The 72089-nt window shown below is 40.4% G+C and overlaps 1 protein-coding gene across 2 annotated transcripts; it reads right to left on the minus strand.

Moving 5' to 3' along the window:
* Window positions 1-1306: 1306 nt before the first annotated feature.
* On the minus strand, window positions 1307-20018 carry LOC119888924 (calcium/calmodulin-dependent protein kinase type 1D-like). Of its 2 annotated transcripts, none has more exons than XM_038699724.1 (10): window positions 19998-20018; window positions 13219-13356; window positions 12023-12119; window positions 11094-11188; window positions 10910-10993; window positions 10733-10794; window positions 10569-10652; window positions 9480-9534; window positions 6950-7135; window positions 1307-4300 (listed from the first exon to the last, which is right to left on the minus strand). In XM_038699724.1, exons 2-10 carry the CDS (start codon window positions 13339-13341, stop codon window positions 3341-3343), a joined length of 1746 nt encoding a protein of 581 aa, XP_038555652.1. In that variant the 5' UTR covers window positions 13342-13356; window positions 19998-20018; the 3' UTR covers window positions 1307-3340. The 2 variants fall into 2 exon arrangements, with proteins under 2 accessions (XP_038555652.1, XP_038555651.1); XM_038699723.1 differs by lacking the exon at window positions 19998-20018 and adding an exon at window positions 16669-16745.
* Between the last annotated feature and the right edge of the window lie 52071 nt (window positions 20019-72089).

The raw sequence follows: 72089 nt of genomic DNA on the forward strand, positions 1-72089 counted from the left end.
GGGTTCTCCGTGTCTGGAATGAAGAAAACCCTTGAGGGTTGGCCAGCCTCGGTCTGGCAATTAGGCTGTTCTTCGGGTGTCCTTTGTTACGGCTGGCGGGCCACGTGGCGGCGACCTCCGTGGGCTTAGCTCGACGCCTAAAGCTTAAAAAGAACTTGGTCGTTCTTGAATTAACTAGTGTAACTTAACAGACTGATAACTTTTAACAAACAAAAAGAAAGAAAATAAAAACAAGTAAAGTTGCTGTTAAACGAGAGAAAAATCGATGTCGCGGCACTTTGTGTGTGTAGCTTCAAACAAAACAAAAGCTTTTGTTGCGCCGGGCCGAACTCTTAGGGCGTTGCCTGGAGAGGGGGCACGCTGGGCCGAAGCGCCGTTGAAGAGTCAGGAACAAGCCGCGGACAAGAGACAAGAGGGCGAACATGCGCGTGTGTTGCTGTTTTGTCTGTTGGGGCGTGGTTCGTTTCCCGGAGGCCGGGCTGTTTCCGGTTTCCCGAGGGACTGTCTTTCTAAACTTTTAATATGTCTATAAAAAGGAAAAGAAAATCTATTTGCGCGTATTATAATCAAATATCTTCCCACAATCAAACCTCAGTTGTCAGTAGTTAGACCTTACAAGGTTAACACTTCATAGGAATCACAGATGAGAGGAACTTAACTTGCTTTCTAAATATAGGCTACATGTTCTTAGAGAATATAAGCAAGATACACGAGTGGCATTAGAATATTGACAAGATAAATACGGAGTGACATTTATACATTAACGGCATTTCAGACGATGGCATGTAATACTTATTTTGTCCCCCTGGCGTGAGCTCATGTTTCATGAGGATAGCTCTGATTAATCCTAAAACAATCTTTGCTCAGTTACTGGGAAATTCAGTTATTTAACCTTAAATTCAAGCTGGCAAATTAATTGAGTATAGGATGACATTTCTTTATCATCATTTCTAAAGGAGGTGTCTGAAAGTATTGTGAACAAGCATTGGTTACACATAAAATGAAGGAATGTCATTAACCTTGCTGAAAATTAAAACTCTGCAAAATTAACTTATTTAGATTCTTTTCAGCAACAATATCAACAACAGATAGCAACAACATGGTAACATAACTACTCAAAATAAGAGGCAGCGCCACTACTAACTTAGCCAGGATTATTATTTAAAGAGAACAACAGTTTTTAATGAAACATTGTTTAAGCTCAAGAAGGCAGGAGTTGTGTCCCCCTTTCGCAATCCTGGCTTATCACACTTGCACTTCAGTCTTTGTTTGCATGAAGGAGTTCAGGTCTGTGTCTCTGTGTGTCCTGGAGCTTCTCACCTAGGCGTGAAAGGAGTATCCCCTTTGATGAGATATGATTAAACAAAGAGGAAGGACAGTTGCCATGGTTACGTGTGTGGGGGGCAGTTTAGGGTTTCCTGCCCTTTCTTTAAGAAGAGTTTTGATAGGCTATTCAGGGAAACGCTAATCGCTGGTTAATGTTCCTTTTGTCAGTTTAACAGTCAAGTACCGCGTTATCTGGCTGCGGCATCAAAAGGTGGTCAGTTTTACGATCAGGCTGCTCAGAGACAGCTATTAGGGAGGGAAAATTTCAACCCCCCTCCTTTGGGGTCTCTTCAGCCGTCTGTTGAAAGTTGATATCTCAACCCCCTCCTTTCTTTCTCCCAGGGAGAGAAGAGGAATTTGGAGTAGTCCAAATTTATTTAATATAAAATGCACAAATCCAAACTGTTGGTACACAACAATATTCATTATTATAAAGTAGCTGAAAAAAAATATTTTATATGATTTGTTAGTAGACAGAATTTGTTAGTTAGACAGAATAGTTACTCATGACAGTTACTTTAAAGGTGAAATTGGCAATAGAGATTAATTAACTTTAATAAGTTGTCATTATTAAAAGTACATTACAGTAGCATTCATCAGTATTGACACTGATTACACAGAAATATTTGTTTACTGATTTAATTAAGACCACAAAGGAGACAAGAATTAGATCGGAAAAATTGTAGACGCTGCTAGGGCAGAGTGTTTCTGGGGGCCTGTCTAGGTGGATGAGGCGTCCCTGTAATTTGTGGGCGTGCTGTGCCTGGAGCAGAAAATGAGCACATGGCTGTCTAATGAGCACATGACTGTCTAAGGACATCCTTGTCAATGTGATGTCAGCTCGGCATTAAAGTAGAGACATCTGAAGCCTAAACTTGTTGCACATAGGGGTTACTTTTTCATTCATTTACATCATTATTTGAAACTTTTGGTCATGTTTAACCCTCTGTAAATGGACCTCCCACGGACGGCCTCGAACTGGTCATGATGATGTTTAAATCGATCTAAAATGTAACTATAACAGCTAGAGCATTCATTCTTTTTGCAGTGGAAAGCTGATGTTTTTGTCTTTTCGCACCATCACATTGTCTGCGATGACGTCATCACATTAACCCTTTGAACTCTGCAATACAAATGCCCCGGCAGTGATACTCTGGTATTTTTGCCTATTGTGATGTCATTTCTTGGAGTATCTTCAAATGCTGCATATCCATAAAATCTGTAAAACATCAGCTAAAAGGTTATGCAAGTCAATAAACCATAATAATTGATAAAAGTATTTGTTGATGTGTGATGCATTTTTTTTTTTTTTAAGAAATCGGGAATGTTTTCTCATAAAATTCTACAAAATAAACACAAAACATTGATCCAAAATATTTCTAAATGTAGAAAGATGAACAAAATAGTTCTTAACACTCCACAAGTCATTTTACACAAGTCACTGTGTATCTTTTTTAATTTACAAAGGTGTTTATTTTGTAATAATGCTGTATGTTCACTTGATGTAGTCATCATGGCAGTTCCTGTCAACTATTACTACTAGCAAAGTATGTTAGACCTAAGCCTTCTATGTTAACTATGAACTAAACTATATACCAAACTATGCTAACTATGGTAAACTGCTGAATCTAAATGTTTCTCTCAATCTTTCTGTGACATTTCTCCTGTGACCTGCTTAGCTGCTCATCTGGCCATCATGCGTCGTTACGGGATTTTTCACCACACGTAACGAAACTTAATGACGTCACCATAAGCGTACAACGGGATGACTTGAATGACAGAAGCCTTAGCTTTCTGCTCTAGCTATTACGGTTTTTATTTTAGATTGATTTAAAAAGTATAATCTAAACAAAGGGCTACCGTGGCCAGTTCGGGGAAAACCCCTAGCACCACCAAGCGTTTTCACATCGTCTTCCACCACAAGCAACCTAATATGAAGATCCGGAAATGTAAAATTATATATATGACAGAAAATAAAGCAAAGTTTCTGATTTCCTTTAATGTAACCTTAAGGTTATGTTAATTCCATATCTTGCCATTCCAGCTCACTCTCGTCACCAAGTGAAGGGATGGATTTGATGCTGCTTTTGAGCTCATCCAAGACTTCCTGCAAGTTGTCTGCTGCCTGCCTGATTGATCGGACAAATTTCATGATCTCAGATCTGATTGGAGCGGTATTTGGAGACTGGTCCTGTGCCTCTGATCTGTCAGACTTGAGTTCATCATCTTTTACCTGTAGTTTAGCTTTGTCAAAAGGGTGCACGCAGTCACTGGTTTCAGTCTCAGACACTGACATAGAACCAGTTTTGCCTTCTTCCTCTGCAGCCTTTGCCTGTCTAATGTGGTGTATCTCTTTTGCATCCATGGCAATGAAGAAGATATCCACTGCCACAAATAAACCAGCAAGCACACCTGATGCTACCTCTGCCACACGTACAACCCTGGATGCTTGTGCTGCAATCTTGCCAACGTTCATCACCTGAACAAATCGAACTAATTCAGCAATGCCACCTAGGCCTTTCCCTGCTCTGCATCCGAGCTTTACCAGGTTGCTGCTATCTTCAGTGTCAGGTGTGTCAGCTGAATCACATCTGCTCCTGATAGTCTGTAAACTGTTGCTAATCTCCTGGAGCCAGGTGACGACTGCATAAAATTTCTGTTCAATCTCTTTAATGATGCATCGAACAGCTTTGCGATCAGAAGACTGATTGACCATATTAGTGATATTTGAGGCGCCAGCAGTGACCCCACCAAGCGCACCCACCCCCACTCCGACCCCAGTGACAACAAGAGAGGCACCCAAAGTGAAGGGGGCCAGTATTAGGCCCACTATGGATGTAATCCCTCCCACTGCTCCAATCACTCCTCCTGTCAGACTGCCAATGGTGGTGCCGTGATGTACACGTTCCAAACCGTCAGCCACGGCCCTTAGCCTGTCCAACCTGGTCTGGAGGTCCTTCACAGTTGTTTTGCACTGTCACGAAAGCATAAACATTGTCAGTGAAATACTATGTGCTGTTCGGTCTGGTGTTTAGTTACTCTTTAAAGTTCCAATTCATCAAGAGAGTCACCACTTGTAATTTAAGAGGCTATACCTATTCGGTAGTATGTATTATTATTTGGGAAAGAAGGCGTTTGCTCTGGCAGATGTGTGTGTGTGTGTGTGTGTGTGTGTGTGTGTGTGTGTGTGTGTTTGTGTGGGGGGCGGCTGCGACTGTTGATAACGCACTTTGGAAATTGAGATTTACGGAGAGGTTCCTGATTAATAAGCATTTGTAAATTAGTCTGGTGATGCCAGGCAGGGCTTTCTCTGTAATATGACTAGAAATAGGGCTGCAGAAATCTGGTCAAAATTAGAATCACAATCTTTTCAATTCAGAGTTGAGATAACGATTTTCTTGTTTAATACATAGGGACACCATATCCAAGAAAGATTAAAATCAAGGGTAACTGGACTTGGTTGATACTTGGAAGATGTTTTGTCCCTCATCCAAGAGACTTCTTCACTTCTGACTGACTTGTAGGGAAAGTCAACTATTTAACCTCTGAGGAGTCGTTTGCCAAAATGATTGATGCCGCAGGTTCGTTAGTGTGCCTGACTGCTGTAACGACAGTCGTTGTGGTTGTTGGAGCTGCCTGAGGCCAAGTCTGAACCATCAGCAGCCAAGTCTGAACCATCAGTTTGAACCATTAGGCCAAGTCCCATCGTTGACAACTTCACCTGTGGCCAAAACTTTAGTTAGTTTGTTTAGTTTCCTGGGAAGCGATGAAAGGACAATATTGTGAGAGGGGGATAAGTGGTGTCGCAGACCCCCTCCCCTGTTAAGTAACGGCTTCTCAACCCGGGTGTAAATGGCTTCCTTGATACCTCTTTCAAACCATCCATGCTCTCTGTCTGCACATGGTGGTCCTCAAAAGAGTGTCACTTATCCTTCAGATTTGAGTAAACTGCTAAGACTTGACCTGTGGAGTTGGCTCTTCTGTGCTGAGTTTGTAGTAGTGGTTGTTTACCCAATATACAGGTCTGTGCATTCCTCACTGCATTGGACCACATATTTACTCTTGTATGTATGCCTCTTGCGCGTGGGCACTTGCTCTGTTTATTTCTCTCTTCGTCCGACAACATCATCGCGATATGAACATGCACAAAAACCATAAAAAAACCATAGTTTTTATTACCAGGCTGCAGCCTTTCCCCTGCTCACACACACACACACACACATACACACACACACGCCACAGAGCAGAGCAATGAGGCTGTGGTGGAAGCAGCAAAGTGACACAGGTGAAATGAAGAGAACTCCAAAATTTTTCGAGTTGACAACAGCTGTGCTCATTTCTTTTGGTACGTGCAATAAAACCTTAGTGAGTAAAAAGCCCATACTTTATCGATACACCTGTTCAACAACGCATAAATATATAAAGCGATATTTTAATTTGAATCATTTTCTGGTAATTATACACATTAGCAGTGTTACACTTGCTTGCCAAGTTACGTATGTGCTTTTGCCTGTTATCTTCATCTTTGAATCTGATCTAAGAAGAAATTAGTGGTCATGCAGCACTATATTCATAGTTTTCATTCATGTGACATGCGCAGTGACCTGGAGGGCAAAACAACAGACTAGCATAGCGGCTCATACCACGACTCCCCCGTAGAGACGCCGCAAAAGCAGTAAAATTTTATTTTGATCACCTTTCAACTTAAGAAAAAGAAAGATATGAACACAAACTGCAAGTGTTGGGCATATCCAATCCATATAAAGTTACAGCATCCGCTGCCGCATTTCTACCGTTAAAAACCGCCAGGTCCCTACTGCCGCTCAACTGCGGTATGTTTACGTTTACCTTGTGGGGAATCCCCCATTTCCATCTTCCCTCTCTATTTCATCCCTTGACGGGCTTGGAATGCAAAGAGACTTACATAGGCTAATGTCTTTATTTACCATAAATCTCAATTAATAGCCCAGGCTTGTATTGGCTTCAGTCACTGAACTTAACCTGACAATAGATGGGACCTTTGCCTCTATGGGACAGGCCTTGAATTCTTTTCACACAAAAATATTGCTCAGTAAAAATGGGAATTACTGCAGGGAGAAGAGAAATTTTGTGTGGTCTTTGATAAACGAAGTAAGCAGACAGTGAGCAATCGACTTCACATGAAAATGTTCACAACGTTTTGATTATTTTGATGTGTGGGACCCTTAAAGACTAAAGGAATATTAAAAAAAATGGATAGACAAACATTCAAACTTTATGACCACTACAAAGGTTGGCAGTCGCCACTTTTCCCTCTCTTTTGTTTACCGTGGCAGTAAAATCTGAATGAATTATACTTTTGTGCTCATAGCTTCCATAAAATGAACTGAACGAGGTAATTGGGATAATCTAACCGATCTAATGATGTGTAGCATGTGCATAATGACAAAAGTTTTAACATTTATATTTGTATGCGCACTCTAAGCAGCTTCGAACTAGCAAGTGACTCGTGGGCTTTAAGAGGTTTTCAAACAAATGTCTGGTAGTTGTTCAATATAGCTGGAATTCCGGAATATATTAGTGTAAACTCTGCTTGGTGTTCTAGGGGAGCAAGGTCAATACTGAATTTATAGAAGTGTCATACCTTTTCTGAGAGACTGTTTATCATAATAGGACGCTCCAGGATCTCACTGGCAGTTGGTCTTGATTGAGGATCTTTATTTATTATATCATTCAACAGATCACGAAGCTCTGGTGAGAACTTGTCTGGGAGAGATGGGTAGCCACCAAGTATCTTTGGTATGAGCTTGATCGGATTCTCGGGTGAGAACTGAAAGAGAATTATAGTTAGAAAACACTTACTACTATCTATATATCTATATCTATATCTATATCTATATCTATATATATCTATATATATATACGCACACACACACACACACACACACACACACACACACACACACACACACACACACACAGTGAATTCGAGCTGATAAAAAAAAGGCAACACTAACTCGAACAACCACTTGTTACAACCAAGGTATGCAAAAGAACATTTGTGAACACACAACACAACTTTGTAAACTTTGTAGTAGGGCTGAACGATTAATCTTTTTCAAATCAAAATTGCGATTTGAAAGAACGCGATTAGCTCAAGCGGGAAGCTTCCGGTCAGCGATCTGATGGGAACGCGGAAGACCCTTAAACCTGCATTCTATTGAACAGCAAGCAAGGGGCAACTCTTGCAATTGAAGTCCAGCTCCATTAGAAATAATGGTAAAATGACCCTACTTCTCACCTGAATAATTACCTCAGTAAACACTTTCCTGATGACTTTATGGTCTCAGTCCCTAGTTTCATGTCTTCAATACAAAATGATGTTCATTTAGTACATTATGGTCCCATTTATTTTAAAATAGACCATAAAGCAGAGTATGCTTCAGGGCACGATTATCTATGATTGACAAGTCATTACCATGGTGGCCTGTCAATCAGGCCAGAGGCAACTCGTACGTACTGCACTGTGTAAATTTAACCAGCGCCACTGAAAAAGCTTATTAGAAGATGGCTGTTCACTTTCTCTTAGGAGTACATTTACGTTCGTATATCAACAATAAACACAGTTAAAACAGTCAGGCAAACAGACATAGGCAGCGACTGTCCCACGGTTTTGTTAGTTTTAAGACTGTTGTTTGCTGGACAAAGTTATCAGCCCTGTTATAATGACAGTTACTGTGAATTACAGATGCACCTAGCTAAGCAAGCTAGCTAGCTCGGCACACGGCCGTTAACTCAACCATCTCGTCCAAATATGGTCACATCCGGTGCCACAGGTTGCAAAAACTCAACATGGCGGTGCCCTATCGGCCAGACTCGAGGCTTCAAAACGTCAGTCCACAGACTAACGGGTGACATCACAGTGACTACGTCCACTTCTTATTAGCTAATTGTGAAGACACGATTAAAATGTAGGTTAATTATACAGCGCATATGACCCATTTTAAACAGTCATGTAGTTACAAATTCATTCTGTTGTCATCCTTGTGTGACAGATCTGCTCGCCAATCACAAACGCTATACGCCTCCTGTTACGGTCCTACTCACCAATCAGAGTGGGCACAGGGCGTGTACATTTTTTCAACAACAAATGAAAGTAGAGGATAAGGTGGGATAATGGCGTCAGGCAAACAGACATAGGCAGCGACTGTCCCACGGTTTTGTCTGGCGTCAACTCACACTGATGTTTTTCAGCTGCCCTACGTTTTTAACGTGTTGTTAATTTGTCATTTTGTGTGCTTCAACTACGGATAAGAGCTCTCTGTGAGCCTGTTCTGCTCTCTGCAGGCTAACTTTACATATCCACATGGAGCATTTCAGAATAAGAGTGTTTTGCCTGTCTGATTTTGCTGACTTGTTCAGATTTTGCGTATTTGTTCAGTTGTCATTGATTTTTGTGCTTCTATTATGGTTAAGTAGGCTACGTAGTTAAATTGTTTCTTTTTTTGTCTGTTTTAACTGTGTTTATTGTTGATATACGAACGTGAGTCTCCAAAGGGTATTTTACTTTTAAAATCCAGATTCTATATGCCGTTCAGTGTCTGTCTTCCTGTGTGGTACATCTACTCTGTGCTGCTTGACGCGGCTTCCATCAGAAATAGACTGGCAGTGAATATTGAAGTCCAGCAAACTTCAATTAAAAAAGAAAATCGCAAATTGAATCGCAATATCTGCATTCACAATTAGATTTTTTCCCCAAATCATTCAGCCCTACTTTGTAGTAGATGGACTACAACAGCAGAAGACCACACTCCTGTCTGGTAAGAACAGGACATTTTCGCCCTGGAGAACTGGATATTTTGTCTTATTCGGACCATTCACTGTAAACATATGTCTATGAGTGAAAATCTCAGTAGATCAGAGGTTTCTGAAACCAGCCATCTTCAAAACCTTGCCACACCTTTCTTCCCCATTCTGATGCTTGGTTTGAACTTCAACAGATTGTTTTAAACAACATGCCTATGTCTACATGCCCACATGTATTGAGATGCTGCCATGTGATTGGCTGAATAGATATGTATCCTTTTTACAAGAGAATACATAGCACAGTCTTTTTAATTTCATTCATGTTTTGATTACGTAAATCTTGACATGTAAACCTTTGGGGAACTTACCGCTGGTTGTAGAGTACAGAGCTCATAGAGTATGCATCCCACTGACCAAATGTCACTATGAATAAAACATATAAAATTTTGTTAGTAGTAGTAGAAGTGATAGAAAATAGATTACATAAATGTGGTAAATTTGAAATTATACTTCAAATCATGAACAAAAATTATATTTGTATAAAGTGGGAATTTCAGCCAGAACAGAGCAAAGCAAATTGGCTGGTGAACAAGATGTGATTCTGTACTCACATTTCAACATGTTTGACAAGTTTCACTAATAGCACAAAATGCCACATTTACGAGTGACAGTTGTGAAACAGCTGCGGCTTGTCTGAATCGAATGGTATAACCTTTTCAAATGTTATCGACCAAGTGGATCACATTCTGATAGTGAAGCGAGTCATTTCACTCGGGTTGTGATGGTCAAATATATTGATCCACCGTGTTACAGCCGCTGTTTTGGCCGCTAGTAAAAGTTACTTCAAAGCACGGGGCACTTCCTGACGGCTCGGAGGCATTGCGAGGCTACCCAGACGACCAGTCACAGTGCTTATGGTCCGTGTCGCCTCGATGCGTAGTTACATTTTTGAGGAGGTGCACATCAGGCTACGCCGTAGGTGACGCCGTAGGGTAGGGGGCTAAGTATAAATTACAGTTAAGGATTAAAGGTACTGTTGGTGCCCTTCTAACATGTTGCTTTCGCTACACAGTTGTTGGATAGTGTGTAATCACAAATCACTTTTGTGAAACCGGCCCGTTTAGCATCACTAAATGAATGCTAAATGCATCCCTCTCCTCTCTGCCTGCCTTTGTCAGCCTTTACTACTTATGGGATTGTTGAATTTATTTGGTTTATGTAACGTACAAGCTGGTGTATTGAGACACCGTCAGTGTTTGGACCAAACAAACTTCCCATTTGGTTTCTTGCTTAGTTGAAATGTGACAAGGAAGTTGTTAAAAGCTCATCTGGCTTAAACATTCACTTTATCGCTGCTTCTCTGGTTTCTTTACACTGTGTGACTATTGTACATCTTTTTTAATAACGAGTGTTTGTTGTTGTGTACGGCCTCAAGGCTGTTACTATGTCAGTTTTACCTTTTAGCATCATATTTCCCCACTGCGAAGACTTCCGGTGCCAGATAATTTATTGTTTCTGACATATTTGAATTAGTGATTGAACTGTAAAGAAAAATACATTATTACAGTACAACAGTACAACATTTAATGTGTATAGTATAGTATATGACATTGTATAGTACTTTTCATCGATTTTTCCAAATCCGCCCAGGCACACTATTCCAAATTCGGTGATTAATATGTGCTGTCAAAAAAGAGGTTAAAAAAAGGTTCATTTGAATGGTTAACTATGGCATCATTAATACATTTGTTTTATCTTCTGATGATTTAAAATATCTAATAGATAATTTCTGTATTACCTCTGGTGTCAGATGCTTGTGAAGCAATTTTTTTTCATGGATGGTTCTCAAAGCCATACAGATCTCAACAATCCAACTCAGTACCTAGAAATAGCAGAAATCTCGATGAATTGCAAAATATGTATACTAATATATATCACTGATGTAAATTTAAAAAGTCTTTAAAAGCTTTAGACTACTGTACCTCACACTCTTGTGGAGGCTCACTCATCTCTTTGATCTTTGCAGCAAGGCTGCCTCCATAACAGTAGTCCATCACTACATAGTAAGTGTTCTGATCTTGAGGACAAAAGCAGAAACGAGAATCTGTTAGAATTTTGTAACGAATCATCTTGAGTATATAATTGCGTGAGATACTTCTCCTAAATGAATATAAATAAATATTAAAGGTTTGTCTCTAAGTTCACTGTTCAGTTGGGGTTTCTGATTTTTTCTTAAAATGCATCTATTTTTTGAAAAAGCTGCAGATAAGTCTTGTCAGTATGACAACTGGATTTTGTGTTGACAGACTCCACACCTTTTAGTCAGGTTTGTAGATTTCAGTATTGTGCCTTTTCTCTGTGTTTGAGCATAGAGAGCAGAATTGAGACCAGAACGCTGGGGTTCTGTACCAGAAGCAAGAAAACCTCAAAATCAATTATTGTGACTTTTGTAATACAATTAATACAAATCCTGGAACAACTGCAAACAATTTGACATTCAATTGTTTTTTGTAACCTTTTTATAAAGCAGGCATTTCAGCTAAAAAGTTTGAATGTAACGGAAGAAACCAAAATACAATCATGCAAGCACATGTGGGGACATTTATGATTGATTAACTGTATTAAGATCAAAGATTTGTAACTTGTAATAACAAGTGCTGTAGTAGATAGTCATTTGTCTTAGATAGAACACGGATAGTAAATCATAGAAGGTAGCCAGCAGCTGTCCCAGATGTGGCATCAGGACTTCAGCTGTCTATTCTATCATACATTTGTTTTAAAATTGCGTTGAGTCTCATTACTCGTATCACAACTTCATTAAGTGCCTTCTACCTTTGTGTACAAACAGACATTACCTGTAATATCAAGTCCAGAGGGGCATAACTCTAGAAGTAGATTACTAAAAACTTACCTTTAAAAGAGTTCTTGCTGCTCACAATATGAGGATGGTTTATTGTCTTGAGGATTTCTATCTCTGAGGTTAATGCTGAATCATCATTTCCGGATGTCTGTTAAAAACATAATTTGCATCAGAATGGCCTGGCAGAGGTGCCTGACAGCAGACAGGTTAAAGTCGTATCCCTGAGATAGTAGTCAACAAACTAGATCCTTTGGTGAAACTTCACTGGCACTTCTACCTACTGCCTCAAATTGTGCTTCAGTCACTCTCTCACTCTCTCCACCAACTGCATGACAACAGTTGTGGGCCCTACTTTCATGAAACTGGACGCAAATGAATACACAAATGCACATACGTATGATCAATATATCTTTGCAGTTTTGGTGACCATTAGTGGTAGTGCAAACTATGTGCCGCATGGACAATGTGGAAGAGAGGCTGAATACATTATTAGTAGGAGAGATGCTGTATAAACTTATATTCTTTCAATAGTAGCTTACCATTTTGGTGTGTGGAAAATGAAAACATTGTTTAGAGTAGTAACTGTAGTATCGTGAAACTCCATCAGAGATGCGGGGACGTTTCTTGTGTATTTTTTTGGGAGGATTGTTACAGGGAGTTCTCCATTTTGCTGCTTGCAGTCAATCACTCATCTGCCCCGTTGGGTGCAAACCATACTAACCTCCTCTAGAACAAACATTTCCATTTCAGGGTTTTTTACCTAAAGGGCTCACTGTAAGCAGATTATTTTCACAATATCTTGCCAGTGGAAGTAGTGCTGCATGAATTGGCTATAGTCTGTGCATGTGGACAGCCCGACTTCACAGTGCTTTACAAAGCACAAACTTTTTCTCTTATACAGTGTGGCCTCTCTCCTCCTGGTACTTTACGAGTACAGTACACTTAATTTGTCTGATGCCATCAAAGGGGATCAGAGGAACGAGTGACTATTGTTACTATCACCCTGACTCCATCTGTTAATTCAGTATTCCCTCTACAAATAGTATAGTCAGCCTTCCACATTGCTACAGGCTTGCGTTACTGCTGATGGTCGACAAAATTGAAAAAAAATGAGTGGGCCATGTGTTTCATAATCAATAACCTGCCCTTTCTTAAAACTTTCTATCACAGACCTGTGGATCATATTTTGGAATCTTGACATATATTTCTTAATTTGGTATAGGTTAGCGTAGGAACTCCTCACTTACCTGATCTAAAATGATCTTTGTTATGAGAAATGTGTCATCTCCCTTTGTGGCAATAACTGCATTTCCGGTTTCCTTTTCTAATGTGTAGCCATTCTGTTTCAGGATGCTCTGTTCTGCCCCCATCTTCCGTGTTTATTCCTAATGAAACACAAAATAAAGCCAATACAAAACTATTAGAGTATTATTCCTTATATTATTGTCATGACAAGAGTTATTTTGGTGAATATTCATTTGTGTTTTTCCATTTCTGTGTTAAAATGCAAATCTGTTACATTCAGCCACCTGGCTGAACGCTGGAAACAGAGGTTTTGGACCCAAATGCAGACGCAGAGATGGTTGTGTTCAGTCCTTGGTGTCATCTTCGTATGTTGAGTGTTCTGCCCATAGACAGTACATTACTGGATGAAGCTACCCCGCTGATTTGAATGGAGAGCAGTGAAGCCAGTTTTGGAGCAATAAAATACTACTACAGGGCTACCTATTGGCACCAGCATCTACTGCGCATGATCGCGCAGCATAACCGTGGTATGACGTAGAACAACGGCAGAAACACTGTAATTCTGGTAGCTGCGCCAACAAAAAGTCTCATGGCTCAGTGTGTTTGTCTGACTCGGATCGTCACTGATTAATCAGCCCACCTATGAGGCTCACCTGTCAAACACCAATGCAGCATCACTGATCACCGAATAGTTTTTTTAGATTGCAGAGAGCTTACAATCTAAGCAATAGGGTTACATTTCATGTGCAACGGGATGTCACAGGGTTTTGACGTCATTTTTGGGCCTACATGGATCCCTGGCTTTGGTCGGCTTCTCTGTCCGATCCCTGGTTCTGCCTTGTGCTCTGTTACCCTGAATTTGTGGATTGTTCTGTTGGATTACCTTCCCTTTGTTGGATTTAGTTTGTTTGGACTCTTGCCTTGTGATCATACGTAAGCCTGTTTTGTTTATCTTAAACCTTTTTTAACTGCATCCACCTTGCCACTGTCTGCATTTTGGGTCCACACCTCTCCCTCTCGCCACTTCACTCAGCCTGCCTGATACACTAGAGACACATACGCAACACTAAATCAACACTAACAAAATCCACAATGGAAACACTGGTGACACGCACAAAATCAACAATGAACTGGCCACGAGAGAAAGACAGATACCACTGAAACACACAGGTGAGGGAGAAATTAATTACACACAGGTGAGATCACGAAGACAATCAGGACAAGCACAGGAAGTAAAACATGACAAAAGACACTATGGCAGACTAACTACAAACTAAACTAGAACTGCAAGCAGTTATAAGCGGGGTCCAAGCCTCCCGGCGCAAGCCCCCCCCCTGGTCCCGCGGAGGGTGCGCGAGTCGGCCCGGGTGCCCTGCCGTCATGCCGCATAAGGTCCCCACGTTTGGTGTTGATGGGGCATTCCAAACAGTGGCAAAACGTCCTGCCTTTGAAAATGCCATAGGAATGAATGGGATTTAGTGAGAGATTTCAGCTTCACTTTAAGCGCCACCTTTTGGCCGAAGTGTTCCAAATTTCAGGTGTCATCAGGGCCCCGTGGGGAACAATTGCGAATCAATTGGAGTTGTGGTTGTGGAGATCTAAAATGCATGTAAGTCAATGGGATTTTTTTGAATAGCACCAACTAGGGGCTAACTGTAGCAAATTTTGCACAGCCCCTCAGGGGGGCATGCCACATAAGGTCTTCAGGTTTTGTGTTGATTGGCCTTTCCAAGCCTGAGATATGTTAGACGTCCTGTTTTTAGCATTTTCGAAAATTTTTGTTAGTTTGCAACGGGGAAATGTCTTGTCGGATCAAAATTGCCTCTACAAACTTTCTTCGGCTTGGTCCAGAGATTGTCCGTGCCAAGTTTTGTGTCGATCGAACTTGCGGCTTCAGAGGAGTTAATTAAAAGTTTTCCAGTTTTTGCGATTTCGCAAAATGAAAACGTCATCACACAGAGGCGTGTCTTATACCATCGGAATCGGCAGCATCCCCCAAACACGTAGACGTAAGGTTTATGAATGTGCAATGTAGTGAGCCGTAGTTATGAAGCAAAATGTCCTTTGGTTGAAAATCCCATTGAAATGAATGGGGTATTTGAGCTTCGATTATAGCGCCACCTTTTGGCCGAAGTGCTACCAATTTCAAGTGTCATCAGGGCCCCGTGGGGAACAGTTGACCCAAATTTGGTGTAAATCGGACTTGTGGTTATGGAGATATAAAATGCATGTAAGTCAATGGGATTTTTTTTTACGTCTTTCATCTGCAATAACAGCACCACCTATGGGCATATTCGGGTGAAGTTTGGTGCCTGTAGTAAGGGGACCATGCCGAACAATTTGGCTTAGGTTTCATGTCAGTGTGACTTGTGGTTATAGAAGAACAATTTTCTTGGATTAAATAGCGCCCCCTAGGGGCTAGTTGCACCAAATTCTGCACAGGCCCTCGGGGCGTCCCACATTAACGCTCCAAATTTGGTCTCGATCGGCCATTCCAAAGTGAAGCTATGACATAATTTCCTGTTAGAAGCATTTTTCGCAAACGTTTGCTAGCACATAAGTTTGACATTTTTGAGTAGGATCAAAAGTTTTTGATATCCGCCTTCGTAGGCGGGAGTTCCAAGGCCAAACGCGTTGACCTTGCTTATAGCGCCCCCCTAGAGGTAGAAGTCTGCGGATTTTTGCGCCTGAGTTACGCGCAGTGAATTGGACTGTGGAGACCCTGTGAGTTTGGCGTCCCTAGCAGTTACCGTCTAGGCTGCAGTAGTGGAATTAGCGGCGGAAGAATAATAATAAAAATCCGAGCGATTACAATAGGGAACCGCGATGCCTTGCATTCGCGGGTTCCCAGCCCACTTCAGGCTTGGACCCCTAAAAAGGAAGTAAAGCTATCTGAAGCACACAAGGAACAATGTCACAAAATGAAGCTTAACACAGACTTGTTGACAAAAAAACAAAAAAAAGCAAAGAACACAGAGACAGTAAAACAAGACTAGAAACACTGATGAACTCAAAACATGGAAACCTGACGAATAACCAAAAGACTGAAGTAACACATACACACACTACAGAGAAGAGCAAACCCAAGGGCAGGAAATGAACAAAGAAAACACATACAAAACACACCCCACCAACCCATACTGTACACACTTCCTGTTGCTGTTCCTCTTTATTTGAGTCCTCACAGCAGACAAGCAGAAGCAGCAACCAAGCAAAACTTGATCAACCATGGACCCACAACTCTTATGTGGTTCTTTATTTACTTCACTTATTTATTACTCAGGGTAGATAGGTTTACAAAGCAAAAGGTCAACCTCACAAAGTTACACCTGCAGAATTGTTTGGTTCTAGTGTTTAATAAAAAAAAAAACAATAGAAAACAGAGCCTTTCATTATGAGAACTGTAATAATTAAAAATATAACATTGTTTAACATACAAGTTCAGTACATACCTAAATGCAATGCGGGTCACCCAATATCTGGCTCTAACAGACAAAAGTGAAACCAAAGGTTTATCTTGAAGTATTAAGGTTTCCACCCACATCCTGTTATTTTGCATTGTCCTATCACAGCCTTCAAATAGGTGGTGAGCTCATACAGTATTTGCATTGGGTCAGGTGGTGGAAAAGTACCAAAACTAACTTAACCTAACTAATTACTGCTTTGAAAAACAGTGCCCCAGGTATCTAAGAGTAAACTTAATATCTGTCTGAATGTAGATTTAACATACCTTTAAGAATATGTTCATTCTGAGGAAGCCTAAAAGTAAACACACACCCTTTGTACACACATTCTGTTCTCACACAGTCAGTGTTTGTTTCTCTGATGGTAACCTGTAAAATCAGTTTTCATGTTTGATGTTTGGTCTTTCCTAATTAACCACAAATCACTGTAACCTCTGAGCAGCGTAAATACCAGGACCAAGTCTTTCGTACACTTTTTGGCATTCTTATTGTGTGCCATTTTTTGAGATTTTTGAATTGTCCTATTCAATCAACAAAGCTATGGTGTCTTGCTCATTGTGATCGTCAAATTAAGTTTGAACCAATTTATAAAATCATCAAAGTCATTCATTGTTTGCACCTTTCTTGCTCACCAGATTATGTCAACCTGTGCCTTGTTATCACCACCGGTGTGTGTGTGTGTGTGTGTGTGTGTGTGTGTGTGTATATATGTTTTTGTCTGTCTGTTGTTCAGTGCATTGTTCCTTGTTTGGTGTGTATCTCCAGTGTTTCTTGTACCTCCTGTGTTTTGTGGATTATGCTGTTTGTTTGGTCATTTGGATTATTCGGTACTTTTGGACACTGTTTATTTCCCGGACTGCCTGCCTCCACACGCTGTGTAAATAAATATCACTAAAGAGACCTCCATCTTAAAATCTCTGTATCCATGTTCAGTCCTCTGGCTGAACGTAACGCATGCCCTGAAGTGAGATAACTATGTGTGATAAAGACATGGCCAAACTGCAGAAATAAATTTTCTTGGCAATGTGTAACTTTGACTAGCACCCAGCAGCTTGCTAAGACTATAAAGCTGCAGGTAGTGGCTTGCTGGGCAGTGAGGGGGAGATCCAAAGATACACTTACTATGCATAATGCACCAAATTACTTATTTATCATAAATAAAGTAATTCGCAAAACAAAAGTGGCAACTGTAGTGTCCGAACAATAATGCTGCGATGAAATCCGCTTGACACTGTTCTTGATCATAAAAGTTTATTACATCAAGGAGTTCAGCATCAATTACAAGCTCTGCAGCAGCTTGGAGAGTGACCCAGCCCGATGACCACTCTGTCTCTCTGTACATCAAACATAGCTTATATAGGATATGTGTAGGTATCTGTTAGATACCATAGAAGGGTTTGAGTCTGCAAAAGAAAGCTCCAACCCATATAAGGGCACAGTGCTATAGGATATGTGCAGGCATCTGTTAGACACCATATAAGGGTCTGAGTCTCCACATAACCACTAACCACTGCTCTCCCCTTAAAAGGTCACTAATCCTCTATCCAGCTGCTACAGTGCTATTCTAAACTGTTATGTGTCAAATGCACATATATTATACACCACACAACAATACCGCATACCGCACCATTGAGCCACAATATATCATCGCAGGGGAAATTACTTCACTGCGACAGCCCAAGCCATCAGTCACGTCTGGAAGCATTTGATTTTTTGACACTGCTCCACAGTAGGAGTGCTTTACTTACATTTGAATTATAGGCTTCGTACAACTACTGGTCAATGTAATTGTCTAATATTGGTAATTAAGCTGGGCCAGTATCAGAAAACAGATGGGGGTGTCTGTTTTTGGCTAATGCAGTGAATTAAATGGCTGACAAATCAAGGTTCTTCATCACACTGATGGAAAAGAAGTGTTGACAGTGTTGGCTTGAAAGTACCAGAGGCACTTTTTCACTCCATGTTTTTGGCAAGGGCAGATTTTGTCAATATAGAGCTAACAATTGTGAAAAAGGCTGCCATAAATTGGGACATTATAAATTGTATCTTCTTCAAATTAGCAAAAGTGAATTCCTGAAAATGTAGTTGTTGCCACAAAAATGATTTGTCTTTATCAGCTAAGACATAAAGAAATCTCTAAAATATTGACACTGCTGAAAATGACAAAACTTCCTTCCTGATTCCTTATATATATAGTGTATATATATATATATATATATATATATATATATATATATAGGAAACAGTGATTAGAAGAAAAATCTAACACAACACATCTGAACTACGACTAAGCAGATATTTCTTGATAACATTCAAAATGTGATTTATAGATAGATGCATGGAGGGGCCAACAGAGTATGTGTGTGAGCGAATAGGAGCAGACACGTGCAGAAGGGGTATGTTGGGTGCTTGAGCACCTGCCCTTTTGCCCTTTGATGCCCAAAATGTCCTTTTTTCAATGCAAAATGTCCTTTATATATTTATTTTTAAATTTGTAAACGCCCTTTTGTGAAGGCCTGCCCAATCAAACTATTAGTAAAATGAATGAATAATAATTTTGCACTAAATAAATAAATAAATAAATAAATGACCCACACTTTCACCTGATGACCTCATCTGTGACGAGCCCGCCCGTTAAGACACTGTTAGTGATTCAGCAGCACCTACAGGATACCGCGGATAAGAGGGGTTTACCACAATGTGCTTGTTGTGGGTTGTTAGATGTAGTTTACAAGAACGCAAAGAGAGCATGACAGTTGTTGTGTATATTGCTTTGTGTCGCCTGTAGAAGTAATGTTATCTGCCGGCTAACACTATGCCGACAGCTAACGTTACTTCTACACACACAGATAAACAAAGGTGCTCTGTTCACTTCGTTCTTGCTGCTTGAGGGGAAAGGTTTCACGGGCAGAGGTCTGATCTTTTTTATGTTATTTGACTAAAAACTTTTCACTTGAACTAGGATTATTACAGTAACTTAATAAAAGGCTTGTGCCTTAAAATAATTATAACAAGATTGGTAAAACAGGCTTACTGATACTTATTCCTCTGACTTACAGTCTACTTATCAGCCCTCCTTAAAATGATCATTAAATTGACCCACAACTCTTATGTGGTTCTTTATTTACGTCACTTATTTATTACTCAGGGTAGATAGGTTTACAAAGTAAAAGGTCAACCTCACAAAGTTACACCTGCAGAATTGTTTGGTTCTAGTGTTTAATAAAAAAAAACCCAAGAGAAAACAGAGCCTTTCATTATGAGAACTGTAATAATAAAAAATATAACATTGTTTAACATACAAGTTCAGTACATACCTAAATGCAAAATCCTTGGGTCACCCAATATCTGGCTCTAACAGACAAAAGTGAAACCAAAAGTTTATCTTGAAGTATTAAGGTTTCCACCCACATCCTGTTATTTTGCATCATCCTACTTATCAGCCCTCCTTAAAATGATCATTAAATTCAGAAAAGTATTGGATTAGATTTACATTTTAACAGCAACAGTAGTGTTTATCAGCAACACTACTATAAAAACTCAATAAGTGGAAATACATATAAAAATGTCAGTGTCAATGTAAAATAAATAATATTCCTGACATCAAAGTTAGGAAGAAGAAGAAATGGCCCTATTAGATTTCAGAAAAGGGTATGAAATGTTAATGTGAAAGATTAATGCTTTTATTTATTTAGATTCATGATTAGACATTTAGTCAATAAAAATCCAAATATATCTCAGATTCACAATGCAATATATAAAATCATTATCACAATATTGCATACTGTAGACACATAAGCAAACAACACACAGACAGAGACACACACACCTCTGTCTATAGATTTGTTTGTCTCACTCTTACCCCTGCCATGGTGACCCTCATCCTTTCCCCCATTAATGTTTCCTTCTCAGGTTAAAATCACACTTTTTTAAATCTAAAATCTTATTTCCTCCACCTGCAGCTCTTGGTGTGCAGCAGTCTCTGTGAGCATCTCCCTTTTTCTCATAGCAGTCAGCCTTTGCAGTGGCTGCAGCACTACAACAGGTCAGTCACTGTGAGCCAGTCCCAAACACTCAACAGTCTTTACATCTTGTCACGGTCACATAATTGTTTAATCAGCTAATATATATCCTTACATATATCCTATGTTTGTTTAAATATCTGTAGTCACAGATCACCTCCAGTAATACCAGCAACAACTACAGTAGCAGCAGCAGCAGCATCCCCAGCAACCCCTCAACAGCAACTGCTCCCTGTAAGTCAGCCCACGGTGTTTTAATGCTTTCTTTTTCAAAACACCCTCACAGTATTTAGTGATGTATAGATACAGAAGAATCTGCATACGCATATCAGCAAGGAATACGTAACAATATATTTGTGCATAAATATTTTGAGAACAACCCTATTTAAATCCTTGTTCCATGTGCATTTTCTTTTATACTTTGAGCACCTGCCCTTCCAAAGGTCTCTGCATGGCCCATGCAGGTCAATGAAATGAGAAAGAAGAAGATTAAAACAGAGGCATGTTTGACAGTCATATCTTGGCTGATTCAGCTACTTTTAGATTCTTCTTGTGGCTCAGTCCACCCTGTTGTTGACTTGTCTGTTGACCTGAATTACTTGACTTTGCACATAAATATTTGGGAAAGTTCCAAGATTTATTTTAAAATAGAATTCACAGGATTTTATTCGCTTTAATGGCAAAGGTCACACTCACAGCAGTGGTCTCTAGAGTAGCACTACAGAGTACGGTATTTAACCGGGAGTGACATTATCTTAACCCAATTTGTGGAAATTAAGAAGGATATTTACTTCCTTTAATATTGATGAACTTTTTAAAGTCAGGGGATCGTAATTAGATATGTTGGATATTATTGGCCAATATGAGCTAATTGCACATAAATTGGTTTCAGTGTTTATACCAGCTGATAAATGACAATTAGCCTATAAAGAATTGGAGAGACGGATGCTTCAATCATGTTGCGAGTGTTACTGTTACATAGTTTGTCCACCAGAGGGCACTCAGCAACTCTCCATAATCAGCTGGTACTTTTCACAACAATAAAACAAGTTTATTTTTAAACTTTGTCTATGTTATGTTTTTAACTATTGGCCTATATATCAGAATATCGGATTTTAATTAAAATCCTCAAATGTCAAAATCGGTATTTCTCTTAAAAATCCCATATCGGTTGGGCTCTAATAGTAATGTAGACACAAAAGGCTGGGCCAGAGTCAAAATACTGGCTGGTGAAAAGTGACCACTGATTTTTATGATGAGTATCTCCCTAGCCCCAAACCCATTTCATTCTAACTGGCCAGCAATCACTAGAATCTAATTGTATAGCCCCTGAGAGATACTGTACATTCTTATTTGAAAACACCCTACGATGGGTGTTACTCATCCAAACGTTTCTCTGCTCTTTGAGCTCTTATACCCCCAAAAAGCTTTTTGAAACCACATGCATTGAAGAACTTATAAAGTTGACAGACTCATTTCTGCTTTTGTGTACAGTTGAAGAGGAGTAGGAATTTCTGGTACAACTTCACTTACTTTCAAGATGCATGGAGAAGGAAAAAGGTCTGAAGAGGTCCAGGAACACCTTATAGCCAGACCAACAAATGTGCTCTTAAGTACAGACAGATTTGATGTATTGGATATACACAGACTCTTGTGATTTGTCTGTGAGTCTTTTTTTTTTTTCAAAAAACATGTGGACCTGTTCACCTCTTGAATCCTTGTTCTGCAAATTACTACTAAGGTCTGTGCTAACAAATCCATTAGTTTGACATGGGTGATGAAACTCAATTAGATGCTCCCTGAGGTGCCTTCCTTCATTCCCTCCTATTCCCTCCTTCATTCCCTCCTATTGGAATTAATAATAATAATTAACATTATTTGTATAGCATCTTTCATGCAAAATGCAGCCCATAGTGCTTACATAACAAGATCAGAATAAAAAGGTAAAACTATCAATAATAAATACCAAAGGCAATAGAAGAAACAAACAGTTTGATTAAACATAAGAAATTATACCAGAAATATCAACCCAAATTAAAAACCAAAAGTTACAAAGATAGGTCTTTATTTAGAACAACTCCACTGGAGTTTGTTGTTTGAAGATCCAAGGGGAGGGTGTTCCACAGTTTAAGAAAAAAGAAAGAAAGAGCAACTTCAACATATCTTTAGGTACTTCTGAAAGAAAGGCAGTGTAAGATCTGAGGGTTCTTGTTGAGAAAAAATGAGAGGCTGCCGCTGATACATGAGGGTGCTAGATGATGTAAGGCTTTGTAGATAAATAAAAGAACGTTTAAATCCATTCTAACTATACAAACACTATGTCCGCTTGCAAATGTGAGGTGGTGTTACTGAATGGGGCTTTGTCCCTCACAAATGATCTGTGGTTGAGTACAGGCACCGGCTGGCAGAGAGCACTTTAACCTGACAACAAGCTGTTTGTTGCTCGGTTTATCAAGTTACTCTCAGAATTAACATTGATTAGCGACAGCTGATATGATCTGCTGCAAGCAAAGTTTTTCCATTTTAACCTGAGAAAGCAAGAGAACAGAAGCTGCTATGTGAATGTACATTGTACTAACGATAATTAGCTTCTGAGGTTAGCAAAACCTTGCCTTTTGCCAACCATTTTGTTTGAAGTCAGAGTCACTCATCGGTGTGGCAAAAGGATTATGCACATACCCACTGTGATTTTCACTTGCATATGCAATGAAATCTGCAACACTTGCTGGCTGAGTTGAACAAAACACAGTAGCGCAAAGAAGAGTAACTACAGTAACTAATGTACGTTCAGGCCCATCCTGGAGATAAAGTCCAAAAAAACAAAAACAATTATAGGTTTTCTACAGAAAATGTTTAATATTTTATCATCAACATTTCTGCATTTCTATAACTCTTACTCTCTTACTTACTTCCTATTACCTTCCCAGTGAATCCATTCATTGATCAAAATAAACTAAATGAAGAAGCAGAGTTTCTCATGCTGATTAACATCATGTTCACCAGTTTTTCGGCCCATTTAGCCGTCCCCTTCCCAAATGTGAATTCACAGCTGTTTGTAAGAGTAATGAGCAGACAGAGTGAGTAACAGTTGGTGCTATGGTGCAGCCTTCTTTCGGATGTGAACATACAGAAATACACAGGGCAGATTATTTCAGCTGTTCTATACATATTTAGGAAGTTACTTGTGGATTGCCACAGAAAACAGATTTATATGCGTTTCATGAACACATACTTCCATACCACCAAATAAGTCAATAAATACACCATCGTAAAATTGAGTGATTGATTACCGTCACTTTAATTGTCTATAGTCTATAATCTTGAGTCAGCATAACACATATACAGTAAATAGAATCAAAAGATGATACTTTAGTATTTCTAATAAGTCCTATTGTATAACTTTTTGCTGTTTACATTACAAGTAATATATTATTTCATACTAATTCATTTTCACTTTTAACAGGTTTAATTCAGGTTGGTTTGTTTGTTAATTGATTTAAAAATGTCTATCCTTCAACCACAGTCAACAGCACAACTTAGTTTCTGCATCTTTACTTTCTCTTGATTCCTAATCTAAACCAAGATATATAGACATAAATGTAATTGTTCTGTTTTATGTTGTCTTTAAATGATGGAACAGAAGTACAGTAATGTTCATCAGTGCTGAGGGACTCCGTGTTTATCAGTGAAACAGTCAGACAGAATGGATTCTCACTGGCACTAAAGTAGGAATCATTTAATTTTGAATGGGTATTATCTTAGGAACTGCGTGATACAAACCCATTCCTTAATTGTGTGGGCGGGTGTGTGTGCGTGTTTGTTGAATGTGTAATGCTACACAACAAATATTTGCATTAATATTAAAACCAGGCAAAGCCATGTGTGGAGATGGGCAACTCTCCAGGCCCATGAATAAAATGAATAAAGCAGGCAGTAAATTTTTAACACTGTTTAGCCTCAACATGGGACCCTGACTGTGACATCATCAGTTAGCACTTCAAGCATGACTTTACCAATTTTAATATTGATGCAAATAATTTTCTGGTATTTGTGTACGTGCACACAATTTCATGCACAAAGACAGGGTAACGACTGCTTAAAAGCAAAATTAGTTAGCCTTCAGTTAGCCTTTAACTTCAGTAATGATACAAGGCGGGTTTTGCTTTCAGCAGGAGGCATAGTATTAGAATTAATATCTGAATATGTTTCATCATTCAGTGTAGTATACTGACATGCCTTCTGTACTATAATGAAAGGGTAAAAGGCCTAGACAGTCTTAAGATTTAATACCACTGCCTTAGGGAGGACTTTCTTCTTTCTTAACTGGACACATGGGCTCTCTCATCTTATTTCACTTTGTCTCAGTAATATCAAATCTGTGAACATGGATACGATGTAAAAGATGGAAGGGAGGAAAGGAAAGATCAGATCACACAGGAACAGATGTTGATAAGGGAAGATCAGTGAGTAGGGACTACAAGCAAGGCAATGAAAAGAGCATAGGATGTGAAAGAGAATGAATGAGAAATCATTGAGGGTGCTCTAATTGATCGGCCACCAATCATTATTGGCCGATTTTTGCATTTTGCAGAGAAACAGAAAGATCAATCAGTCAATCAATAAGTCTCTTTATTTGTCCCCGTAGGGAAATTAGTTTGCAGAACAATCAAGTAGGCATTACATCATACACCAACAGAGAGAACCTTCAGACATACTGGTAAACACACAACTAATACACATAACACATAATTCCCCACACCCCGCACCTTACTACCGATTATATTAGGCAGACCAGATCAGCTGAGCATCCTGCCTATTTGGCTATATATGTGCCTTACCTGAGGTGCCATGTCATCTGCTGGTGTTGGTCCACTGTGTTTTCTGAGGTCCAAGGTCAACGCAGCCCTCTACCAGGAAGTGTTAGAGCACTTCATGCTTCCTGCTGACCAACTTTATGGAGATGCAGATTTCATTTTCCAACAGGACTTGGCACCTGCACACAGTGCCAAAGCTACCAGTACCTAGTTTAAGGACCATGGTATCCCTGTTCTTAATTGGCTAGCAAACTGGCCTGACCTTAACCCTATAGAAAATCTATGGGGTATTGTGTAGAGGAAGATGCGATACCGCAGACCCAACAATGTAGGAGAGCTGAAGGCCACTATCAGAGCAGCCTGGTCTCTCATAACACCTGAGCAGTGCCACAGACTGATCAACTCCATACCACGCCGCATTGCTGCAGTAATTCAGGCAAAAGGAGCACCAACTAAGTATTGAGTGCTGTACATGCTCATACTTTTCATGTTCATACTTTTCAGTTGGCCAACATTTCTAAAAATCCTTTTTTGTATTGGTCTTAAGTAATATTCAAATTTTCGGAGATACTGAATTTGGGATTTTCATTAGTTGTCAGTTTTAATCATCACAATTAAATGAAATAAACATTTGAAATATATCAGTCTGTGTGTAATGAATGAATATAATATCCAACTTTCTTTTGAATGTACTCAATGAAATAAATCAACCTGTTGATGATATTCTAATTATATATGAGTCAGAGTTGGAGAGAGGAGTTTGTTGTGTTGGAGTAACATGAGGAATTTATTTTCCTCTAGCTTCTCTCCCTTGTTTCCACTGGCGTTTCTTGCAACAACTTACTTCTCACGAGATTTCAGAGGGAGAAATGTCCTTGAGTGAGAGTACATTTAAATAGAATTAAAAGTGTGAAATAAGAAAAAGACAACCAAAAATATATTTATAAAGCTCTAAGCTGCTCCCAATAACCAAGCGTAGGCTGCTGTTTCAGTTGTGTCTCTAAGGGAGACACATGTTGCACATGTTACCTGCCAATAGTTTAACGGTTGTCAATTCATGATCATTTCTCATGTCTAAATTGTGTTACTTCAAATAGTAAAATACATAAATAATACTACAGAATAGAAGGCTTCAAATTGACCCTGTTGCACTTCTTCCAATGATCAGTAATCGGCCCCAAAAATCCTGATCTGAGCATTCTTAGAAATCCTGAGTGTGTTTTCCAAGTGGTTCCCACTGTCTAATCTGAAGGGCTATTTACATTCATTCCAGCATTTGTCAACACCCACGCATTCGTATTTGTGGTCGTGGGATCTCAGCTTGCATTTACGACAGGTCACATCACAGGGCTAACAAAGAAAAGCACATTCGAGCAATTTAAAGTATCCAGTTCAATTTGCGTGTCTTTGGGTTGTGACAGGTATGAAAACATTGAGATGTGATGCGGAGCTGAAAACCACTGAGCTAGTAGGCTATCCAATATTTTTTCCTGACAGCGGATATTTTCTTAGGTGCATGCAACTCCTGTGTTTTCACCTGTTTTTGGTGTCCCCGGCTTTCTCCTCTGATTCCGTTCAAATCAGAGATCTGAAAATGTCCTTCTGCTGCTCCAGGCACCTCCTACTTTTCTCTATCCTTTCCTATCATATCTGCTTATCTCTCCTCATACTTCTGACTACTCTCTCATTCCTCATTCAAAGTAATTAGGGGAAAACCTTGAGTCAGCTACAAACTGCACAGTGTCAGTCAAAACAACATAACACTTGTCAAAACAAGCAGTTCCTTTATTCCCTTTTCCCTACCTTTTCCTCTCTAACAGTATCTGTCTTCCTATAACTCACTCCCTCTCATCTCATGTTGTGCCCTGTTTTCCAAAGTCTTTAGAGAAACATAAAAAGATGGAGATCAGCATCTCTGCCAGTGTGCTTAAAACAAAACGTGTGATTCACATGAGAATAGTAGTTTGTAAAAGTTGAGGCAGCAAAAAAAGTAGGAGAGAGGTGGAAACAAAATTAAAGAGCAAATGATGCACAACTGTGTGAGTCCCTGAATGAAAGTGGCGGGGCCTCCTTTACCAGTAATTTTGTAAGCCGTCTTTACTAGTTAATCACATTGCACCTGGAAAAGCTGCAATCCTGGCTCTCTTGGACAGCTCAATTTGGAAAGCTGGAGTCATTCTGTCCAGTCAGCAAATGAGGCTGGAAATGTTTGGAGCTGCTCTAGAGGTTGTACAAAAGAGCTGTGCTGGAAAAATGTGTTGGCCATTTGCTACCTAATGTGACTTCAATAGTGTTGGAGTGGTTGGAAGTCACTTTTGATGCAAGGTAACCTTTTCCCTGCTTTCAGTCTTTGTGATGAACTAGGTGACAAATGGATTGGACCAATCTCGGTGTTTGAAACCAAAAATTGACCTTGAAAAGTTGACCTTCTCATCTGACTGTGGAAAAGATTGCAGGCACCCGGTAATAGTCCTTCAGACAAAATATAATCTAAATTAAATATTCAGTGCCAACAATAGAACAAAAACTTTTAAATATTTGTAATGACAAAGAATTCTTGTTAAAATAGAAATCCTTATTTAGTGTTTTACTGTATTTTACTGTATTGAAAATTGCTGATTTGGCGCTGTTGAAAAGGTTTCATTGGTGAAACATATTCTGCTAAGATCAAATTTCATGATTTTCCGCTACTATATTGAACGCTTTTATTTTATTTTTGTCTATTGCTGAGATAAGCTCCCCTGTCAGACTGATTTCTTAGAGCTTCTTGTAGTTTATTTTTCTGCAGTTAACCAAGCTGAAAATTGGAACGAGCAGTACATGCATCAATATCTGCCCTATATGCACATGCTGCCAGTCCAAACAAAAAACAGATATGACATTTATGGAAGACAGCTCCTCTCTAGGGAAATTATATTGTCAGAGGCAAATCTGTGTTGAAAGTGACTGTGATGAGAAGAAGAAGGATGGTGAGCAATGTGACATTGTTTATACTGGAAGAGCAATAAAGGGGGGGGGCAAAACTAGGATGAAGACATAGAGACGATGACAGAAGCTACTGTAAGAGAGTGGAAACATAGTTGTTATAGAAAAATAGAGACGGTCAGACGGGAGACAGAATAAGAGGAGGAGGGAGACTGTGAGATAGAAGTAAGCAGACAGTAAGTGGTAAATGGTCTGTATATATTGTACATACTGTATAGCGCCTTTCTAATTTTTACGACCACTCAAAACACTTTACACTATGTCACATTCACACATAAATGGCAGAGGCTAAGGTGCCAACTGCATTATCAGAAAGGAAATCACATTCATACACATTTACACATCCATGACACAGCAGTGAGTTGCTGGCTAATGTAGTAGACATGACTCAAAAAATTAGTTCAGAGAAGGTGATGAAGGTTAAGGCCCCTTTTCATTATGAAGTTTTATTGTTTTAGGGATGTAGACACTTCATTTAAATTTTTGGTGTTTTAATAATTAATTTACCATATTGGTGGAGTTGCATGTTTGACACTATTAATTACAAATTACTTCTGTGATTTTACTTTATGGCGACTCATTTTCCAAAGCACACCAGGAAACAGTAGTTCTGTTTAGGTTTGAATAATGTTCCTGGAAATACACAGCATTTTTATAAAGCAGTATTTTATAGATATAGTACATTTTAAAGGGATAGCAACCGTGGTATAAAAGTTAGGACAAGTCTTGACAAAATGTAATTGTCTTATCATACCGTAAAACTTCATTTAATAGCCCTTTATCTGCTTTACTGAACTCACCTTGCCTGTATTTGGGACAGTCCTTTAATTCCTTTCTCACAAAACTCTCACTAAGCAAAGATTGGAAATAAGGTACTATCAAATTGTTTATTTAAACAAGTATGAATATTACTTGTATGAAAATTAGGCTGTCGGAGAACATTCATTCATTTGATCTAGCTCCAAGAGTGCCAATCTAGGCCAACCTCAAGCACAGAGAGAGTGAGAGAGAGGCCGATCGACCAACCACACTGCTATATCTGAATGAGTAATATTTTGGTGCTCATTATTTCCGTAAAATTAACCGAACAATTGAATTGTGGAGACTAACCAATCTAACGATGTGCAGCGGGGGCTTTAAGATGTTTTGTGCATCCAGAGAACTTCTATAAAAACCAGACCATGCTTCTAATTGAGACCGCTTTTATTTGTCAAAATATGTAGCCTCTCCGGCCAGTAAGTGGGAGAGTCTAATCGGCACTCTGATATTAACTGAAGGTTAAGGCAGACATTGGCATCAGTTCAGAACAGTGCTCTATAAAAATCAACGAACACAAGCTTGAAGTGAAGGTCTGACAGTCTGAACCTTTCATCATCCCACATTCATCTGCCAAGGCCACACAATCATCCATTTTAATAGCACATAATGTGAGAACTGTTTAATGTGAATGAGAATCTATGATCTGCATACAAATATGCATAAAAATAGACAATCATGAGAGTGCTTGGAATACATAAGGTTTTGTACAAAGAAGAACGACACAGAATTCACATGAGAGGAGAAGAAAGTATGACAGATAAGTGGGAGAAGCACAGAAAAAAGCAGGTGAGGAATAAAGGAAACAAGAAAGAAAAGCAGCACTGGGTTTCAGCTGCATCAGCTTCGCAAGTACATGAATCCTGAATCAAATGAGAGCCTTCTCTGTCCTGTAACTGTTGGGTTCCCGCAGCCCTGGATGTGGACAATGAAGCTGTTTGTCTCGACTTGGTTGCTGGTCTCATCTTTTCTTTCTCAGTTCTTGTCTCGCTATTTTCTAGTTGACGTCTGTGTTTCCATCCCATCAGCACTGAGCAGGTTAGGGTTGTACAGAGCCCCACATTATGAGCTGTTAATGGCCCACCTGTTTCCGTACTGCAGCTTTGTGGGTGTATTAGTGTGTGAGTGTCTACAGCTATTAATAACTTAGAAGCTAGGAGGAGCCACACATCTGTCCTCCCAGTGCTGAATCTGCTTTTACACATCCATCTCCTCTCCGTTCCTCCCTGCTTATGTTCTTCTTTAGCTAACTGCCTGATGTTGCTCATGGTCATTTGAATGATGGAATGGACAGCAGAGTTGATATGGAGAGCCTTACCTCTGCCCTTACTCAAATGTAAATGGTTAATCAGTTTGTGATATTGGTATGAGGATTGTGATGGCTGGTAATAAACAAAATGGTAATTGAATCCATACATTTGCATTGATTAGCTGTGTGTCACTAATGAAAGTTTCAGAATGGAGAGATAAATGAATGTACCATCATTCAGTTTATAGCATACTGAACACTGAACTTCATTTGAGTAAGCTTGTTCCTTGATAAAGCCACAGTTGGTTAATTTGATCGATTGCTGGGATGCAATAATGATTGAAAAATGATTGAATCCACTTAAGAATCAGTTATTTTTTATAACCAGAATTATCAAAAGAAGCAAAAGGATAAGCAAATGAGCTGCTGATTTTGCACTGCTGTCACTCAAAGTAAAAATAAAATTTCAAAATAATTTGTTTAAACTGCTGAGCATTTACTCAGTTTTTTGTTTCGTCAATCCAGTTTTCACCCATTCTTATTAAGATTTTAATAGTCAAGATAATAGTCTTGTGATTCTTCTACGTATTGAAGATAAATAGAGAAAACAAAGATCTCTTCTTTCTCTTGACACCGTACTATTTTTTCTTTTATCATTCTGTCTTCCGGTTATTTTTCTTAAGCTCTTGTGCCCTATTAGCTCATTAAAGCAGATCTACAATGCTCGACTCTTCCTTGACTCTTTCTGGCCACAGAGAGCACATGTCAGAGAGAAGGATAGTTCAAAGCTTGCCCGTGGGGATGTTTGTGTGCCTTTGCGCTAATTCATGTCTGTCTCTTAGGCTTTTCTAAACCAAATCAAGTGAGAATTTAAGAAATGTAAAAACAGATTTCTTAGTCTGAGATATCAAATAATTGAAGGAATGAATGTCAACATTCATTGACATAGTGAAAGCATAGACATTCATGTATTACATTGAGTTCAATATATAATTGGGGACAGTGACATTTAATATAACATTTCCCTCTTAATTGTGATATCTTAGTAACCATGGTTACAGTTTGATCAAACAGAAATGATCAATTTTATGGTGCTTTTGGTTGGCCTGGTAATTAAAAGTCTGAATGTCTTATTTTGAAAGATCCAAACTCACACACAGGAGGGTATTAGGTGGGTGTGGTATTTTGGTGGTGTTGTGTCAAAGGGATATTGTTGTTTTTTAGGGCCCGAGCACGAAACATGTTAGGTCCCTATTGGAAGTGAAGGAATTCTTTCTTTCTTTCTTTCTTTCTTTCTTTATTTTCTGAGAAGCCCCTTGGACAAAGCTTTAATTTTTTTTTTACTTCACTGCGGACTAAAAGCTTTAATTCTCTGTGTAAGCTCTAGAGGCCACATTTACAGTACTGTAAAATCTGAAAGAATCCAAACCAGTCATTTCTATCTCATTGGTAGCTACTGCATTGTATATGATGTGTGCATTTCTATAGACTAATGCACGGATACTTTTTAGGTTGATACACAGCATTAATTACATTACATGTTTTTGTAGGTGTCCCTCCCCGGCAAGTCTCCCTTCTGCAGCTTGAACGATCCTGAAACACTTGATATTTACATCTCATCATCGAAGTGACCTTTCACTGATCCTCGTCAGCCTTGGCTCAATCAATGTATTCTTACTCTGCTGATTCTAAGACGTCAGTAATGGTTTGTGATTGTTTAACTGCACATTTCCCACACTTAGAGAAGAAAGAAAGAACATTAAAGGTAGAGAAAGGCCTATAGGCACACACACACACAATTATCACCCTTGCTGAGGAAGAAAGCCTGGTCATTAATACAAAGAGGGACAGAGAAAGATTAGGCTTCTGTTAGGCTTGCAAATTGGACAACAGAAAATCAATTCAAGCACAAACAGAAACTAATATACATTTCCCCATGAAACAAGGTCTCACTATGAGTGTGTGTGTGTGTGTGTGTGTGTGTGTGTGTGTGTGTGTGTGTGTCTGTGTCTGTGTCTGTGTGTAGTATGTGTAATATGAAGATAATAACATAAAGGAAAAGGAAGGGGAAAGCTATCGTAAAAGAGAAGGATGAAAGTCATTGAAGAAACCACAACTGACCCAACCACCCCTTCCCTGTTCTACCCCATACACACACACACACACACACACACACACACACACACTTAAATTCCTAGGGATCCATAGAGTGATCAATTACTTAATCTGTACTGACTGACAGCCTTGATTAGAACCTTGATGGAATCAATAGGTGCCGGAGACGTGGGAAGGAGGGGGGGACACATGCACATTGGAGGACAGTTAAAGGTTACTTTTTATTCTAAAACATGATAATTGATGTTGTTAAATCAACATAGCGGTCCACCAAAAACACCAACACTCACCCATACTTATTAAATAGAATTCAAAAAACAAAACAAATACACTTGAAATGTCAGACCCAGGGCCGGGATGGAGTTCTGTCTGATTAATTACAGCGTAATGTTCAATTTGAATAGTGCAAACCTTGTATTGATTTTTTCTAGACAAGATGTTATTGTGAGAAGCTGATCTAATTTCTTATCAAGCTTATCAGCAGCTATTTGCAGCATGTGGCTGATAAGGTATATAGGCAGACATGTTCAACAAGTGTGGCTTCCACCTTCAATCTTTCACTACGCAGCTAAATTTTGTTCAAAATGTGCAATATGTTGCCACTTTCAATGACAGCACTCAGCAGTTTTTCCATTATGCTGTACAGTCTGGCTGAAGCAGGATCAAACATCCACAGTTACCTTTGTCTACATTGGCTGAATATGGAAGCAGCGTGTTAGCAGAGCAGCAGTTCTTCTTCCGTGTAAACACAGGATGTGTTAAGGCACAGTTCTGCCTGTAGCGCTCAGGACCACTGAAGAACACTGTAGTTACACGCAAGAAAAAAGAAGAAAATTGACTTGAAGTTTGAAAATACAGGTCGTGTGCATGAAGTGCAAATGAATGATGCGAGCAATTATGTGTCCTGTTTAGTCAGCTGTATTGATAAAAATGGAAACATATCTTTTCCATCAGTCATGCACGAGACAGACGACTGGAAAACCCAGCTGAAATGCAATGTTTATTGATCACAGAAAAATAACTCACTGCTTCTTCACACAGGAGTGGGAACAAGACAACAAGAGAGCATTTAGTTCAGAGTAACATTTGAACTAAGATGGTGTTTGACCTCCTGGTGTCAGTATCTTACTCCTTCTGATCGCGTTCTAACCAACTTAATATTTCTTCAAATAAAGCCTCAAACTCTGAAGAAAAACACCAGTAGTTTCACTCTAACAAGGAAGAAAAGGAGAGGAGAGGATGACACTTGCTTGGCCTTCATTGCTGACCTTTGTGGTTTGTCCCATTTCTCTACTTGTACACTGTCACTTTCAACCCTCCCCTTTCCAATTGTGTGTTCATGTGAAACGTAGTGGTCTGCAGATAGTGTCTGATAGATTAGTGGTGATTCGGCTAGAAGAGGAACCAGCTTCATATAGGTTGCTATAAAAGAGCTCACTGGCTCACACCACCCTGTTGAAATTAGACCCATAAAACCACAGGCTGTTTCTGCTGCCCTAGACACAGTAAACACACACAGTGCAAAACCCACAATAGTCTATGCACACTATAGTTATGTGAGGTCACAGCTATTTACTTGAGACATTCACATTAAATTTAATTTGAGACATGATTACCAAGATAAAAGGAGAAAGAAAGAAGGGACAGACCTCAGTTTGACCTCACAATCTACACCTACACTACATTTATTCTCTTTTCCGTAATCCTCACTATCAGTTATCTCAGGCGTGAAAATCTTTCTCTGGCCATTACTCACCAACACCAGAGTAACTCCAGTGACCCTTCTTGGGAAGAGGCTCCACCCAAGCCCAAGGGGAAATCTCTACTCTGATGGGCTGAGGAAATCTTTGTTTCACCTGTCAGAGGTGAGATGTAGATCTTCTTTATTGTTCCAACGCCTTGCCGAACATCCTGCTTTAGGCTTTAAAGGGCATTCTGATTTATTTCCTTTTAGGAGGCACAAAACAACCATCAGCAGCTTTGTAGCTACAAAGCACATGCCTTGCATCCTTCAATCACATCGTAGGGTTTTAAAGTTGCATTCATGAATATTTTGCATGTTAATGCAATAAAAACATGACGAGACTTCACACAAATGAAAATACACACACATAGGCAGTACCAAACATACAGGTAATAATGTTCATATAGCAACAGGATCGAGGCTAGGGATTTAAATAAAATTCATAAAGCAACAGAACAGATTTGGCCCTGTCAGCTATTTGTCAAAAAATAAATAAATCAGCTGATGGTTTCTAGGAAACTAGTAGAGGCCATATCATACAGATGGAAAAAATCTGTGTTTGAAAATCTCAACCAAACTCGAGTTCTGAATATATATATATGGAGAAGTTGAAAGAAGCACGGTGGGCAAAGGTGCATTACATTCTGGATGTTATGGAAGCATGTAAAAGGATTTCAGTGAATTCTGATTTGGATAAAATGTGGCATATTTTGGCTACAAATGAGTGAAAGAAGGCAGTTCTTGTAACCTGTAGTGAGGACATCAAAGAAGTGGACTAGTGAAGCTGAGGACCTTCAGGCATGTTTGGACTACACTAACTGGGATGTTTTCAAGAAGGCTACCAAAAATTTGAGTTTACAGAGGCTCTGATGTCCTACATCAGCTTCTGTCAGGACAGCTGAATTCCAACACGAACCAGGGTGAGTTATAACAATGACAAACCCTGGTTTACAGCTAAACTCAGACAGCTAAGGTTGAAAAAGGAGGAGGCATTTAGGGGTGGTGACAGGGCCGGGTGCAGGGTTTTAAAGTAAAGGTTTAGCAGGGAGGTGCGAGAAGCTAAACGACTGTACTCAGAGAGACTAAAGAACCAGTTCTCTGCAAACGACGCTACTTCAGTCTGGAGGGGGTTCAGACAGATCACAAACTATAAACCCAAAGTCCCCACTCCATAAACGATTATCGCCTGGCAAATGTACTGAACCAGTTCTACTGCTGCTTTGAGAGTCAATCGGACACCATCCCCCGTGACTCCTCCGCTCAGCTTCAGCCTCAGTCCACCACATCTTCCCCTCCCTCCTCAGAGCTGGCCAGCTCCACCCCCTCCCCTCCTCTCTCCATCACAGAGAGGGAAGTCAATGGTCTTTTCAGGAGGCAGAAACCCCGCAAAGCAGCTGTGCCGGACTCTGTCTCCCCATCCACCCTGAAGCACTGTGCTGATCAGCTGTCTCCGGTGTTCACAGACATTTTTAACACCTCACTGGAGACATGCCATGTGCCAGTCTGCTTCAAAGCCTCCACCATCATCCCTGTCCCCAAGAAACCAAGGACCACAGGACTAAACGACTACAGACCCGTTGCCCTGACCCCTGTGGTTATGAAGTCCTTTGAACGCCTTGTGTTGTCCCACCTAAAATCCATTACAGACCCACTCCTGGACCCCCTGCAGTTCGCCTACAGAGCCAACAGGTCTGTAGACGATGCAGTTAACATGGCCCTTCACTACATCCTCCAGCACCTGGACTCCCCAGGAACCTACGCCAGGATCCTGTTTGTGGATTTCAGCTCTGCTTTTAACACCATCATCCCAGCCCTGCTGCAGGACAAGCTCTCCCAGCTGAGCGTGCCTGACTCCACTTGCAGGTGGATCACAGACTTCCTGACGGACAGGAAGCAGCACGTGAAGCTGGGAAAACATGTCTCTGACTCCAGGACCATCAGCACCGGTTCACCTCAAGGCTGCGTTCTTTCCCCCCCTTCTCTTCTCCCTGTACACCAGGAGCTGCACCTCCAGTCACCAGTCTGTCAAGCTCCTGAAGTTTGCGGACGACACTAACCTCATTGGGCTCATCTCAGGTGGGGATGAGTCCGCGTACAGGTGGGAGATCGTCCATCTGGTGACCTGGTGCAGCCAGAACAGTCTGGAGCTCAACGCTCAGAAGACAGTGGAGATGATTTCAGAAAGAGCCCTGCCTCACCCCCCCCCATCATCCTGTGTGACTCCCCATGTCACCACTGTGGACTCCTTCACCTCCCTCACCAAGAAGGCCCAGCAGAGTACCTGAATGTTTGTCTACGTGTAGTACCTTATCACCACAGCAAATTCTTTGTATGTGTAAAACACTACTTGGCAATAAAGCTCCTTCTGATTCTGATTCTTGTCATATACTTGATGTTTGTCAAAGCTGAGAGAGGGATCAGAAACTATTCCTTCTTGATTGTATGACTCCATGAAATTGTGCAGCCATCTCCAATAATGGAAAAATCGACAAAAACTGATCTGTGTCCAGCTGGAGCAACAAGTGGCAGCATTTCAGTCTCTTTTAGCTTATTGTTTCGGTTTTATGGTCTTTAAGTTTAACCCTTTTAGCAGGAGGCAGCAGGAGGGGTTGGTGGAGACCAAAACAGGGCTGAAGGGAGAGTGAATACTGCATTTAAATGTTTTTAGGTGGTCAGAAACACAACACTAAATGAAAGCTAATGTTGTTTTATGTCTGCTGGATGTGAAATCAGGCAAATACCCACTAACTAACTAACTACACACCCAAGCATGGCATCTCTTATTCTTATGTATGTCTTCTTCAGTCAGCCATACTATATGATGTGGCTTGTTGGTTCCATTTAAAAGGAAGCAGCTACAGAAAAAGTACAGTACTCCCATTCCCTTTCAGACACTGAAGCCTGAACACTTCTAACAGCAGTGCATTTCTAAGGAGGACTCAGGAGCTTAACAGTCATGTTAAATCAGTGCTTGAAGCTTTTTGTACAATCTCTGGATTCAGATGTTGGAAACCCTCTACAGTGAGTCAGTTGGGGTTAGAGAGGAGCTCGATAACATTTCCAGAGGCCCTGCCGTAAATGCAGATTTGTTTTGGTTGCAGCTCCCTGAGCAGCAAGCCTCTCTGAGGGTTTGACTTTGGAGGTTTAGAAGGATGCTGTGAATAATCAATAACAGCAGCAGTGCCCACTTAGACAGACAGCTTGTCAGTTAAAAGATGGACACTTCCTGATTTGACATCCAGAGTGGATTTCCTCGAGCAGTGACTACATTAACTGCACCCACAGTTTTGAGACATCTTTGCTCTTCTGCTGCAAAAACAAGACACACAAAACCTTGACTAAAATGGACAGAAACCATAGCGATGGTGAAGCAGCACAACAGATCTCTCTTTCCAGTTCCAGGTTGATGACTTTTTTTCTCATCCATCTGGAAAGCCTCAGGAGTACTTCTTCTTCTTTGTTCTCTTCTCCTGTCATAACAGAAGTCATTGTATCAGGGTGACAGCCATTCTGTCGTTATGACAAGTGTCACAGGCAACTGTGTAATGAGACGTGAAGGGAGAGCAGGAATCTCTGGCACAAATGTTTGTGATGCAAACATTATCAATCACAGCTTCTCACTTCTGTCTCTGTTTCTCTGTGTGTGGGGCTTTTGTGTGTCAGTTACACAGATGCAAAGCAGGAGAATGTCTCCCAGGGATAAATCTCAGGATGACTCTTTAGACACGGAGCTGAGCAGGAAAGAGGAATGCACAGTGGAACAGAATGAAGCATGAACATTTAACCTCCTGAGCACTGACGGTACAGGGGGCAGCACGCGATTTTTACAGCCGCTGACTTACTTTTGCAGTTTTTGCTATTTTCAGTCCAAAAATCAGCTGATTTGTAGCTAAAAATATCGCCATTTAAACAGTAAATATTGCCAAAATATGGACATTCGCCTAGTATATTTTAAAAATTTTTATTTTAGTTTATTTTAATCAAATTTAGAGTTACAATTGCATTCCAAGTGTATAAGAAGATATTCAGTTGCTTTATAATCTGATGATGGTTTTGATGGTTTATTGCATTAAAAATATAGCTTTTTTACCAGGCGAGGATGAAAATATAATATTTTTCTTTATTGCATCTCCTTTTAGTCTGTAATGGTAAAATAAATATGTTAATTTAAAATGGATTTATATTCCTTAGCTTCTGACCTTTCAAAGGAGATGAGAATTATGCATCTGGGCCAAATGGTTGAGGAGTTATTCCTGATTAATTTTGGGTATGTTATTTTAGGCATTTTTCCTGGAAATAGGGGCAAATAGCTGGAGGTTTCCACAGGTTTTAAGTATCCCTTGCTGGTCAGACAAAAGTCTTTGTGTACATTTAAACAGTGTGTATAGGGGATTGCTTTACCATAGAACAGAGCGCTACAGTGGCAAGACACCTTACTGGAATTGGCTGTACATGTGTTTGTGACAAAACTACAGTAAAGCTACAGTATATAGTTCATTCACCAGATCCTGCTTTAGGGTAAAAACCTACTGCTTTATGTAGTTTTATAGGGACTAACACCCCTTTTGAGCTCCACACTAACTTTAAAGGGTTATATCAATAGTTATTCTCTTTGGTAGCTGGCCAAGTAAATATAAAACAGTGAGGAAATGAAACTCAAACGGAGCCTCAGAGCAAAAGAGAGGTACAGTTACAAATCACAGCTGCCACATTCCCAGCCTCAGAGTGTATTCCTCACAAAGGTGCTGCAAGCAAAGAAACACATACACACACTGTGAAACTTTGTTGTTGTTTTTTTCAAGTTTGAGCTTTGTGAAAGCTGAGAAAAGCTCATTTATCTCCAAACCGATAAAAATAAGACTTCATATGTCCTGAAGTCCAGACACAACACTCCATTTAAACTTTGAAACCACAATAATGGATTGAAAATTACCACACTGTAGTTTGCTTTTGTGTTCTGTATGTAGATAATCTGTGGAGCTGTTGATGGAGCTGCCTGAAATTCAGTGTCCTGTCAAAGCCAGAGCAGAAGTTGGAGGGTGGAATAGTTGCTTATTTTAATACAGGTCTGTTTGTCCTTCAATAGGCCACCCATCCTCCTGTGCCACCAACTGTGTACTTCACTGAAGAAACAGTTTTAGAACACGGGTACACAAACCAAAGATCAGCGACACACAACAGTAGCAGCTTACAGTAGGGTATGACTTTGAAAATGTCAGTTTTTCCATTTTTATTTTAATGCCCATATGAGGATCCATCCATCCATCGTCAACCGCTTATCCTGCATACAGGGTCGCGGGGGGCTGGAGCCAATCCCAGCTGACATCGGGCACAAGGCGGGGTACACCCTGGACAGGTCGCCAGTCCATGGCAGGGCCACACATAGACGAACAACCACTCACGCTCACACTCACACCTAAGGACAATCTAGGTTCATCAATCAACCAGAGCTCCTGGAGAGAACCCACATAGACACGGGGAGAACATGCAAACTCCACACAGAAAGGCCGGGGAAACCAGGGTTCAAACCCACGACCTTGCTGAGGTGACAGCGCCAACCACTGCACCACCGTTCCACCCCCCATACAAGGATGTGAAAATAAAAATGATCGCATTATTCCATTTTTACTTAAATAACACATACATATGTGGACAAGGATAATGTTGTAGTGAAATTACCTTTTCATTTTCAACGTTATCGTTGTTTAGGCTTCCATAATATGCAATTAATCATTTCAGCTCATATTGAATTTGAGTTGAACTGAAATCGATTCCCCACCGAATCAAATCTCTGCTGGGTAAGAGGGCAGCAGAAAGTGTTCCTGAGGGAATAGGAAAGGATTGCAGTGATGAAACATGGATTTGAGTGGTGACCAAAAAAAAAAAAAATGAGACCACATACACAAGTGGCTGTAAAGAGGCTCCTCTGTAGGGCATTGGTCCTAACTTGTCGTGACAGGATGAGGAGCTCTGCAATCAGGAGGGACCTTGAGTGAACTGAGCTGCTGCTGCTGCTGCTGCTGCTGCTGCTGCTGCTGCTTTTCATTGATGTGAGCTGAGTGATGTGACTTGGGCATTCGATAATCATGCCCATGAGAGTGAAACAGGTGAAACAGGGCTAAACTGGTACACAACAGAATGACTGGATTTCCCAAAGAGTCTTCATGCACCAGTCATAAGGAGTAGGGCCTTTATGTATAATATTCTTACATGCTTGTTGAAAATGCAGTTTTAAACAAAGACTAAAGAGTAGAGCTGCAATGAGTAATGGATTAGTTGTCGACTATTAAATTAATCGCCAACTATTTTGATAATCAATTAATCCTAAATGAGTAACATTTCAAGTTAAAGTCAAAATCGAATGATTGCAGCTTGTTAAATGTGAATATTTTCTGCTTTCTTTACTCCTCTATGACAAAACCAATATCTTTGGGTTGTGGAGAAAACAAGACATTTGGGAATATCATCTTGGGCTTTGTGAAACACTGATTGCCAAAACAACCAATCAATAAATCAAGAAAATAATCGAACGATTAATCGAATTAATTTAATCGTTAGTTGCAGCCCTGCTAAGGAGACTAACTCGTGTAGCCCCCACACAGTGGACAGAACTGTGGCCCAGGAATCGCAAGTGATACTGAGTTCCTGTGGTTAAAAGGCATGTAGAGTTATTGAACTCCTCAAAATGTTCCTGGGTTCTTATAAAGAGCTTTATGGTAGAAAAGGACTGTCAAACAATAGCACTTTTCTGCTCAGTGGGAAAAAGGAGACCTCTGTCTACAACATAGAGACAGATGACAGTTAGCGTTTCAAAGGCACATAAGGATTTCAAATATTGAGTCTACTGTAACTGTCATAAATGGGGTGGAAATTTTGAATGCAGTTGTCTGATGTATGATAACCACACATTCTCAGTATCACCACTCACCTCCTGTGGCAAGCTCTTTTAACATACTTAAGTTTAAAAACTAACTATTCATAATTATTTCGTTATATAGGGGAATTTACTTTTAAATGTGAGCAGTCTATATTGCTGTTAATCACTTTAAAATCAAACTGTGTGAATACAATTTATGTTCCTGCTAGTGTGGAAATGTGAGCCACAGTGAGTGTCTCTGCGTGTTCATGTATACATGCACATCCATGTCTCTGCATTGATCTACACGTAAATATACCCTACAGCTATATTCATTGAAGGGCATTGGCTAAATGAGCCTCTAGCAGCAGTCAAGAAGCGGCTTTTCAAAGAAAATCCATATCTACAAGCAACTGGCTGGGATGACACACTGGCAAAGCGATGGGGGGAGTCCAGAAAAATCAAAGATCCACATCAATTTGAGTTTAAATGTGCTCCAAGTATTGATCAGCAGTAACCCAGCTCACCTTACGGTTCATGGTCAGTGGCGGTTCTAGACCAATTTTATTGAGGGGGCCAGGCTGGGGCCAGTTCTTTTGTCAGAGGGGCACATTCAATCTGGGACCAAAGAGAAAAAAAGGCAATGTTCAAGCTTTCAAAATGTCTTGTTTAGTATATAATGTAATGTTTTAGTATGTTTCTGTAAATTACAGTTATTTGTTTCAGTAACAGGATCTTTTCAGTAACTTAGTTATAGTTTTATTAAATTACATTATACAAAAAAATACATTCCTGTTTACTTTAGCTCAAGTTACAGCCCATTCTTTGAGCTTAATGAACAGTATAAGCTCTAGTGTACTAGACATTCTCTGGATCCCAGTTTGTATTTTGTATCCCACTATAACTTTTGCAAGGAAACAACAAACTTTTCCCTATTCATAGTCATGATGTGAAGTATACACAAAATTAAATACTTGATGGTAGGCCAACATCTGTGCATTAAGGATGGTGATACATTTTTTTGCGGACTGCATGTCCAGCCTGGTAGGACCAGTAGGCTACTGTTATTGCTTTTTGTGCATGAAAAGTGCTGTTTAAATACAATGCATTATTAGATTGTTATGATAATAATTTACCCGTTAAGGACGGGGACTCAAACACTTTCCAGCAATATCCAAAGGCTATCCATGCAATGGAAACATACATTCAGTTTAATGTACATTTCGAGTCAAGTAGATGTAACATTGAGGTGAGCAATGTGTTAAACTGATTATAGTGATGTTGATTTTACAGTATCGTGGCGCAGATATTTGTAGGAGCAGCTTACTTGAAAAAGGTGACAGTTTACCTAGATCTAGCTTCCAAACAGTAACATGGATGGGGTAACCAGATGTCCCTGTTTTCTGGGGACAGCCCCCAGTTTTGGAGGCCTGTCCCTGTCTGGAGCTGTCCCTGGAAATGTCCCCGTTTGTAACTGTGTGTTAATTATAGACTGTATAAGGTGTTAACAGACCTGAAATCAGATTTTATGTGGCCAGAAAGACTGGCCAGCAGAGCATACAGGTGTTGTGCCAAAAAGTGATCGTACGCCAAAAGCTGATTGCCGTCCGTGGGAGCGGGCGCAGCAGCATGTTAAAGCTGTATCGCCCAGTCTCTTTTTGACTACAGCTGCTTTTATATGGATCAAACAGACATAAGGTGCAAGTAAACATCACTTTATATCTGTGGTAATAGCAAAGGTATGTCTTTGTGATACTTTAACGTTTCTTTTCATGGCAATAATCACAATTGTGGCCAAATAGGTGTTCGCAGTTTATAACGTAATCAGAACTGACATTTACGTGATTATAGGCAATAACAGAAGCCTGTTGTTGCCGATGGAATATGTGTTTGGTAGGCCTATATCAAATATCCTTGTTTATATTTGGAAAACAAATATATCCTATAATTAACATGACTTACTACTGAGTTATAAAATAAAGACATGATCTCTTTTGCAATTATTCTTATGACTTTACATGACATTATTTTACTTGCTTTGTACCAACCAATCCAGTCTTTTTTACCTGTTAAAATACTTTTAAATGGCCAATACAACTCATAAAATGTAATATTCCACTTGCCAGAAAGTGACTGCAGCTTCTCTTACTGACTGACAGGCAGATTCTGCTTCAAAATGACTTGATTTCATTCAAAGTTATATTTGACAGATTATAACTTAACTAGAACATTTTACCTCTTAAAATACCTTTAAATGAAAAAACCAACACATAAAATGCAGTATTTGTTGTGGGGACATCCCGGCTGACGGTGAGTGTCCTGGTTTCCTTTTTTTCTTTTCGCTTTATTCCTCCCATTGTTTTGCTTTTCCTGCATCCCTGTGTTCTCCTCCTCTCTCTCTCACTCTCTCTCCCCCTCCGCTCCTGAGCCTTGGGCTCCCCCCACGGCGTCCTCCCGGCCTTGATTTCATTCAGAAGAGTTATATTATAGTTATATATACAGATTACAAAACTGAAATTGTCCCCCTTTTTTATTTCATATATAATAACATTCTATTTTTTAAGTACATACTGACCACTAAACCAAAAATGGCCCTGGTTTTCATTTCAGAAATCTGGTAACCTTAAACATGACTAAGTAATCATCTTTGTGGTCAGTTATAACATTGTCAGAATATTGCGAAATAAATGTTGGCTTTACGAGGGAAACTATACCCTCGTTTTGTTGAGACATTCTCAATTCAGTGCAATGAATAATATGAAGTTCAATAACACGTAATGTTAACGTCAGCCTATAAAAGAGTTCTTATAATCTGTGTGCTAGGTTGCTCTGCAAAAACCTCGTTGATAAAACAACACTAAAACGATTGATAAAACAATCCACATTTTATATTTTTCATTTACTTTCGTGAAGTCAAAAGTCCACCTTCACCGTTGAATGCACATGGGCTCCCGTGGCAGGGGGAACACTTTCTGTCAGAGATAACTACCTTGGCACGACACATGTCTGAACAGTGGTGGTGTAACGTCCTAAAGGATCTGACTAGTTGAGACACATTTGTTCTGCCTTTCGCATCAGCGCAAGGTTACAGATTACAGATTATTGTAGACTTTTCGTTCAGAAGGGGGCCATAGGGGGGTCCAAGGTCTGTGTTACAGGGGCACTGGCCCCTGTTGGCTCCCCCCCAAAACCGCCACAGCTCATGGTCTATGGGAAAGTCACACGGGGGAAACACAAGTCAACTGTGGCTTCTCAATATGACTGATCCAGTCCAGTACCCACAATCAAATTCGCATCACTTGTACCACAAAATAACAGCAGTGGGGGACAATTAGGTACATTTACTTAAGTACTGCACTTAAATTAAATTTCAGAGAGAATACTGTACTTTTTGCTTCACAACATTTATCGGACAGTTTCAGTAACTTTACAAAGTAAGATTTTTTACACACAAAACACATGAAGATGTTTTGTTAAAAATTAAACCACCCAACATTTTAGTACAGTACAGCTGAGAGTAATATTAGATTGACGTTGAAATTAACTGGCAGCAACTTTTATCGTTTAAGACATTTCTTTTTCCATTTCCATTTTATTCCTATTTATTTGGAATAATCTTGAGCTTTGTACTGTTGGTTAAACAAAACAAGCATTGTGAAAGTGTCATTTTAGGCTCTGGGTAAATGTGACAGCATTATTTTCAGAATATCGAAAATTGATTAATGGAGAAAATAATTAATCAACAGATTAATCCATAATCAAAATAATCATTAGCTGCACTCTGATACAAAATTATAAAAAAAATTAGCTCTCCCTCAATAATTACAACAGTAAAATCCGACGTTTACAATAATGCTTGAGTAATAATAATAATCTAATATACAGTATAATGTGTCTGTATGTGAGTATAACAGTCACAAGACATTTTTGTTTTTGCAATGAAAAATAAAAAATAAGTACATTTTACATACTTTTACTTCAGTAACATTTTAAATGCTGGCCTTTTACTTATAACAGAGTATTTTTACAGTGTGGTATTAGTACTTTTGCTTAAAGGGATACTATGCGATTCTGCAGAGAGTTTGTTGATAAACAAACTCATGAACGCGCATTGCCATGGTAACCAGTCCTATTCTGCTGAAATATAGCAGAATCCACATCGTCATTATTCACCGGCCTCTGTAACTTCTACTGTACATTTACAGCTGAACAAGGTGCTGACCCATTTCTCTCTATTCACCGGGGCTCTGTTAACACATACTCTCCGTCTATTTCTCCTCTACCACACACATACTGAACGCTGCGGCTAAGCTAACAAAGCTAACCAGCTGGGATCATCACAAACATGACAACAGACAGACAAGACTGTAATACTAAAGCTGTTGTTTATGTGGAACAGCAAAGCTAACTTTACTCACCTGTCCAGCAGAAACAGAGCAACCTCAGCATCGGTTTTCATTCCTTTAAAATTTCTGAGATTTATCCAGCATTGAAACCCCTCACAGATGTTAACATTTGTCTTCCCCTCGCCTGGTCCTATAACTTGTTTCACAATTCCTCAGACCTTTCCCTCATTCCCCCTGTTTCTCAGTCATTTTCGCAGCTAAAGTCCTGTAAGAAGTCTAGCGCCACCTCCACCTGCTGCTCGCTCCGAGCAGCCTTATCCAACGAGGGTTAAAATGAAGGGCAACTGGACTTGGTTGAAGATACTGGAAGACGTTTCGTCCCTTATCCAAAGGACTTCTTTCATCACTTCCCAGGAAACTCAACAAACGTAACCTATTGGCCTCAGGTGAAGATACCAACGATGGTCGTTCAGTCTTGGCCACAGGTAGTCTCAACGACTGTAACGACTGTCGTCACAACACCAAGGAACACTAACGAACCAGCGGTATCGATGACCCGGGATAACGACCCCACTGAGGTTAAATAGCTGAGTTTCCCTGCCAGTCAGTCAGAACTGAAGAAGTCCTTTGGATAAGGGACGAAACGTCTTCCAGTATCTTCAACCAAGTCCAGTTGCCCTTCATTTTAACCCTCGTTGGATAACTATGACCTGGATGACTGAGAATCTTCATAGACATCCGAGCAGCCTTGTTTGTGCTCAATTTACAGACCCAGGGGCTCTGTAGAAAAACCGGATTTTCTTTTCAGAGCACACCAGACTAGCGACCCATGTGGAAATATTCCCAGAATTTAACAAAAAGTGTATTGGATAAGAATCGCAAAGTACCCCTTTAAGTAAAGGATCTGAACTGACCGCTGACACACACACACACACACACACACACTAATGAATAATTATTGAAAGGGCCACCTGTTTAAAACGAATGCCATTGATTAATAAGTAGGAAAGTTTTTAAAGTGGTCATATTATGCTCATTTTTAGGGTCAAAATCTTATTTAGTGCTTGTACCAGAACAGGTTTACATGGTTTCATTTTCATTTTTTGTTTACTGCACATTGCCGCAGCTACTCTTTTCACCCTGTGTGTTTAATGCTCTGTTTTAGCTATGGAGTGAAGCATCTCACTTCTACAAGATCTTTGTTGGGAGTTGCACATGCGCAGTTTCTAGTTAAGGACTACTAGCTAATCAGAAGCAGAGCAGGGCGGGTCGTGACAAACCGGTAAACACGGCTTCGGTTCAGCTGTATATCCCCAGCTTAGAAACATGGACCGGACTTTCAGAGTGGTGAGTTATTAATCTGTAACAAAAGTATCTTTCATCCATAAAGTTTTAACTGTGCACTGTCCCAACATCACAATAACAACTTTATGTCCATTTACTGGCCGGAGGATAACTAATGTTTGGAAGGGAGAGGGGAGGTAGCAGGCGGACGTCTCGAGTGTTTTACCACAGGTGTATATGAGAGAGTGTCTGACTAGCCGCTAGGCGAGCAATATGACGCGTGTTTTCTTGTGAGGCCACAAGAAAGCAGAAGAAAAGCCTGGACTACAAACGAGCTGTTTTCAGGCAGTTCAAAGCAGTGTTTTCTGGAGGAGATGGGAACTCCCTTTACGCTGGACTTTGGGCTTTTTCACTTTGCAAACCTATTACATGCAAAAAAAAAGTATATAATAAAGGAGAGGGAAAAAGCCAAAAAGCATATGACCTATTTAAGTATTTTTAAAAGCAGGTACTTTGACTCAAATAGAAATTTAAATAGAAGATTTCTACTTTTAGTGGAGTAATATTTATCAAGGGTATGTGTACTTTTACTCAAGTACATGATTTGTGTACCTTATCCACCACTGACAAACAGTACATAATGTAGTGTAACAACACATGATCCAGCCAACCAGTCAAGAATACACCCAGCCAGGTTACTGTTTGCCGTTATGTGTTCTAGCTGAAAATTGCCACACAATTACATGAGTGACTGGTTTTAAGTGTTAAAGGTTATTAGTAAACAGATTATTCAGGCAGGCACCATTACACAATGGGAGTATTCAGCCAGCCTGGTAAAGCGCAGAGCACCGTGGCCTGTGGGAATCACACATGTATTTAGCATTTAGCTTTCCATCAATAGGCAGCTTCCAGCTCACCTGACTGTTGTTTGTGTTTTTAGTTTTTCAATGTTAGCTTGATTTTGCAAATTATAGAATATACCCCATGCAGCTTATTCATTGTACAGCTGAAACAATTAGTCAGCAAAAATGAATTAATCATTTAAGTCAAATATCAAGCAAAAATGCCAAACATTCTTTGGTTTCAGCTTCTCAATTCTGATGCTTTTCTCTTTGTTACATCATTGTAAATGTAATATATTTGGGTTTTAGACTATTGGTTGGCAAAATAAGCAATTTGAAGCGGCCACTTCAGACTGTGAGATGTTATTTTCTGATGTATTATAAACTAAACAAATGATTAATTGAAAAAATAATTACTAGATTGATTGCAAATGAAAATAAACCAGAGTTGCGATCCTGGTTTATTAACATGAAGTACGTGATGTAATTGCGCTTGTGCTTGTGGTTTGCTTACTGAAGAGAGTTGAACTTCTGTTGGCAACCTTAGGAAACATGATAGCCTTTTAGTCACCAATCAGGGTACAACAATGCTTCATTAACGCTTCATTCGTATTTCACATAACCAACAAGAGCACTTTTAACCAAACAGTAGCTGTTCTGGCCATTACAAATGGTCAAATTGTATCTCCACTGGCACTAATGTTTTCAATATACTGTTGACAAGTAGCTTTTCTCTGTCAAAATGCACTTGTATATGTCTTCAATGTGAATGGTGTTTGTTTTTTTGTTAAGTGGCACTTAACACAAGAGGAGAGGAGAAAAGAGGCTACTCCCACATGCCATCTAGAGATTTTCAACTATCTCTAGCGAAGACAGGTGATGAAGTGCACTGAGAAATGGTACATCAGGCAAACTCAGCAAGGAAGCAGTGATGTATTAGCAACTGTGAGTTCCCTGTGGATACACCGGAAAGTGAAATAACACTTATTTCCTGGTGCCACATCTGCTGTGGTGACATGTCAGCAATATTTAAAACCAGACAAACCAGCACTACTACTTTGCATCACCTACAGTAATGTAATCATTTAAGTGATGACAATGATGACAGTCCTGAATTTGTGTAACTTAAACTACGAGTGATGCATTTTAGTGGCTTATATCTTCAGACACTTCTATTCTTAGTGTATTTCAATACTCAGTTTGTAAGTCTTTTTTATTATTCTAACATTGTTCTGGATACGGTTCTCGTCTGTGTCATCTCTTTAGATTGGACTTTTATGTTTTTGAGAATCAGCAGGTAGGAGAGCAGATAAGAGGGAAAGTTTCACTGTGCTCTTTCACATGTGTCTGAGTCTCTGTCTCACTCTGTTAACAAAATCCTATTTATTTAACATGTGAATGAGTTTCTGTGCAAACCATGTGCCCTTCTCACAAGCACTTAAAATTGCTGAAAGAAATTAATCCAGCTTGCAACATGGCAATATGCATATTAGCGTGCCACTGTAACTAAAAAACAAACACAGGATATGAAAGAAAATGTTTCCAAAATCTGTTTTGGGTTGCAACGGAATTAGATTTTCACGGTACAATAACCATCTCAGAAAATATTATAGTATACAGTATTACACAACAATTACTATGACCCTTAAAACAGAAGGGTGTTTTGGTTGAACAAATGTTTTAATTCACAGAATATTTTGTCCTGAGAAAACTTGAAACCTTTTTTATGTTTAAAAATTCTCCCTTTAGAAAAAAACTTAAAAATGTAATCTGTCTTTAGAAACAAATAAATCAAACTGTACTTGCTTTTGAACAAGATGACATTACTATTTTCCTAAGATCAGACTATATAGCAGTATAGTATAGTATAGCTTGTGTTTCTTGACTTCTTGGCAGGCCAGGTTATGATGAAGCAGTGTAAACTTGTCAAGATTTTCACTTAGGTGACAGTGTCCACTTGTGCTAAACATCCTCTCTGAAGGAGAGACACTTGTGGCGGGGGTACAGATATACTTCCTAGCCACATTTGTCACGAGAGACATTTTTCAGCATGCATTTTCAACCAAACCCAGAGGGTCAGCACCAGAGCTGAGATGGTAGGAAGACACATGTACACATTCACCTCAGACTGCACCTTTTCATGGATGTTTTCATCTCCTGAGGTTGCCTTGTTCTGCTCGGATGCAGTAATTTCACCGTAGCAACCCAGACAGACCTTCCTATTTCCTCTTAGTGGTGGTGCTGCTACTTCCCTCTCCTGCCTCGTTTACTTTTCCTTTTTGCTTGAGGCTGTTCTCTGCATGGAGGCACGGCTGTTGTAAGATTCACGGCTTCTTCCATGCATGCCTCAACTGCACCAACCACAAAGCAGGAGATGTCCAACACTTGTTTCACCCACTCTGTGTCTCACTTCTAGCAAGTCTTCCCTCATTACTTGCTTCATCTGTCTGGCGAGTATGTTGTCTTCAGCTTGCTCAGTGAGGTGTCACTGCCAATGTGCTCCAGTACTGGTGTGAGTGTGTACAGTGTGACCCATATCTCCGACGCCAGGGCGTCAGTGAGGTGACATATTTGTGGAAAGAGTTCGAGTAGGAGGTGCTAGTGTCAGTGTTATTTCAGCATGATATGCCATGTACCCCTTTAACTGGCCAGTACAACGCAGGAACCTGGAGATCATCTGAAAAGTTAATCCCTATTTTGTTATTACAACATGGATTAGGGCATGCTCAGGGAGTTCCAGGTCTGCCTGTCTTTTTGAAAAATTTCTTTTTCTTCGAAATACAAGAAAATTCGTCAATCAAGTGCTGCATACTCTGACAGCAGATTCCACCCTTTGGATCTTTAAGACTTTGTTAAAGGCCAAATTTAAGTTGTGTCCAAAACAAGTGAGCCAAACACAAGTGAAGTCTAAAATGGTCATCTTCATATTTTCTGCATTGTCTGTAGTAATTCCACACAGGCCTTTTTTTTTGTTGGAATTTTCCTAGTCTATTTTCAAAAGAAAAAAGAAAATGCCCTTAAGTTGCCAGGAGATGTAGTGGAAACTAAAGAATTTACAGAGTTATAATAATAAACAAAATTATAAACATGATTTAAAAAAATATTGTAACTATAACATGTTATAATAATAATAATAATCCTTATTTGTAGAGCACTTTTCAAAAAAAGTATATAACTAAAGTATGTTAGTGTATAGTGTTAGCACTATATTCACTATTAAATGAAAACAGTATTAACAATCAACGTATACTGTAGGTGCACAACACCGCAGCCAGATTACTTCTGTCTGTACCTTTAACTCACAAACACACTCACTTATGTCAGCGCCCCCCCCACCCCCAAGACAGGGAAGTTTGTGTGTGTGTTTCTTTATGGGGTCAGATCAGGGTCAGAGTGTGTGTTAGAGGTTACTACACAGACAACTCAACTTGAAGACACACACCTTGATCTGCATGAAGTGATGGTGATCTCAAAGATGTGTGCGTCCACATTTTTTACAATATGGATGTCCGTCTTCTATGACAGTTCCCTATTTGTGGTTGGGATATTCAAAGTAATCCCAAGATGCTGATTTTATTTTATTTTACTTTTATGATGGTATAGTCTACAGTGAATCCGCTGCAAACTTAATCTCACCATATGGATAAATGTAGGAACAGCTGTGGAGTGGACAGTTTCTGGCCTGGAAATGCCTTAGGACTTGGATGATGTGGCTGGGGAGAAGGAAATCTGGGATACCTTGCTTGGCCTGTTGCCACTGCAACTTGGACATGTGTAACCAGATAAATGAGTGAATAGATGGAAGGACAGTAGTGTCCAATTAGTTGAATAGACATTTAATGTGGAATATGACCAGTGTTGGGCAAGTTACTCAGAAATTATATTATATTATGTTATATATTACTAGTTACTTATTACTCCTTAAAAAAGTAATATTATTACTTTACTTATTGGGTGATAAAAGTAACTAGTTACGTTAGTAGTTACGTTACAAGTTACGTTACTATGGGGGGGGGGGGGGGGGTCTAACATTGGACAGGTTCAATTCAAGACAGAGGCAGAGAGAGAGAGAGAAAGAGGGAGCGAGACGAGCCAGGAGGTGCTGCAGGAATATATGCTCCTCAATACAGCTCCTTAATCAAAAATGATATTATTGGCTTATTATGGGAAACACTGCTTTCCCTACCACCCTCCTTCATCAGACAAAGCTGTCTCCCCCGACTTTTTAACTAACATCATATGCATAACAGCAGCAATGAGTATGGTATTAACAGAGCATATACCCTAGGCCTAATGTTTCTTAATGCTACCATCTGAAAAAAAAAATTAAAGCAAGTAAATCCCGACTTTTAAACAGCGGTTTTGCTACACATGTAGCCTGTTTAAAAGAGCAGTAGGCTATTCAGTAGTTACAAAACGTTACATTAACGCCACTCTCTCCCGACGAGTCCAAGCATCAGTGGCAGTAGCTGCTGGAGTTTCTTTCTGTTAAGTTTCACATTGCTGTGCTGCTTCAGCAGGTGCTTCAATAAATCAGATGTAGAAATGTTCGCGGCTGAAAGCTTTTTGCTGGTTGCACAGAGTTTACAATAGACGACAATATTCTTTGCATCATAGACTGTGACACAATAATGGGCAGAAAAACACGGGGAGGCGGACACTGTTTCTATATAAATAAAGGTTGGTGCACAGAGTCACAGTGTTGAAGAAATCATGCAGCCAGCTCTATAGTGTAGAAACAGACCTTGAAGTCTACGACCCAGAATCCTACATCTTTTTTAGATCGTGCAAGGACGATTCTATAATTCAAAAGGCAAGGATGGGAACCCCAGAGCAACAAAAAGGCTACCCCATCACATCTAAAGAGTGGGAGACGTGGTTCAGCACCGGCTTTGTGGTCCAGTGGGGAGAATGGGATAGAACCCTTGAAATCTTCTCACACACTGATAAATTATTCAGACCTAACCCTTAAGTTAGCTATGTAGGGATCAAAAGAAAACTTTTTGGTCCTGAGAACAAGCAAGATGAACAACAAACAACACCGCAGACAACCTCAAAGACCTCCACGACGGGTCTGACAGTGACATTGTTCTAATTAAAATGTTTTGTGCAGGTACGAGGACATGTGCATTGGGTGAGGGTCTATCGAGCAGCCCTAAATATTTTCCAGTACTACAGGACGATGATAACTCATGGGTGGATGACTATGGCAAAGAACTGGGGAAAAGAAATGTAACATTTCTCATTCCTGAAGAAAAAGCAGAAGAGGACAAGAGCAGGGCCAAGCCGTTTAAGGGTGCATGTTTGGACACTCTGGACAGTTGCGACAAAGACACATCTCCTAACACTACTGCTAGAGGTATTTTACAGGTAACCGTAGCGTATTATTATTTATACGATATACTGCAACAAAAAGCTATACAAACATGTATATATTGTGCATATACAGACGAATGGTGCAGAAAACAACCTCACACATGCACTGACACGCTGCCCTTCTTCTTCTAAGAGAGAAATTACGCAGAAGCTTTTTAACAAAAATTTCGCTGATGCTCAAAAGTATGTACTACGTGGTCTTGGGTTGGTGCCATCGTGTGAATGCAGTATTTGAGACGTTGCAGCAGCTGCTCTACAGATATGGCTGAGGAACCCTTTTCTCATTGCTTCGCTTAAACGGGTAGTTAGAGTGGAGGACAGTGTGAGCACAGTAGTCAAGGAATCTCTGGACATCTGGAAGGGGGAACAACACTAAAAAAACAATGGGGAATGTGTCTAGTCTACTTAACCATGTCAAAAAGAGATACATCGTGTATAAGATGAGAACACTGTTGTGTGAAGCTGTTAACAATGCAATATGTGACACAGATAGGACACTATGTTGTCCTAGATTTGACAAACAGACAGAATGTGTTAGACGAATGACCTCTGGATGGTGTACCAAGGTGCAAATGACAGCGGATAAATATGCAGATGTTTTCCTGTGAATGATAATAAGTTTCATATGGGTCATGTGTTTTGTTTTTGTACTTTTAGCATTGATTTGTGTGTTTTAATGCTAACCAGAAAAAAAAACATGTCGATGTTGCTGAAGTGATGTATTGCTTAACTGAATCTTTGGTTTGTAAAAACATAGGTGCTTGTACTGATTTTCTGAAAAGTGTATACTTGCTGATGAATATGTTGCGTATGTCGCTGGAAATAAAATACTTGAACACAGACGTTGAAGTGTCAGTCTTTGTAACAAAGATCATGGAGGAGGTGATGAGAGATAATAGATTTGTTTTCAAAAACAGCATGGGAGGCGTTTTAAAAAAAAATAAGAGTGGTAAACGCGTCACAGCATCCTTTAAAGATATCTTAGCTGAAGGTAGAATACCGCATAAAATTCAACAAAAGACTATGAAGACATCGTATTTAACAACCTGTATAAAACAAAAGATAAAAGAGTAATTTGTTTTAAATATAATGTGGACGATACTGTAAGAATTTCAAAACTACATGATCTAAAAAAAGGTTACGAGCAAAATTATACTGATGAATGTTTCACTGTAAAGGATTGCGTTTCAAGGGATCCATCCGAAAGAAAAGACAAGGCAGGGACATTATAGTTGTCAGGCATGTTTATTTACATACTCTTAGGCACATACACAACAGCCAGGTCTGAAAACAAGTCGGATATGAGTCTGAAATCATCAGGTGTCTTAGTTTTAAAATCAATTGTAGTGAACAACGATGTGGATTTGTGCATTTTATATTGAATGAATGTGGAGCTACCCTAAATTCCTTTCTCCTCCCCAGAGAAGATGGGGAGGGGTCAAAGTTGCTTTCTCTAAGTGCTAGCCCGACCATAAAACTGGCACCATTTTGATTCCGAAGCTGATAACGCGGGGCCTGACTGTTAAACTGACAAAGGGACACGAGCCAGCCATTGGCATCTCCCTGAACAGCCTATCAAAACTTACCCCACCACACACGTTTCCGTGGAAACTGACCTTATTCTTTGTTTTATTACCACATCAAAAGGATACTCCTTGTCTCACCTAAGTGTGACATGTTCCAGACACTGAACTTTGGATGACAAAGGACTGCAGTCTCCAAAATACTCAAAGTATCTAATTAAATTTAATTAAATCTTTAGTTACCTGAATACGTTTGCCTCTATTTGAGTAGTTATGTTAACTGTTGTTGCTATCTGTTGTTATTAGTGCTGAAAAGAAGTTACTTGTGCAATGTTTTTATTTTCAGCAAGACACTCCTTCATCTAATGTAATCCATGCTTGTTCATAATACTTTCTTACAAAATCCCTTTAGAAATGATAACAAATGTTTTACTATACTCTTAATCGCCAGCTTGAATTTAAGGATGAATCAACAATATTCCCCGGTTCCTAAGGAGAGACGATCTTTGATTTAATCCAAGCTTTCCTCATGTAACCTGAGCTCCCCCAAGTGGACGAAATAAGTATTACATGCCCTCGTCGGAAATGCGGTTAAATGTGTAAAAATACTGACCAATAATGTGACAATTGTTTCCTGTTACCAAATGCTTAGAACAGTACAACCGTTCAACCATTGAGGTTCGATTGTGGAAAATATTTGATTATAATACGTGCAAATAGATTTCTTTTCTTTAGACATTAAGTTTGGAAAGGCAGTTCCTGGGGAAACCTGAGACGCCCCCTGGGGAACCACGCCCCAGGCAACAAAAGAGCGACACGCGACCTGCTCGCCAGTCTCTAGACTCTTCACTAGACGCTTCCCTCTTCTCGCTCTTCCACTCTGGCCCCTGGATGCTTCGGCACGCGCGTGGCGTGCCTCGCCAGACAACACGCCCAGACTCGGCCAGCGAAACAAACAGCCTTTGTTCGCTGAAGCTACACACCTGAAGTGCCGCGACATCGATCTGCCTTCAGTTTGTTTTATTTTCTTTATTTCTTTTGTTTGTTAAAGTTATGAGTCCGTTAAGTTACACTGGACTAATTCAGGAACGACCAAGTTCCATTTTAAGCCTTTTTCGTCGAGGTCAGACCAAGCCACGTGGTCTCGCCAGCTACAACCAAGGAAACCTGCAAACAGCCGAATTGCCAGACGGAGGAGGCGTTTTCAATCAGACACGGAGAACCCCGGACAATCCCTAGCAAAAAGCCAGGATCGGCAGCTAGCGTGGGACCCGTGCAACAGGCCAAAAGCAGGCTGTCGACAAGCAGTAAGACTTAACACACGTCCTGTGATCAGATGTCCATTTTAACTCCTAAACTATAGCATTAGTTTACTTTCATTAGCTCTTCTATGCCGTATGAGTCGAATGCTTCCCACAATCGAACCTCCAGGCTCATTGTTCAGCAAATGTTTATGTTCCCTGTATCCAACCATCTTTTATCACCTTAGTTAGAGAATAAATTCACTGTAATATAATCAAGAGCTGTGTGTGTTGCCTATTTATAGTTCCTGCCAAGAGAATTGACCCTTTAGATATGAGACTGACTGACTGATTTAAGATAATTGAGCGATTATTAACTAACTGATCACTAGTAATAATTGTATAATTATTCAAAACTACCTAGAGGTCCGGAGACTCTAGGATTATAACAACTCCGGTGGTGCCCTTTACGAGGAAATTCTGATTTTATGAATAATAATTCATAATTGGGTATCAATTCTCATAAATTTATTAAAATGCATAACTAATAAATTTAGGTCCACTACATAATGGAGCCTTCCGTGTGAGGCCTTGTGACATACTATAATAATAGACTATACACACAGCCCTGATGCAGAGAAGTTATTGAGAAAAGTTATTGAGTCCCAGAAATTTTTCCCTCCAAAATTTTGCCACTGAAATAATCGCCCAGTAAGTTGCTCCCTAGAAACTCTCCTGTCTTCCCTCTTAACTTAACGTTAGTGATGAAAGTGTGTGAGTTTTGACCATGTTCTTTGTTGTGAAATGAAATGCTTTGTGCAACTTGTTTGGCCGCCGCGCCATCATTCTTTGTTGTTCAGTACAGAGCTGTAGTGAGCTGAGCTATGAGGACCGAGCTAATGTTAAACTGAATGCATTCCTGTAACGTTACCATATGAGAAATCTGAGCTAAAGCTACACACAATCTCCGCTGACGAGTGGATGAAATGCCCTTTTGGTTGAGAGAAACTTAACCGATATTGATAATTTTAAGGCCTAATAAGAGGCAGACAGATTACAGTTGCGCTGTGCCAATGTGATTTGTTTGCGGCTATAAATAACAGTCTGACGCGCTGAGCCGTGGATTGTTATGTTATATGCAAAACTCCGGTATCCTGTTGAAATTAGCTACTTCAACAAATACAGCTGCCCGGCAGTGGAGTCACAGGCGTGAAGACGCCGAGTTTAGCCTGTAGCGTTGTACCTACCGAGCTAAGTTAACGCTAAATCGAAGCTTGAAAGCAAGCTGAGTCATTGAAACAAAGGAGCGAGTCCTTCCCCCATTTTGAGCGGGACTGTGTCCGTCAGTGTTCTGATTTACTGCCGTTGCTGCAACGACGGTTTGCTAACTGCGTTAGCCTGAAGCTAACAGCTGTTGGGTCCGAGGACCAGAGAGGAAGCCGCTTCTTCTTCTACATTGAGAAATAGGCCGCGCCCGAGGCGGAGCCACAGCTCCCCTACTGGCTGGCGGAATAAATTGCATGCTCTGCATTAAATCGACTTCAGCGTCATCAGTGACAGAGATGAGCGTTTGAATCGAGTGAATTAAACCAGACTTTGGTGATAGATCTTGTTAACTTGAGACACATAAACCATTGTGTCGACTCTCAGATTAAATTAATAAGGAGTGTTACTCCTTAAGTGTAGGATAGAGCACAGGCTCTCCTTTTTCCTTGAATAACCTTTAAAGATCTATTGGGTGTTTGCTTGTAACAAGGTACTGAGCCAGTTTAGTACCCTAACCTAGGATTACACTGAGTAGTTCTATTAATTTTGATGCAATCTTTTATTCAAAGATTCGCTTTTCTAATTTTGATCCAGCTGTATTTGAATAAAAAGCTTTATTCTCATTACTGCTGCAATATCCCTGATTTTGACTTTGTCATTTTGAAGCCTTTTCTGTAGTGCTATTTTTGATCCTTGCAGGAAATAAGATAAATACAGGATAACATCTTGATTTGAATTTTTGTTAACCTTTTGTTGTTTGGACTGACTGGAATTCTGAAACCTACATTAAGCTTGATAAGTTGAATTGATAGCTTTCCAACTAGGCTTTCTTTAATCCTTGTTCACTATAAATGTAATTTGGACTCTGACTTTTATAGCAATTGGAATTTTGATAACTTGATAACAAGGGTAATTAAAAAAACCTTCAGTTTAATCAGCTTTGATTTTTTTATTTAATCCACTTTAATCAGCCTGGGATTTTTGTTAATGTAACTTTGAACTTTGAGTTTATTCTCATTGCCTTTGAACTTTGATTTTGAAATTTAATTATTTTTGATCTCAAATTTTAATTTTCCAATTTTGAACTCTGATTCTAAAATTTAATTTTTCAAACAATTTTTCCAACTTTGACTTTGATCATTAAGGACTTTGAGCTTTGATTGTCAAGCTAGTTGTAACATGAACTTTGATTTGATCTATAGCATTTAACTTTAATCCCAAGTGTGATTTAATTCTTTTTCCTATTTTTGCCTTCACCCTAAATTTGAATTTTCAGTTTGGGCATTTAAGTCTGACTTGAAAGTCAGCTTTCTCCAACCTGACATCCCTTTTTCTCAACTAGTAAACACACTAGCTGAAACTCTGTTTAACTGACTGGCTCAGGTCTGCTGTACCAGCTAACACCTGTAGTCCACTTCTGATTTTGTTAAAGCAAATTGTATAACTGAGTCCATAGATTTGATTTTGATCCTTCTTTTCTTCAGATTCCAGCCTTCCAAATTAACTTAAAGGAACATCAACAGCTCCAGGAAGCTATAGAAGCAACACCCATTTATTTTTGTATTTGTAGGTATATCCTCTGAGTTGACACACTCGTTTGTTGTCTGATTTGGACTCACAGCAAAGTCCTTAACCAAACCACTTGAGCACCTGCCTGTGAACATGGCAGACCCACGCTTAGTGGCAGCCAGTGGGGGCGACCCACTGGAACACTTTGACTCCATCTTGGCCCACATGACGAGACCATGGTACCTGGCTACTCAAGCCAACTACAAGGCACCGATGCGGTGAACCTTGAAACAATTTTTGCAGAGCTGGTAACAACTGCTCTAGCCACTTCCTCAAAGGACAAAGCCTTGTCCCAGATGCTAGGAAAACTAGCTATTGTAATGTCTGCCCAGTCTAAGCACACGCACCAGCTTAACAGCAGCTGGAAAACACCAGGCAGTCACTAAGTGAAGCGGAAGAACGCATCACTGACCTACAGCTCCTTGCCACCTCCCACAGGAGGGTGGAGTCGATGAGGAGAAAATTGAGCTGCAGGAAAAGACCAATCAGCTTGAACACTCACTCTTTCAGCAAGAACAGGAGTTAGAGTGGACCAAAAGTAAAGTTAAAGACACAACTGAATCTCTTGACCAATCAGAAACCCTCCTTAGACAAGCAGTGGGGGAAATTAAAGAGCTAAAATTACGAGTCAAGGTTTATAGCAAACTTAGAGAAGCTGACCAAAAACGCATGCAAGAAATGCGAAGACAGCTAGAGGACAGGGACAGAGTAACCCAATCCCCGCTACAGCAGGAAAACAAGGAGGAGTTGGCTGATACCAGAAGAGAGTTCCAGCTCTCATGTGAGACAGCCAAACACTCCCTCCTACAAAACACTCCCACCAGAGAGAGACAAGGCTGCTCCCCTTTGCCAGCCTCAGGAGGATGGTCTCCACGACCACTCCCACAACTGATCCCACAGGATCATATGACAGAGCGCCAGAGAAATAGCCCTCCACCTACTCAGGTGAAGACGGCTTACTCCCCTCGGCTGCATCCGCCGCCCACTGCTGACCATGACTTAAGCCCCTCTGACAGGGACTTAGACAAAATCGCTCGCCACATAACACGCTTCGAGCCTGAGCTACAGGCTCAAATGAGACCAGTATCTATCTAAAAGATATTGAATACTACTTGCGGAAATTCCCTGCTGCCACCACTGACGACAAGATTTACCTGATCAAGGTGACATCTAGTCGAGAGGTCAGCAGCTTTATTGAACGCCAGCCCAGGTATGTCAGACAAGATTATGACTCGCTCTGCCAGGCACTGGTGGAGGAATATTCTGACTTGACAGCACAATCAGGTCTAACAGCTGCACTTGCTGTTAAGCAAGGGAGGCCAGAACCTCCTCAGCAGTACTACAACCGACTCAGACAAGCGTACTTTGGTACCAAAAATGAGCCCGATATGGAGGAAGAGTTAAACTTCAAATATCTTTTTATCCAAAACCTCCACCCCACTACCAGTCATCATCTGGGTGTGGCAGCCTGCCCACGCACCCAAACCAGTCGACAGCTACGCGAGTTAGCTACAAAAGGATTTGAAAAGCAGAGACTCACCATGACGAGGCATCCTGAGCCCCATGGTGTCCTCACTCTCAGCATCAATTCCCTACAGGTGGAGCCAAAACGAGCTCCTGGTCTTGAAACACCTGCGTCAACCTGCATCACCTCCCAGAATTATAGACCAAGCCAGAAGCAGAGGTGCAGCCTGCCTCAGCAAAATGAGCATGGTCGACGTCACTCAGAGCCATCTTGGTCTGAGAAGAGCCAAAATCTGAGGCCTGAAACCCATCGGCCCAGGTACACGCCCAACCGCTGTGAAACCCACCTCTTTTCACGGAAGGGGGGACACAAGCATCACCAATCCCAAAACAATTGGGACAGGCGATCTCAGAGAGCTACACTCCAGAGATCCCACTATAGAACACAAATACGATAACACTGAAAGTGAGTCTGACACACCCACTTTTAGTAAGGAGGAAATTACAGCGCTTAAGCGCCTGCTCCAAACCCTGTCCAAACAGGAAGACAAGAAGGCAGAGCACTTGGCCGCAGCTGCTGCAAAGCCAAAGTCCCCTTCTCCTGACACTTTGTCAAAACGACTGACACGCTCACACAGATGGACTGAGAGAACCGCTCCCTCCAGGACACTCCTGGTGGTACAGTCCGACTCAAGAGAGAATCCTCTCACAGAGTCCAAAGCCACTCAGGGCAGTCCGCCCTCCCAACACTTCTTGTGTCACCTTACTGAAAGGGGAGTTTCACGGAAATTCTACCTGCCTGTAACACTTGAAAACACTCTGGTGCAGGAAGCACTTCTTGATTCAGCTGCAGACATCACTATAATGTCATCAGCCCTCTTCAGGCAGCTACAGGCTATGACCCGCTCCCACACAGACCTGAACTACAGACTTGTGACATTGAGGTCCAGCCACTCGGCCCTGAAAACCTCAATCTGACAGCCATGACATTAGTCCACATGTCTATCGGTCCCATGGACCTCATCCACCCGGTGTATGTCTCACCATTTGACGCCATTCCTCTACTCATTGGCAAAGACTTCCTTAACCGCTTTGAGCCACTGCTTGACTTTCAGAACTTGACGATCTGGGCACAGGTGAAACGACCCCTGCCTATCTCACTGTCTGAATACATCACAGAACGAGAAACCCCCTCTGTGCTTTAGTTACCACTCAAATGACGCACTGATCCCCAAAACCACTCCACTGGATTGGCCGATCAGCACCGACACTCATGACTGTGAGCTCAAGACTCCAGAGATGGGGCACACGCCTTCTTCCTTGCCTCCTGACCTCTCTAAGGAAGTGATGCACACTGAGCCTTCAAAGGCTACTGTCAGCCTTTCCTTTTGCCGCTACCAGCGACTCTGTTCCCACAGGCAACATGACCAATGACAGACAGATGGGTGCACAAACTGTCACCGCCTTCCCTGTCAACACTTCACCAGAGCCATCCTCCATGACTTTACATAAAGGCATGAGAGGGGGGTCAGACACCACATATATTCATCCTACAGCTGAACTTGACACCAAGTTTACAGCACTAGGCAAACAGGGTGCTGTTAAAGACACACCCCAGCACTCCCAAGCGATTTGCTCCCCACCCATCCCGCCCTTATGACTTGCGATGCCACCAGAGCCCAGGCAGCAGGCTTGTCTGTGACAGCCGCCCCTGCGCCACAAATCTCAATCCCTGACTCTCTTGGTGACTCTGACCTAATTCGGCTTCAAACTCTTGATCCCGCCATTAGCAAAATGCTCCTCTGCCTTTCTGACGCAGAGCCTGTCTCCAACACTGAGCTTGATTCCATCCCTGGCTTGAAACACCTTTACCTGGTGCGCTCTTCTTTGCGTGTCGTCACGGGCATTCTCTCGTATGTCTCAGACGCCCGCACTTCACCTGCGTTCGTGGTGCCTCAGAGCCACAGGGGGGTGATGCTCATGCACGCCCATGACTCACCTTACAAAAGCCACAAAGGGTTCAGTGCAACACACAATGCACTAAAACAAGTAGCATATTGGCCAAACATGCAAAAAGATGTAGCAGACTACATCAAAACCTGTAAGGTTTGCTGCCAGTCTCAACCAGCAAAACCGTCACACAGAGCCTCCTTACAACGGAGAGGCATTTCTTTTCCCTTGTCAAAGACACAATTTGACAGGAGGGAACCCCTAACTGAACCAGCCAGAGGAAATAAACATTTCCTCGCAGGCCAAAATAATTAGACAGCACACAAAGATGCAAAGTCTATAACGACCAAAATGCGTCTCACAACAAGCTCCGAAGGGGGGACAGAGTTTGTCATCACATCTCTGCTCCACTAAGGAAACAGGACGGCCAGAGAACAGGAAGACTTGCACACAAGTTCTCTCCCCACTGGACCGATCCTTCTGTGGTCACAGACAAACATTCACCTGTCTGGACCGAACAAGCTTCACAAAAATCCCATGGGACTTGTCGGGACCGATAACGTCCTAATAAATTAATAATTAACAGAAATCCTCAATTAGGGACGATAGCTGCTAGTGGTTAAAAGGTCATTAGAGTTCGCGTGCGTGCCTTGTAAAACAGAACTTGGAAGCCAGGTATCTTTTACTTCGGTCCGCCACCCACAGCTCTAGCCACTATTCTGTGCCTCCCTGTTGCAATTTAAACCTACCACTAAATTACCAGTGGAGGTCTTTAACCAATTAAATTAGAATTTCAAAAAAAAAAAAAATTTCCACCCACCGGGTGGAGCTGCTCTCTCCTGACCACTTAGTCACAAGTGGAGGTTACTGTCTAAATTTATTGCTCCTTAACCAATTAAGAATACCTGCTCCAGAGCAGACATCTTGCAGCAACTGCAGAAATAGAAACCACTCAGGACAGTTCCTCTCAGAACTAAAAGCCGCTTCTTTTATAAAATTTGTTTTGAAAGACCCTCAGACTAGACTGTTAGCCTAAACAAACCTCAAGCTCACTGCAGCTTATGGTTCTGAATATCCATGAATTTCTGAGAAAAATAATGTTGGTCATGCTCACACACGACTTGTCATTTTGTTAAGATATTTGTTTTGCTTCCCAAATTAATTTTCCGCTTTACTTTGTTTCAGGTGATTAAGTAACACAGCAGGCACCTGCTACTTTCAGACTAGCTAATTGGGGTTACCCTAAGTGACTAGCAGAATTAGTAGCCTTAGAAGGACATCAACCTGATCACAGATGTTGTGTTTTGCCACCTGCTCTGCTCTGCTTGACTCCTTCCACCTCACCAGCATCATCAGTACCTGACCAGCAGCTGACCAACACATCATGAGCTCCTGACAAAGTCGACCTGCACCTGACAAACCACACATGTTGTTTCTCATTGCGTCCAAAACGTTACCTATCGGAGGGAACATTTTGGCCGAAGGGGGGACTGTAGTGAACAACGATGTGGATTTGTGCATTTTATATTGAATGAATGTGGAGCTACCCTAAATTCCTTTCTCCTCCCCAGAGAAGATGGGGAGGGGTCAAAGTTGCTTTCTCTAAGTGCTAGCCCGACCATAAAACTGGCACCATTTTGATTCCGAAGCTGATAACGCGGGGCCTGACTGTTAAACTGACAAAGGGACACGAGCCAGCCATTGGCATCTCCCTGAACAGCCTATCAAAACTTACCCCACCACACACGTTTCCGTGGAAACTGACCTTATTCTTTGTTTTATTACCACATCAAAAGGATACTCCTTGTCTCACCTAAGTGTGACATGTTCCAGACACTGAACTTTGGATGACAAAGGACTGCAGTCTCCAAAACTCAAAGTCTAATTAAATTTAATTAAATCTTTAGTTACCTGAATACGTTTGCCTCTATTTGAGTAGTTATGTTAACTGTTGTTGCTATCTGTTGTTATTAGTGCTGAAAAGAAGTTACTTGTGCAATGTTTTTATTTTCAGCAAGACACTCCTTCATCTAATGTAATCCATGCTTGTTCATAATACTTTCTTACAAAATCCCTTTAGAAATGATAACAAATGTTTTACTATACTCTTAATCGCCAGCTTGAATTTAAGGATGAATCAACAATATTCCCCGGTTCCTAAGGAGAGACGATCTTTGATTTAATCCAAGCTTTCCTCATGTAACCTGAGCTCCCCCAAGTGGACGAAATAAGTATTACATGCCCTCGTCGGAAATGCGGTTAAATGTGTAAAAATACTGACCAATAATGTGACAATTGTTTCCTGTTACCAAATGCTTAGAACAGTACAACCGTTCAACCATTGAGGTTCGATTGTGGAAAATATTTGATTATAATACGTGCAAATAGATTTCTTTTCTTTAGACATTAAGTTTGGAAAGGCAGTTCCTGGGGAAACCTGAGACGCCCCCTGGGGAACCACGCCCCAGGCAACAAAAGAGCGACACGCGACCTGCTCGCCAGTCTCTAGACTCTTCACTAGACGCTTCCCTCTTCTCGCTCTTCCACTCTGGCCCCTGGATGCTTCGGCACGCGCGTGGCGTGCCTCGCCAGACAACACGCCCAGACTCGGCCAGCGAAACAAACAAGCCTTTGTTCGCTTGAAGCTACACACCTGAAGTGCCGCGACATCGATCTGCCTTCAGTTTGTTTTATTTTCTTTATTTCTTTTGTTTGTTAAAGTTATGAGTCCGTTAAGTTACACTGGACTAATTCAGGAACGACCAAGTTCCATTTTAAGCCTTTTTCGTCGAGGTCAGACCAAGCCACGTGGTCTCGCCAGCTACAACCAAGGAAACCTGCAAACAGCCGAATTGCCAGACGGAGGAGGCGTTTTCAATCAGACACGGAGAACCCCGGACAATCCCTAGCAAAAAGCCAGGATCGGCAGCTAGCGTGGGACCCGTGCAACAGGCCAAAAGCAGGCTGTCGACAAGCAGTAAGACTTAACACACGTCCTGTGATCAGATGTCCATTTTAACTCCTAAACTATAGCATTAGTTTACTTTCATTAGCTCTTCTATGCCGTATGAGTCGAATGCTTCCCACAATCGAACCTCCAGGCTCATTGTTCAGCAAATGTTTATGTTCCCTGTATCCAACCATCTTTTATCACCTTAGTTAGAGAATAAATTCACTGTAATATAATCAAGAGCTGTGTGTGTTGCCTATTTATAGTTCCTGCCAAGAGAATTGACCCTTTAGATATGAGACTGACTGACTGATTTAAGATAATTGAGCGATTATTAACTAACTGATCACTAGTAATAATTGTATAATTATTCAAAACTACCTAGAGGTCCGGAGACTCTAGGATTATAACAACTCCGGTGGTGCCCTTTTACGAGGAAATTCTGATTTTATGAATAATAATTCATAATTGGGTATCAATTCTCATAAATTTATTAAAATGCATAACTAATAAATTTAGGTCCACTACACAATCATCAAATAATCATAAGGAACAGTCGTGAAAAATCTTTTCCTAGGAAACATTTGTCTAGCCAATACCATAACGTGGTATTTATCTCTGGGGTTTTTAAATAAAACAAGATCATTAGTATACAAATTAATAGTACGGTTAACTCTGCCTTGAAAAAACTAATTTTGAACTAGGCATAAACACCTTGCAAATTAGGTGCATCATATAAATTTAAACACATTTTGGATCTCAATGTTATTGCTAGCATTATTTCATTAAATCATCAATAATCAAATTGTTTTTATATACAGGTAGCAATGTATCAATGTATAAAAATGACAGCTAGTTGTCAACAGTTTCTAATTTTAATAAATGACAACACGAAAAAAACACGAAAAAAAATATATACAATGTTTTTAATATGTTTTGAAATGAGCTTAACAACATTTTTCAATCAACATTTTCAGGAAAAATGTTTTACCACTGTTTGATGGACATGACACAATCAGACTAAAAGAGTGTTGTAGTCTAAAATCTCTAACAGATTTTTTCAGTAGCCATATGGTAAAGTTCTCAGATCAGGAAAAACTCTGCGTTTGGTGTATACGACTTGAAATCTTTTTGCTATTGTTTTGTTTCTTAGTTCGAAAGCCTTTTTATATCTCACTATAGTGTCTGATTTTGTCATCACATGTCGCGGCGTCTCATCACTATTCACAAACTCATGTACAAGATCATTCAGGGTATCTGGAGTGACGACTGATGCATTATGAGAAGTTAGTGTTGCACCTTTGCATTTTAGTTCTGCTTTGTTTTCCAATGTGCGGTAAGCATAACATTTCGGACCACCAGACACAAACTCAACAATGTAGTTGTCACCACCGGTGTCTCCATTAATCTCGTCGGTGAGATCTCTTAAATATGGCCCGGTCTGTGGGGTCCAATCGTTTGCCTTTGACACAAACAGCATGCTGTCTGTGTCAGCATACAGACAACGCTCGCCAAGTTTGTCCATAACATCATAAAGTATACGACGTGCATAAGCTGTTGTCATGGCTCCTATGAAGATGTTAATATTTTTAGTTTTGGCAGACTAAGCAGATCTATGACGCCACTGCACAAGTGCAACATCGTCAGATACAAACACAAATTGTCTGACATCGTACCGATCGCTAAACATGTAACGTGCAAAGACTTCAGGATCAGTCACTAGTTCACAGTTAGCCTGGTTTTCATGCATGGAAAAACGTCCCCACAGAGAGTTAAGAAGTAGCTTGTTAATATTTCTCACCGCCTTATTGACAACTATTCTATCGGGGTTCAGACGAATTCCTTCTTTTTCAAAGTAGTCTTGAATGTATTTTGCTCTGGATTCTTCATCATTTGCAAAACTGGGGTAAAATGAGGATTCCAGTTTTCTCTGTAAAAATGTTTTTACATAATCTTTGAAAAGATTGTCACTTTTATCATCAAAATGCCATACTTCATCATTTTGGTGACCACATAACCGTTTTCAATAGCCTTCTGCAGCTCAAAACTGACCCATGAGACCCAGAGAGCCCTCTCAGGATCAGAGTGGAGGCAAACAGTGGACTGGTTTAGTGTCTCTGTACATGTCCTGCATAAGGGGGAACATCAGTTTACCGTTACAACGAACATGGAGCACAGGATGGTATAGATGCCTCTAGGGGGCAGAACGTACCGTTCAGTCCAAAATACTTTCTACTATACTTTAATAATACTTTCTATACTTTCGGTTCAAAGTCTCAAAAATGACTTTAGGATGACCTATTGGATAGCATTTACGGGCTTGCACAGTTGGATAAAGCGATGTGAAATCATAGTAATGTATTTTTTCATTCTCAGCATCTTTGTAATGCAGTCTGTACGCATTTGTACGACCCCCAAACAGGGCATCTCGGGGGTTGAGCCTTGTCGGTGCTTCATAAGCTTTCAAAAAATCCTGAAGAAATCCATCTGTTTTCTTTGCCTCCTCCCATTGACATTCCCACATCACCCAGACATGAAGCTGGTGGGACTGTCTAAGGGTGTGTATTTTAGCAGTAAACTGCCTGTGGAGAACACCGAATGCAATGTTATTCACAGTGTTTTTGTGGCCAGGATTGTAACACTTGGGGCACCCGTGCCAGAAACAACCGGCAAATTCATAAGCTGTGCGGGTATCATTTTGTTCACTATACCCATCAACATGATAGGGACCAAATTGTTTTTCACCATGATTGAGAGCGTGATGTATCTCGATGCTGTTTTTCATCGCCTCGTATTCAAGCCACTGTATGGAAACACTGGAGTACGTCTTATACTGGTTTACATACGCTCCGTCACACGTTAACGCCAAGGTGTTGGGTGGGAGGAATTGTGTTTTGAATACAGACATGCAACATGATGCAAGTGTAGTGTAATCAAAAGGATCGATACCAGTACAACCGATGAATGCTTTGCGGTATGCTAAGCAGGCTTTGCGAAGAACAACGACATCGTTGGTCCCATATGATCTCAGCTCAGCCGGAAAATCAAACGTTTCGTGTCGAACTGTGTCGTACCAATCAAGGAGTTTTGCTCTTTCACTGTCAGACATGTTGTCATAACCATAAAAAAGCAAATCAGGGCGAGGACCAACATAGTTAACATTATCAGGTTGTGAGATGAGGGAAGTACCCTTTCGCATGGGAATCTGAAAACCCCATAGCGGCAGGTGTTTTAGATAAACGCATGGGTCTATCCATCTCTGTCTGTAGGCAACATCAAGCATCAAAAGAACTTTGCTACCTCTCATGATTAGCTTTGGTGTTATACCCTGCTTTGTGAAATAATCAAGCATAATGTAGTTGTCAAACCCCAATGCGTTATGGGCGATGAATGTGTAGTTTTTATATTTCGGCTGTCTGTATTTTTCGTAAAGAGGTCAACACAGTCCACTCCTGAGGCACACCATCGATCGTCCTCAAAATCAATAGCACATACAAACATGGCCTCGTGTTTACCGTCAATCGTTCGCGTTTCAAAGTCATAAAACACATATTTAGTCTGGGGCTTTGAGGGCTTCTCTGGCTGTATAAAACATTGATGTTGAACGTCTGATGCCAAATCATCCCCACAATGATCGCACCTCCCTCTCTGACATTTATGTCCTACATCGTCTATTTTTACAGAAAAATGATGACCATGGTTTTTGTACTTTTCTGAATCTCTCACGGTTTTATGTCTGTTAAAACAATCTGATGATCTGTATATACGGCCACAGTCTGAACAAACGCCTGAAGTACTCTGCACATGACAGCCGTCAGAAAAGCACACGTTGCAAAAATGTTTACATTTATGGCAGTCTTTACTTGAATAGCATTTGTAGCAGAAATCACAGATGTAAGAACCCGAAAAATGCTGTTTTTTTTCTCCATCAGGTAAAAGTGATCATCGTGCAGATACAGCCATACTGTTTTAGGATGTATTTGTTCATGCGTCTGATACAAATCCAATTTTTTTGTGCCGCAGTTGTGATGAAACACAATAACCTTAATATCCAAAAAATCTTCAAATTTAGATATATCAGATAGGGAGACTTTATGCTTTGCGTTAAAGCCGACACCTGCATGGAGTTGTTGTGCATGCTGACCGAGTTGTACTTTAGACATGTGGGGAGCAGAGAGTGTGAGATGCAGTAAGAAAAACATAGGTTGTCGTCAATGTTCGTAGGGACATATAGGCAAGCTGCCTTCTTTTGAATAATGGCATCGTAAGGGATATTCCCTAATTTCAGCCACAACCCTCCACCCTTGCGCTTGTTTAAGGCCACTGTAACAACAATGTCCAATTCATCATCGGATCTCATTCTGGAATTGCTCTGCATAATCTGCTCAACTTCGTTAAGAAATGTCGAGGCGTTATAGTCGTCAGCAGCATTTAGAACACAACTTGCGTCATTGGCCATGGAGGGTCCTCTCAGGATAACAGTTAGTTGACCGTCAAGAGCAGCTAATCTTGATGAAAAATCAACAACTTCTGTTAACTGGTGTTTCAGAGAATGCAAAGAAGCACGCAGATTTTCAGGAGTGACAAAGGGTAGATTTAACCGATGTCTAATCTCTACACCGTTACATTTTTCTCTCTCTGTAATATTAAAACCCTGCGAACCCCCGGCCTTATGTATGAGAGCAGACAGCTCTCGGCTATAGCGACGGTATGGCTCATTTGTTTTGGAGTCGATTTGATTATTTTCTCTCTCAGACACAGAACTATCCCCAGCATATGAAGGGTGAGACGCACCTGTCTGTGAAGTGTGATCAGCATTTGTCTGTGAAGTGTGAGATACATCAGGGGGGTCTGCATGTATGAGGGGAGAGGGAACTGAGTCCGCTAGACTTTCAGCAGCAGTCATGTCCAATTCACAGTCATCATCATCAAAACAGCATGCTAAATCGGACAGAGACTGATCATATGCGACCGATGCATCCCAGAGTTCTTCTTCTTCAGATTCTAAACCTGATTGGACATCACAATTAAATTTGTTCATTACATCTGAGATGCTAGAGAAATCCGATTCATCATAATCACTCTCGTCGCTTGTTACAGGGGAGACTCGTTTTTGGTGAAATGATTTGCACAGGCGTTTTCGACTCATGATTAAAACGCTACAACAGAATGAAAAACTCAGATACAGTATAAACTCTTAGGCTTTTGAATGTTGTAACACACGGTCTAATTTAGCTCTTAACTCTAACATTCCTAAGTCGCAGACTCTCCTTTCTAATTTGTTGATGGGTCACTCTGCTAGTATACAAATTGGCTTTACAGAGTCTAACCAATCGCTGATACTCTCGTGCAGGTAACGTTACCATAGGCTGTTGTGTAGGGTGTATGTCATTTACAGAGATAGAAGGCTTACTGGATAGGATCTGAAGTGAAACAGCAGCAAGAGTAAAAATGCACCATAGGTTTACTAAAAAGTGAAGCCTTGCTTTAACCCCATCTTATACCCCCAAAATACATCCTATTTTCACACATATGTCTTATTTATGATCTTTTATTACCTCAAACCCTCCCCATTCGCATCAAGACATCTCTGAAGGGGAAAAGGGAGTCCATAGAATTAGTACGATAGACTATATATAAATAGTGTTCTAATTATACACAGGATCTTGTGTCATAATTCATTGAATTAGAATTTATCTATCAACATTTACAAGAAATAGATCTAATCTGCTCAATCTCATTAGATAAGGATAGATTTAAATAATTACCACTTGTCTCCAGAAACCATACTAGATGTGTTACAATCTATATTATAATAATAATAGTTCTCATTTGATGACATGAAGTTTGACCTTAAAATAAATAAACTCATTGTATATTGATCTTAAACGGCCCACAAATGCGCCGACACACAGACAATTGTCTGTAACATGTGTACAATCGACATCAGGACACGCTACGTGCTACAGCAAATGTGTAGGACTAGATAAAAAAACATTTTGCGTATTCTGCTGTTACACTAGATCACCGGACTTTCAACAGAAGAAGGTAGCGATCTCATATGTAGCCTATGCATTACACCTACAGGATGTCTATCCAGGGTCATGGTGATTGAGTCATGCAATATCTGAAACTGGACTTAGCACCTTGTAGACTAGAGACCATAGTATCTACCCTACATTGATCAGACAGATGTCTTCTACACCCAAGGTTTACTCTTTCATCTTAAGCCGATAGGCGCCTGCTTTTGACAGGTTGATGGGATAATTTCTCCCTCCCTCCATGAGAAAGTTTGCAGAATCACACACAGCAAGTTCACAACGGCTCGCCAGAAAACCTGTCTATATGATGTGGGCGACGTATCCTATTCTCGCGCCCATCAAACTACTACTACTACTTTGTGTTCTCACGCTTAAATCCATCTCTATCACTAACTCTACCCTCTGCTCTTCGTAATATGTAGCTCCTGATAACCACACCGCGTCACACAGACCAATGAACCCTATATTACGACGATAATGATAAGACATCAGCGCTACACTACACAGTTTTTATACCGCAATAACAGTCAGGCTAACATTATTGTCTGTGCAGAGATAGACGGCGTTACACACACGCATTTCGCACAGTCGTGTCAAAACGACAGATCTATAGCTGTGAAACCATCCTATTCTCATAACCCCACCCGCTGTCACACACAGACATTATCATCCACAGTTTTAGCCTATACTACAGGCATTACCGTGAGTTTAAAAATGAGAATGAAAAATAATCACTCGCGCAACGCATAATCCATCGAGTTTAGATCGAGAATGAAAAATAATTACATATGCAGGTGGAACACTTGCTGCAGACCTCTGAATAGTGTAGCTTAAAGCCTAAAGTCTTTCTAAATAACCAGACATTTGTATAATTGATTCTCCCTGAAGTTCACTATAAAAAATTAAAACATACATACAAAAAATCCATAAACATAATTTAAGATAATATGCGGCAC

This window comes from Micropterus salmoides, unplaced genomic scaffold (assembly GCF_014851395.1).
Source record: "Micropterus salmoides isolate LMB-PRFRI ecotype aquatic unplaced genomic scaffold, ASM1485139v1 Ms_hic_scaffold_5, whole genome shotgun sequence".
Lineage (NCBI taxonomy): Eukaryota > Metazoa > Chordata > Actinopteri > Centrarchiformes > Centrarchidae > Micropterus > Micropterus salmoides.

Coding starts and splice junctions, on each gene's coding strand:
- LOC119888924 (XM_038699724.1), bottom strand. CDS start 13,341: ATGGGGGCAGAACAGAGCATCCTGAAACAGAATGGCTACACATTAGAA. Junction 12,120..13,218: donor CAAAGATCATTTTAGATCAG/GTAAGTGAGGAG, acceptor TGTTTTTAACAG/ACATCCGGAAATGATGATTC. Junction 10,994..11,093: donor AGCCTCCACAAGAGTGTGAG/GTACAGTAGTCT, acceptor TGCTATTTCTAG/GTACTGAGTTGGATTGTTGA.